Here is a 72,089-nt window from a genome sequence, read left to right on the forward strand (position 1 = left end):
TAATGTAATTTTGCAGGGAGACTTATACAAGAAGTATATATGGAAATGCATCAAGGTTTTAGAAAACAGGGGGAGACCAAGGTATGCAAGCTAGTGAAGTCCTTATATGGACTAAAGCAAGCTTCAAGACAAATGGAATATCAATCTTACAGAGGCACTTCTTGAAGCAGGGTATAAGCAAGGTATATATGACTATTCACTGTTTACCAAGAAGAAAAGAACAGATTTTGTGGTTGTTCTTGTGTATGTGGATGATTTGCTCATCACAGGAAACAATGAGCAGTTCATTCATGAAACTAAAGATGTTTTAAATCACAAATTCAAAGTAAAGGATTTGGGAGAATTGAAGTTATGAGATCCAACAAAGGGTCTTACTAAATCAAAGGAAGTATGTCTTGAAATTGATTTTTGATCTGCGGTTCAGAGCTACTAAACATGTGGCCACTCCAATAGATATGAATCAAAAGTTCACTTTAGCAGAATTTAATGCACATGTTGGAGTATCTAAGAAGAATTGATGAAGGATGTTGCAAGTTATCAGAGATTGATTGGAAGATTAATATATCTGACGATCACAAAGCCAGATATAATATTTGCTGTCCAAACACTCAGTCAGTTTATACAGTCACCCAAGCAATCTCACTGGGAAGCAACAATAAGAGTTGTAAGATTTATCAAATTGAATCTAGGAATGGGCATTCTACTGAGCAGTAAAAGTGCAAACAGTCTGACTTGCTTTTATGATGCAGACTGGGCTGCATGTCCTAATACTAGAAGATTAGCAACTGGTTTCTTTGTGAAGTTTAGGGAATCATTGGTGTCATGAAAATCTAAGAAGCATCAGACAGTGTCTAGAAGCTCAGCAAAAGCAAAATATAGAAGTCTTGCAACAGCTACTGCAGAAGTAGTTTGGCTACTTGGGTTGTTTACAGAGCTTGGCATTTCAATTGTACAACATGTGAGTGTGTTTTGTGACAATAAGGCAGCCCTATAGATTGCAGCCAATTCTATATTTCACGAAAGGACTAAGCACATAGAGATTGATAATCACTTTGTGAGAGATAAGATCAAAGATGGTAAGATTAAGACTCATCACATAGGGACAAAATAGCACCAGGCAGATCTATTGACTAAAGGACTTGGGAGAGTATAACATGAATATTTGTTGTGCAAGCTTGGAGTGCTTAATATTCTATACCCTCCCGCTTGAGGGGATTGTGAGAATATGAGGGAGTATGACAGCTGGACAAGTTAATGGACAGTTAGCCACCTGTCACCAGTTAGATAGAGTAGTTAAAGTAGTTAGCATTAGTTAATTGGGAATTAAGTTAGTAGGGTGATCATGTATATATATATATATGATGTATATCAGATTTTGTACTAACTTTTCAATATACTAGAAAGTTATTTACTTACCATTCTCTCTATGATGTTCATCTTCTCCTCTCAAACTCAATTTACTCGTTTGGGCCTCCATTAATGGAAGACAAGTTGTGACTGAGATCAGCTCAACTCACAGGGATTACCAATTACCATCAGAGAATAAAATATCAGAAAACAATGGAGAAATATTTTTAGAGCTTATTAAACAAGTACCCGTAAAGAGGGGGAACAAACAGTCAAACACCCTCAAAGAAAGGATAGTAATCTTTTAGCTTTTGGTAAATGCACATACAACAAGTGGATGATACAACATTTACAGAACAAAGTGTTTACAACATTCTCTCAAGAATGATCAATCTGTTAGCAAAGAAATCAATGGTTAGCATTCTGTAGTTTACTCTCCTCTAACGTACAGCCCAGTAGAAATTCTCGCTGTACAAGTAATCTGTAAACTCTTAACCTATGAATTTGGTACTTCCAGTGAGCTCTACCTAACTAATCTAAGCGCCAATTACTTCCAGTCCCTACTACTACTTACACTATTTGCATGTGGAGAGTGGAGAAAAGGAATGTCAAAACTCCATTATGTCGGTTCTTGTTTATGTACAGCTATCTTCATCTACTAAGAGCTTTCAATTTATGCAAAAATTCTAGTGTCTCTTTATAAGAAGGATCACTTCGGCTCAAAGGCTTGCAGGAATTAATATGATCAGTTGACTCCAAAACCTGCACCAAAATGTGGGCAAAGATGAAAAACTCCACAGGTATAGAAGATAAAGGTCAATGATGGTTAATCAAAACATTGTCTAACACAACTCCATAAGTCAAGATGAATAAAATTGTGCAATAGCCTGCAGGATACATGCTTTCAAACGACTGGCTCATTAGAACAATCTTGCCATCCATTTTCACTATTAAGGACAAGCATCCGACTGTGCCACAGAGATCAGAATCAACTTCCCAATCTCCAAAATTCAGGTTTTATTTTTTTGCTCAAGCACGATTCAAGTTTTATTTTCGCTACTTACAGTAAAACCTTTTCAAAGAGCTTTACTCCCTTTCACCTACTAAAATTTTAGTTACTTCCAAAATAACATAAGTGACAACCACTTCAATGAGTGTGTCAAATTATCTCTATGAAAGATGAGATAGGAAGTTCCATGTTTTCTTTATCATATTTATTTCTATACTAAACTGCCAAAAAATCGTTAGGCCCCAATAATTGAGAAAAGAATGCTCTAACTAATATGATCGCGTTACCAAAAAAAAATCTAGAAAAGAATAAGAAAAATAACAGCCCCACTGATGTGATCTGTATGCTCAACCACAAAGTGCAAGCAATCGAAATGATAACTGCAAACTATTGCAACAAATATATGTGCCTGGTAATCATCAATTTGAGCAACTTACAACTAATTTTCCAAATCCGGGATATGCCGACTCCAATGGTACAATTTCCATTCGAAAAGCCCAGCCTCCATAGCCTTCAACAATTGGAGTTACCTTGGTCTACGAAAGGATCATCAGTCAATTTTTAGAACGGCAACCACAGAAGTGAATTTTTTCAAAGGCAACTCAAGGGTGGAAAAATATTACCTCACAGAAACTGAGGACCTCAAGCATCCCTTTTTTGTGAAGCTGCCGCATAAAATCATTTAGCTCAACCAATCTTGGAGATCCACTTCTCAGCTCCCCAATCTAGCAATGGCAGGAAGTAGTATTTATCAAATTTCACACCCAAGTGCACCCGCAACAAAAATCTCAAGTCTCATGTGCATATTTCTAAATAAGAATAAGAAACTTAAGTACTCTTGGGAAAAACATAAGTAGAAAAGCGAAATAAGATAACAAGGTAAATAAAGGAAGCAGGAAAATTCTACTAACAGTGGGGGCAGGGCGGAAAACAAGACCCATTCTCCAAGGCATGTCTGCAAGTTTGCTGCCAAAATGAGGACAGCTGTAGAATACCTGACCCAATCATTTTAAGAAAACTAATGAATAAGTGAATTTAAAAAGTATAAAAATAGGTCAAATGTCTTGTAATTCATCATCTGATGGGAAGCAGCACACATACGACTCCAATTGTATTCTTGACAAGGTCATCCTTCTTTGCTGCTTTCGCTTGATACAACATCTGCTTGACAACCAGGCCGCCCATGCTGCCAAATTGCAACCAAAAGTGTGGTTTCGTGTCAGTAAACATGTATAGCTATGGGGTATCATCTTGAATAGATGCTTAAACTAAATTTAAGAACTGATGCAAAAGGGTTCTGGTGCCATTACTAATAGGAAGATAAAATAGTTATGACACCATTACTAAGATAATAGTTAACACCTAAGTTGCTCCGACATGGTAGTTTAGGTGCCGTACCCGTGTCGCCATGACACTAGTATGGGTGTGGGTATGGGATTCATATCGGATTTGGTCAAACAATTTTGGATACTTTGACCACATCAGACAGAAAAGTTCAAGGCAAGATACAATTTGATTCCCGAAATCAAAACTAAAACTAGGGTAAATCTAAAGAAAATAGCATACCTTATCTAGAAAATTTATCCTTTACTTATCTACAACTTGACAATAAAGAAATTCATACTTTACAAGCTAAGTATTCCACAAAATTTCTCATAATTTAGAGATTTTTTTATTTTTTTGAATTACTTTTAGCCGGATCCTCCCACCCGTATCCATACGAGGATCCATATCCCCGAATCTTAGAATTTACATCTCGAAGGATCCGACCTCTAGATCCACACCCGTGTCCGTGTCCGAGCAACTTAGGTTAACAATGTATCATATGAGCTAGAGCAAAAATGTGCAGCGCCAAACAAAATAATTTTTGCAATCCTAGGTGCAGGATACAAAAAGAGTTTCTTGAAAAGAGCAACAGAGGATGCTACATAACATGAACTAAAACTTCCTCCCAATGGGAAGTGGTTAATTTTAGAACCACCCAAGAATGGAAAGTATAATGAAGGGAGTTCCAATTAATGGACCAGATAATCACAAGCTCCAAGTAATCTAACAGCAGAGAATATGCGGTTTGATTCGGACCAACCTATGGGAAATGAATACAACTGGTCGATCGCCAATGCCTGCAGCAACAAGCTTCTCCAACAGCATGGCACTTACTTCCTGCGGGTTTAAAACAATGAAATGAATAATACATCTAATGCCACTGAATTGCATGCACACCAAGTTATTTTTATAAGGAAATGCAGAACAGATTAAAGGACCAAGAGCAACAAAACACGCCCAGGTTCTGCACAATAGAACTCTTCAAGATGAAGAAACCTGTTCTAACTATAAACAGCTGTAATCATCCCATTAGTTAGGATCTTAGTTTTGGAGAAGTTTGGTTTTGAGAGGCTTAGCCTAATTTTAAAGCTTCTATGTGGGGATTGATCTCATCTTCATCTTCTTGAACTTCAACTTCAACTTGAATTTTTAGGGTAAGATCTTTTGTATGAGTTCATCTCTTCTCCATCATGTTTCTTTTCTTTCTCTTGATTGATATTACATCTCTTCCTTTGTGTTGAGCCTAATTGGATTATTAATTAGTGGGCTCTTGCATATTTATTTGAAATTGACAAATAATATTCTTTATCTAATTCCATTTCAAATAGTATATATATTCTTTATCTAATTCTTTCTTTGATTCTACTACTATTGTCTTTGAGTTGAATCATTGTTAGTGATAACAAGGATTTAAGTTACATTAAATACTTGAGTTTGAGTTATTATATTTCATATAATTCTACCCTATCCTGTATTCTTTCTAATTATTCATTGGCAAATTTGTTTGCTTCCAATATTGCAACGCTATCACCATTCCTTTGCTCCTTTTTTTGGATAATGGTGGGATCCGCGCCATCGTGCATACACCTCGACTAATCCACCGTGTACCTACTGCCTTCCACCAGCACAATATAGGGTAACTTCTCACCGTTAAAAGCTTAGACAAATGAGAAGAAACTACCTAGCCTTTTCCTCTCTATTGTGATTTGAATTTCAGTTTATAATGGTCCATTCAGCTTGTAGCGAGTGCTAGGTCATACCCTTGAGTGCAACATCCTTTCTATTTTCTTTTCAGGTGTAGAATGGTATAGAGAAGTTGAATAATCTCACATTCCCTTCATTAGTGGATGAACTATATGTGGCAATGTGTAGACATTTCTTGAAAGCTTTAAGAATAGATAAACTAGTCTCCAACGATTGAAAAGGGCAGTCCAGTGCTTTGCATGATACTATGACCAACCTCAAACACACACGATAATTTGACAGAAGTTAAGAAAAATGCAAACCTGAAGAGGTAGGCTCGCTCCAGACCACTGGGTTAGATTTGTCTGCATAAAATTCCATGTTTAAAGTCAGACGACAAGGTAAACCTTTTTCATGCAAGACCTCATCATTTGCAAGACCTTTTTTAAAATAAAAAAAAGGCTACACATGAGGAGAAAGATGATTGAATATTCGATAAGATTTTAAAAGGATAGACAGACTATGTACCAACCTTGTACTTCAGACTAAACAGACGGGCATGAGGGAAATCAGATGCCAGCCATTCACCAGGCCAAAATGTTCCTTCCCGTCCAGCCTCTTCATCAATTTTCTCAACCAGGCCAGATTTGGTTGATGACTTGTCATCTGACAACCGCCAAGTTTTGAAGGGTCCCCCACGCAAACCATGTATAAAGACAACATCAACTGAAGGTATTTCGGACTCTGATATATTCTCAGATTCACTTGCAGATGTCGATGATATATCATTACTGGTATCTTCATCTGTTGTATGCTCACTCTCAGCAGAATCATTGGCACCTGAAGATGACGACCCATCCAATGATTTTGGCGTTATCTTTTCCATACATTTCCAGTGGGGTAATTCAGGATTTATCAGGAGGATCATATCAGCATAACGAGGGCAAGTATGTTCTTTGTTAGAAGGATTTCCATGAAGTACATCACCATTTACAGAATCTTCACCAGTTTGGTCATCACAGAATATGTTCAACAGTGTTGCCCTCGCATAACTTCGAATTTTAGGGTCATTGCAACCAGGAATCCTTCCACTAGCACATTCTTCAAGCCATTCACACCACTCTTTATCTCCAACTAGTCCTTTCTTGACTTTTGGAAGAACTGAAAGTACAGTTAGCAACCGTGCTGCATGCTTCCGAATATGACCTGTAGGCGGAACACGTAGACTGGATGCATCATTGGAATTCGCAGTAGTAGAAGCTTCGCCATGAACAGTTGGCACCCGTTCCTGTCCCTCCAATGCTCGTGATGCATCATATGCTTCTATTGCAGCAAGCTGTTCATAATCATCATCCAGTAACAAGCGCCTAAGCAAATTGAGGACTCCAAAATCAGCTATTTTGTTCAGACAAAGAGTATCTTCGACACATATTTCTGTCAGCGCTTTGATCCCTTTAAGCGTGGCCACTGCAGAATCTGCAGCATTGATCTTAGGCAGTTTGTCTTTCTTAAGACTTTTTAGCGCCACAGCAAAAGGTTCCAGGGAGAGAAGATCTGCCAAGGGATGTGTATCATCAGCATTGGCAACTCCTCCCAGTTGCATTCCTACTAAATTGACAACTGCTCCTGCCAATTGACTAGCAATTTGTGTGGCAGAAACTACATTTGCTTGATCAACTTGGGTCTGCAAAATTAAGATTCTTCATGAACCACAGAGAAACCAAGGAGACACGAGATGTTTCTACTTACAAATAAAAAAGACTACTTCCACACCATCCCAAAACAAAACAAAAAAAGATTATAGTGTGACAAACCTTCACTTTATCACTGTTTGGTTGGTTATTTCCTTTGCTTAATGCTGTTTTCTTGGATTCCAGAACATCACTTAGCATAATAGTTAACCATCCTTGAGAAATTGGTATGGAGGATGGTCCATAATCTTCAAGAATGCGTGAAAGGATACTTATTGCTGATGATCGTATTGCATCAGAGGATAGCTGTCCAAAGACCCAAGGGAGAAGAACGCCAGACCAATGCTGGCTTTCTTCCAGTGACATATGCCATTCCCTAGCACAGAGCAACTCCAAAGCCTTAGCCAATGCTTCTTGCACCGAAGAATGCTTAGTGGTCTGTTTAGCAGCCTCTCTCATCAAATGAAGACCCTTTTCCACTGCTACCTCCTGTGCCGAAGGGCTTCGCTCAAGAGAAACCAAAAATGCAGACAATGCCATCTGAGCTAGGGGGATGTCCTGAGTTTTACTTGCATGCGAAACAGTAGACAGAAGACTAGAAGTCCAATCAGAAACAGAAGTACTTAGCGGCAGATTGTGGTCTTCTAGAAGCAATTTAGCTATCAGACTTCCATGCCATTTCACAGATCTCTCCGGTGCCACTAAAGCGGCCATGACTGCATGCCCCTCTTGATCCAATTCTTGAATATGATACCTATTAACTTCCGAAGCCGTTGCCCAATTTGCTAATGCCCAAGCAGCAAAAGGAACAGCAACTTGTTCAGAATGCAAATCATCCCAAAGGCCAGGAACCACAGCAGAAGACAAATTTGATCGGGCTGACGAACTATCATTTATTTTGTTAAACAAGAGATTACTAGGGGTATATCTGACTGTCTGGCTAGTGTTAGGAGGCCCCATCTCAACAAGCGCATTAGTTCTTGAAAGTCCTATAGCAGTCGTACCTTCAAGAATCTTCATCCCAATACCCTTCATCCCTTCTCCGCCATCATCATCCTCCTCATGTGGCTCATCCCAATGCATACCACCTTCCTCGATTATTTCAATCGCTGCGGCAATATCTCTCATCTCAGCATCTTTGGGTAGTGTAGGCTTGAACAAAACCTTGTCTGCACTTTCACAATGGGACGTGACAATATCCATAATTGCTGCAACCAGCATGCTCCTACCTTTCAAAGAATCAGAATAATCGAATGAACTACGTCTTGTATTCTGCTTCCAACAAAAATTCAACATTTCCATGTCAAACAAAAAATAATAATTCTTCCAAAAATGTAAAAAATGATGTAACAATTTAATAAATTTCAATAGCCTGGCCACAAAGAACTTAATCTATGTCATTTCATGTCATTCATAATTTTCGAGTATCTTCAAGGGCTTGCTTGAGGCACTATTAAGTCCTGAAGTTAAACATTTCACTAAATTTTAACTATTTTATACAATTTCTTCCATACAGTAATTTATTTAAAAATTTAATGGAAAAAGGCCTCACCTTTTTTGATTGTCGAGGCTGAGCAGAGAAAATAAACCTAAGAAGATAGGGAACAGCATGAGGCCTCGCGAGAACATCCTCACACACATTAGAATCAGAGATCAAGTAAGCCAAAGCCCTAGCAGACTCAGCCTGGGTCCCGCAATTCTCCCCTGATGTCCCCACCGTCTCCAGAAGCCAATCAATTACCGCGCCACCGCCTGCGGCAACGAGCGCCGCCCTCCGACTCTCGCTGGCGGCGGCAATGTCAGCTAACAACGCCGCAACCCTAATCTCAAACCCGACCCGAACCTCGTGATTCGCCGAAGACATAACCGACCTCAACGACTTCCATAGCACAGAAGCTGCTGCCCCCGTCTTCTTCATCCTATTTACAATCCTCATCAACGACTCGTTCGATTTTTCCAGCACATTCTCAATTTCATCATCGCGAGTTAAAATTACAGCGCAGGAAGCAACAATGGCGGATAATAGGGTTGCCGATAGAGCAAATACAGAGTAACGAGAGGGGTGGGTGGGTTCGGGAATTGGAGGATAGGTAGGGGAAGGGACAAGAAGGGGATTTTTTATATTGTTAAGGATATCGACAGAATCCTCGGGATTACGATTTGAAGATGAAGAGAGGGAGCGACGGCGAGGTAAACGGGTACAACACCGGCGGCTTGTTCTACAAAGAAGGCGAAGCATAATTCAGTTAACTTGTTCCAAAAGAAATTGATGTGTTTAACTAATACTAAAAAGAAGATAGTAATAAATTTTTGGATTAGTGGCGAAGGCGAAAATGGAGGAAGAAAGGGGTGGATTATGAATTTGGACTTTGGAGGAACAAGAAGAATGGTGAAGAAAGAGAGGGAATTTTAGAGGTAATATGCGGAATCTTGAACTAGTTGGTTGACAGGTACGTAATGTCAATTGTCAAACTATAGTCTAATACTCTAATCCATGACTTCAAATGGATATTGATGGTGAATGTGCAGATTAATAATTAATCTTACTATTATTTAGGTCAAATTAAACAAATGCTCCTAAATACACGTAACGGAATAGTCACGTGCATATAGAGGGAATCTAGGATTTGAAGCTTTAAGAGGTTGTTTGGTATGGTATATAAGAAGAAATAATCATGGTATTGGAAAGTTATGATAGTTATTCAATGTTTGGTATATATATTTCTAGTGATGTATAATTAATCCTTATATAAAGTTATACATCAATTTTGATAAAACTTTCTACCACTATCAATATGGAATAACTAATTCATATTGTATAACTTATATATGGATAAATGTGATGACCTGCCATGTCATCATGCCACATAGGCGTCATTTGGCATATATTAATGCCATGTGGAAGCTTACATAAGAAGAAGGCTAGCATTTGTGAGAAGATTCTAGAGAGGTATGAACATTTCCTTAGGAAGAACCTAGATCCTTATGGATTTGCTAAGAAAGTCCTTGGAATCTTCTAGGCTTGTAGAGAATTCTAGAGAAAGCCCTTATCTTGTAAATATCAAGGACTTGTATAATAATTAATATTTACACACTAGCCCCTAGGAGACTAGTATATAAAGGGAGTCATTCATTTGTAATTCATCAAGCAAACAATTCAAGTTCTCTCTAATATAAAGCTTCCTTTAATAATTCTCTTGTGTTCTTTCTTCCATTCTCTTAGCGACCTTGAGTATAGTAAGGGTGACTTGACATAGCTAGAACGTGAGCAAGTTGTGCAAGATCGTGAGCGAATTGTCAAGTGTCGCACGTGTACTTAGTTAACAACTAAGGACGTGACATAAAACACCAAAAGGATAAAACTATCCTTCTGTCTTTCCTCTAGAAATCTGTGAAAGACAAGTATTCAAAAATATAATTGTAAACTCATAGCACTTTAGTTTAAAAAATAAATAAATATTTTAAATGACATATTGTATATTTAATTTTAGTGCAATGAATGAAACGTATAACAAGAAATGATCTCTGCATTACTAATCCATATATTACTAATTCATGTATTATCAATCCTTGCATTACTAATTTATGTATAATTTTTTTGAACCAAACGACGTCGAAGAGTTTAGAATTCTCATCATTTTAAGTTGTTGGCACTAAATTAATTACTCATACATATTAAATAATTTTTTTACTAAATATAAAGTTTGCGTCAAAGTTATTAGGTTCCGCCAAACCTGTACTTTGTTAGTGAGTCCCTAGTAATGTTTGACCAAAAAGTGTAACTTTCGGCTAAAACAGTTGTATTTATATAATGATAGGTTAAACTTAGTTAATAATAATATCTCTAGGTGTGAGTTCTGAAAACGTGACTAACATTAGGCAGGTCTGATGTGGAATGACAACAACATGCATTAACTATTCCAAAAAGTATGAGCAATAATGGAGAAACAACTAGCAATAAATAACAATAAATGACATTTGAGGAAATAGGAGGAGTGGTTCACCCAATAAAAGATGAATTAGATGATTGTCCATCCTGACAATGATGAGTGACAGACAAATCCTAGAATGTTCGAATTATTTTCGGATCTGATGGAAAAGTGTGGAACAATATGAATCAGAATCTTGATGGAAAGGTAGCGTTTGTATCTTCTTAAGAGAGAGAAAGAATCTTTTAACAAAAGTCTATTTTTATTGAACAAGTGTCACATGCCCTCATTCATTGTCTTTTTTCCTATTTATATGGGACATATTCCTAACAAACCCTAATAATACAAGTGCAGAGAATATTTAAATTAATATCCTATCTAAAAACTAGCCATTACAGCCCTTTCCGCGGTGCTCGACCTCAACCATTATTGACATCTCGACCATGAGTCTTACTATTTCCTGGTCGCCCTCGACTGATTCTTCCCTCAATGCTTTCTTGTCCTAAATATTCTGGGGCAGCTTTCAAACCATACAGTTAGTCCTCCACTAATTGAGGCGGGCCTCGGACGACCTTGATGAGCGGATTCTGTTTGTTGTGGTCGAGAAGAATGGACGAGTGGGCCGGGTAGTGATGTTTGGGACGAGCTGACAACGTGGCCTTTCGTGAGCCACAATTTTTTGGGGGTTACGTCGTTTCTACACCAAAGTGACATCATGATGCCATGCGTCATTATGGCGCATTTTCCCGATGCTTTGCGTCGTTTCCCATGTATCTGTCAGTTGGATCTGCCGTTTCGATTCCAATGCTGAGTAATAATGGCATAATTTCTTGGATTTGATGCCTAAGTTCTTATAAGTAGGGATGTGAGGGCCTTCATTCGTTCTTTAAGTATTTTTCACATCGAATCCTTATGCCTCCTTCTCCTTACTACATTGTTGTGTGTCTTCTTTCCTGGTTCCAGTGACTCCAGTTGCTTTTAACCCTTCTTTACTTAAATATCCTTTCTTTTGTCAGAACTATGGCTAACGTGTCCTCTGATTCCGGCGAGGGAAATAACCATGTCCCCTTGGCGGTGATTATGCCTCCTCGTGTTGATGGCGTCTCTATTACCATTGAGGATGAGTACTTTCCTATGGTGGAGTAAATAATTCCTCGTGGGGAGAAAGTCAGGTCTGTTACCGAGCAAGCAGAGCTTAGGGATAAATTCAACATTCCCACTCGCATCGATTTGGTCCCTGCAGGGCGGGATGTGGTACAAATCCACTGCCCCGAGTATTGCGCATTCTACTCATACCCCTTCCAGGTTAGCTACGCCCTTCCCCTTCTCCCATTGGCGAAGGAATTTTGTCGTTACTATGATGTCTACCTAGATCAACTCGCCCCATATATCTACAAACGCATCAGGATGCTTACTAAATTTGCGGAATTGGCTAGGGTCGAGATCACACACCAGCATCTGATGCATCTCTTCGCCCCTAGTTTCTATAAGGGGACAATGTTGAACTTTCGCTATCGAGGGGGTAAATGCATGGTTGTTGAAGATGGACGACAAGGCAAACCGTCAGTTCTGGCATAATTGTTTCTTTGTCAGAACCGAAGATGTGATGGCCAACGTGGACGACTTTCCTGAGACTTCGAATTATACACGTAAGCGTCTAATTTTCTTTGTTAAAACATTTGATTTGCCTGTTTTAGTCATAGGTTCTTAACTCTTGTTCCCTTCTTATGCAGCCAAGACTATGCCCCCTTCTTTGGTCGGGGACATTTCTGATTGGGTTGGCCGGGTTTTGCCTCATATCGTGGGAATTTGCGAGTGGCCGGGCTTTTTTAAGAAGTTCAGGCTTGCTCCTTCCTTGACTGGTGAGTTATGTTTTTTTAATTTTGTTTTGGCCTCTTAGTCGCCTATTTCTTATAGTTTGCTTTTGCTAATAGTGATAACCTTTTTCGATTCTTTCTTTTCCATCTCGAGGATCTTTGAGGAGGCCGATGGCTCCCCCCTGCATTCCGTAAGAGGAAAGTTGCCTCCTCTTCAACATCTATCCCCGCTACGATCATGGCTGGGCCTACTCGTTCATTCATTTTTATTCCTTCCTCGACCACGACTAGGTCCACTCAGTCTTCGGCCCCATCTACTGCTGCCTCAACATCGGTTTCTTCTCTGCCTGTAAATATTTTGACGGTGGAGCTTCCGGCTTCCCCTTTACTCCGTCTTGTGGACGAGGAGGAGGAATTGTCACAAAGCGATGGGAATTTGGTTCCCCACAAGAAAAAGTCAGTGGATGTGTTTGACGGGATTGTCGGGTTGTAGATACTGTAAGGGATGATTTTGTCATCCATGAGACGACGAACCATAATACTTGATGATGACATTGAGCTGGGGTTGGAGGTTCTGATATCGGCCGAGGCCGTAGAGGGTGTATCCTTTCCTTCTATGATGACGGAAATCTAAGGGCCATCTACAAGGGTGTCTAATACTTCGCGGCAAGAGGGGCCATCGACCTCGCGACCGACTGACGATACTTCTTCGCCGGCTGATGGAAGAGATAAAGGTGTGGCCGAAGATGGCTATCATACATGCTCCGATCTTGACGTCATAGAGCTGAGGATGATGGAAGAAGGATTTACTCAGCTTGAAGTGAGGCTGGAGGGGTCTATGCGGACCATCGCGATCCCCATGGACCGTGATCTATTAAAAGACACAGTGAACATGGTCCCCACCTTTGGTCCTCTTTTTTCCAACGTGGAGGGTGAGACCCTTGCGTAGCTGGACAATGTCACCTTATCGATGAGTATAGCCGGCCTCACTCTAAGGGTAAATTTTTCTAGGATTCTTTTTCTTGTCTACTTTATTTAGAGTTTTGATCTTCGTCTTAGCGCTTCCCCTTGTCAATGGAGGTGTTCTTGTATTTGACTCCTTCTATTTGCGATTGCAGATCGTGATCTTGGAAATCGAAAGAACCCGAAGGGAAGAGAGGCATAATGCTATCTTCACGAATCTTCAGCGTAAATATTTTGAGTATCGTGTCAAGTATTGGGAAATCCACAAGCATTTTGGCAAAGGCGGCAACTTTTAGGTTCTTCGGGACGAGCTAAAGCGAAAAAATGATGAGCTAGTGAAGGTCATCGAGAAATGTAGTATCCTTGAGGGGACGTTAAGAAATAAAGAAGAAGAGCTTGAGGTCAGTAGAGACGTGGAGGTTCAGTGCGGAGACCTTCAGATACAGGTGGTCGAGTTGCATATGCAATTGGAAGATGTTGTCTGCAGATGGAGGTTCTTCATGGTGAGATCACCGAGAAGCAGAACGAGCTGGAGAGGGCAGAGTTAGCTTAGTCAGAGGCTTCGAGGAAGACGGAGGCCCTTGAAGTGATGATTTGGACCCTTCGTTCTAAGTGGGAGAATGACTTGGAAACAGCAAGTTAAAAAGATGAGTGGCTTGATGAGAGGATCAGAGAGTTGGAGAAAGAGAATTGTGACCTCTACAACTGAGTTGCTACCCTTGAGGCCGAGAAGGCCCAATTACTGGCACGACCGTCCTCTTCTCATACTTCAGACTTTCCTAATGTTCCTTAAGAGTTATACGAGGAATGGATTCATGTCAAGGCCCAGTTGGATGTATTTCAAGATTTACATGCGATGTGATATGTTTCTAGGGCCGCCCTTGTAGATGCTCGTGTGAAGGCACGTGAGGCTCGAGTTACTTGCGGGTATGATCCTGCTATGCCAGAAGTCGGGGAGGATGAAGGGGACGAAGGTGTAGACCGGCTTAAGCAAGATGCCTGGTATGACGCTGCATATCTTGAGGGCGAAGGCTGCAAGGGCAAGGGTGATGGAGGTCACGTGGGCAATGTGGTTGAGGGCCAGGTTGTCGAGGATGCTGCAGGCGATGAAGGTGGTGGCTAGTAGTTTTCTTTTGTGTCTTTTTTGTGTATCTTTGTGTGTAATTGGTGGCGTCTTCATGAGACTTTGTAAAAATGTTCTAAGTATGAAATGCCAACTTTGTTATTTGCATCTGATTTGTTGATTTCATCGCTTGGTTGCTTTGATTTTCTAGCCGTAACCACTCAGTTCGAATAAGGTCAAACATATCTTATGTTTAACTATGGCCGAGGGCCGATAGGTGTTAGTTCGAACAAGGTCGAACCCAAACCTAAGTTTGATTATGGTCGAGGGCCGGTAGATGTTAATTCGAATGAGGTCGAACATAGCGCATGTTTAACTATAGCCGAGAGTCGATAGGTGTTAGTTCGAACGAGGACGAACATAACGTATGTTATAGGTGTTAGTCCGAGCAAGGACGAACATAATGTATGTTTAACTATGGCCGAGGGCGATAGGTGTTAGTTCAAACGAGGTCAGACATAACATATGTTTAACTATGGCTGAGGTCCGGTAGGTGTTAGTTCGAACGAGGTCAAACATAACGTATGTTTAACTATGGCCGAGGGCCAATAGGTGTTAGTTCGAACAAGGTCGAACCTAAACCTAAGTTTAATTATGGTCGAGGGCCGATAGGTGCTAGTTCGAACAAGGTCGAACATACCCTATGTTTAGAAATATATGCTTCTAGGTGCGGAGTTTGTCGACATCGTAAAACTTTAGGCAATGTTTCCTTGGTTGTACATTTGGATAAATAGAAATAAACTTCATGCATTGTTGCTTTTTTCTTACACTTGGAGAAATTTACAAATTTTCGGGCGTTGGCTGGTGTTCCAGTCCCAGTCTCAGTCCCAGTCTATCTAGTCCCTTCATTGGTCGACCTAGAGAAGGTTTGAGAGATCAAGCAATAAACTAGACGTCCTATGCCTATGACTTTGCATACTTCGACTTGAAGTGTCCCCTTCGTCGCCTCGTTAAAAACCTTCATGAGAAAACCCAATTCGGACAAAACTCAAGTGAGGGAAAAAAGTACGACTTGAAGGATGCTTTATCTCTAAAAAGTTGAAGTGCTTGAGGTGGGTAATATTCCAGTTGTTTGGTAGTAGCTTTTCTTCCATTGTTTCTAGTTGGAATGACCCTTTGTTTGTTGTTGTCGTGATTTTGTATGAGTCATCCCAATTTGTTCCCAGTTTGCCTTCCCATGGGTCTTTGCTTGCTTGTGTTTTAGCTTTAACCACATAGTCCCCAACTTTGAGCGGCCTAATCTTTGCCTTTTTGTTATAATAGAGCTCTGCTTGTTGTTTTTGGGAGATCATACTTATGTAGGCCCTGTCTCTTCGTTCTTCGGCTTCGTCTAGCTCTTGCCTTTTGTTTTCATCATTCCTCAGCCCGCTCTTGTGGGAGTATCTTAGGATGGGGTCTCCGACTTCGACGGTATTACTGTGTCAGTCCCATAAACTAAAGAATAAGGTGTCTCTCATGTGCTTGTCTTCGGCATTGTTCGGTAAGCCCAGAGTACTTCTAGTAATATTTCCGGCCACAACCCCTTGCGCCTTCAAGTTTTTTCTTCATGATGTTCAATATCGACTTGTTGGAGGACTCTGCTTGTCCGTTGCTCGCGGGGTGATATGGCGTTGAGTATATTCTTTTCATATTCCATTTCTCAAAAAATTTGGTGACCTTATTTCCTATAAATTGGGTCCATTATCGCAGCCGATCTCTTTAGGGAGACCGAAACGACACATGATGTTTTTTCATATGAAGGCGATCACTTTATGTTCACGTATTTGGCGAATGCTTCTGTTTCTACCCACATAGAAAAATAGTCAGCTAAAACTAAAAAGAATCCTACGTTACCTCGCCCCGCCGGGAGGGGTCCCAGAGGTGACCGAGTGGAGGCGTTTTCCTGCTTGGTGAATCATTGGGGCATACTTTTGGCATTGCTCATATTTTTTCACAAAGTCTGCAGCCTCTTTTTTCATGGTGGGCCAATAATACCCGCCCGTATGAGGCATCTGACTAAAGCTCGATTGCCGGAATGAGCTCCACAATAGCCTTCGTGGACCTCTTCAAGGACGCGTCGCGTCTAATTTGGGCCCAAGCATTTTTTCAGAGGGCTACCATACGTTCTCTTGTACAGGTCGTTATGGATGATGTTGTACTTGGATGCTTGCATTCTAAGTTTCTTAGCCTCTTTTCTATCACCTAGGAGTACGTCGTCCTGCAAATATATAACAATATGGTTACGCCAGTCCCAAGTTAGATTTATGGTTCTTACCTCGATCTAGTATTTTTGTAACCTTTGTTCCTTGATTTGGAAAGTTCTTGTGGCTTGGTTGACAAGAGTTGCGAATCACAGCGTAGTCTTAACAGTTTCGCCCCGTATTTGAGTACTAGCCTTAACCCTACAATTACTACCTCATACCCGGCGTCGTTGTTAGCCATGTATGGGCACCTTATGGAATGGCGAATTACTTCGCCGGTACGAGTCCCAATCGTTAGACGCGCCATCAGTGTACAGAACCCAGAGGTCCTGTGTTTGGGGAGAAGTGTGGACGACTTCTCTTTCAACTTTGCGCATTATTGTTGCGCTGAAGTCGGCGACGAAGTCAGCAAGAACTTGTGACTTTATCATTGTTCGTGGCTGATATGTGATATAGTGCTCGCTTAGTTCGATGGCCTATTTGGCCAATCTACCCGATAGCTCAGGTTTATGCAAGATGGTTCTTAGGGGGAAGTCGTGACAACCAAGATGGGGTGGCATTGAAAATACGGTCTAAGCTTTCGTAGAGCTACGACTCAGGCCAGAGCAGTTTTTTGAGGTGAGGGTATCTCATCTCAGCATCGACGAGTATTTTACTAATGTAATAGATGGGAGACTGTGTACCTTTATTTTTTCGGACCAGGATTACGCTCACAGATACCTTGGATACAGCAAGGTAGACAAGGAGACGTTCCCATAGCTCTGATTTTGAAAGCAATGGTGGCGACGACAAATATGCTTTTAATTCCTTCAGGGCTTGGACGTACTCAGAAGTCCATTGGAGGCCGTTATCCTTCTTGAGTACGCCGAAGAATCTATGACACCTATAAGATGATCGCGAAATGAACCTTGAAAGAGCGGTGATACGACCAGTCATCCTATGAACCTATTTTTTGGTGGTTAGATGTTTTGGTATCCCTCCTATGGCTTTAATTTGATCAGGGTTGAACTCGATCCCTCGTTGTGATACTAGGAAACCTAAAAAATTTCCTAAGGCCACGCCGAATGTACACTTTTCAGGATTCAGTTTCATTCTGTACCATCTGATTATGATGAAGGTTTCTCTTAGATGGTTGATGTGATCTTTTTTCCTTTTGGACTTGACCAGCATGTCGTCTATATAGACTTCCATCATTTTGCTGAGTTGATCTTTGAACATCTTCGTTACTAACCTTTGGTAAGTTGCCCATGCGCTTTTCAGCCCGAAGGGCATAACCCTGTAGTAGTATGTCTCTTGATGGGTGATGAAAGTGGTTTTCTCCTGATCCTCTTCTTCTATGAGGATTTGATTATATCCCGAGTAAGCATCCAAGAAGCTCAGGAGTTCATGCCCGGCGTTGCATCGATGAGTTGGTTGATGTGGGGTAATGGAAATGAATTCTTGGGGCATACTCTGTTCAAATCTGTGAAATCTTCGCACATCCGCCATTTCCCATTCTTCTTTTTCAGCATGACCATGTTGGCCACCTATTTAGGGTATTTAGACTCCCTGACAGAGCCATTTTCCAATAGCTTTTCCACCTCTTCGTGTACTGCGTCATTGATCGCGGAGTTGAACCTACGCCGAACCTGCCTTACTAGGGGGTGGAATGGGTAGACATTCAGCTTGTGCGTGGTAATTTCCTTCGGGATACCTGACATATCTACATGGCTGAAAGCAAACACGTCCGCATTAATAGTTAAGAATTGACGGAATTTACCTAGTTCCTGAAGTTTGCAGCCGAGGTCTTCTATGGTCGATCCCGCAGCTTCGACCATATCGGGGGTCTCTGATGATATCTTCGCTATTGCTATATATCGACCTCGACCCTATTGATTGTTACGCCTCTTTTTCTTTGTCCTTCGATTGTTAAGTGACTGTGCAATCTAGGAGAATGCGGTAGCATTCTTGGGATGTGCGTTGTTCCCCTCGTATGCTGAATATTCCCCATGGAGTTGGAAATTTGATGACTTGATATAAGCTGGAAGGGATGGCTCTCGTGGTGTATACCCATGGTCGCCCTATTATGGCATTGTATGTTATGTCTTGGTCCATGATGTGGAACATGGTTTCCAGAGTAACGCCACTGGGCAGGACATAGAGTGTAATTTTGCCAGACGTTCGTGCAACTGCATTGTTAAAACCAGTTAGCGTGATGCAACACAACACTATCTTATCTTCGAGTTTCATTTGTGTAAGTACTCGAGGGTGGATAACACATGCGCCGCTCCCATCATCTACCATAATGCATCTCACATCTGTATCTAAAATTCGTAAAGTGATAACAGGGGCATCATAGTGAGGAAAAAACAAACAGTTGATATTTGACTCATCGAAGATGATACTTTCTTCGAGTTCGTCATATTGTTCGTAGGATGATTGATCGTTTGAGCTTGTGGGTTATGGTGAACTTTACACTATTGATGGAAGCATCGTCGCCGCTACCGATGATCATGTGGACGGTGCGGGTTGGCCAGGGCAGTTTCGGCGGTCCTTGATGTTGTTCATGTCCTCTGGCAAAATTGGTCCTTCCCCGGTCGCTCAGCAACTCTTTAAGGTGTCCCTGTCATAGCATGTTTACGACCTCCTATCTTAGGGCGATGCAATCCTCGATTTTGTGCCCTCTCTCTTGGTGGAACTTGTAAAGGGCATCCGATTTTCTGGTACTCGGGTCTGACCTTATCTTTTGTGGTCACTTTACCTTTGATCTGAGCTTCTCTAAGGTGTATAGACTATTTCTATAGGTGACAAACAAAAGTTGTGAGCGGATAATAAAGGAGGCATACCTCTTTCGTTCTGGTGAGTCACTGTCCTTGATATGGGTGGGCCCTCTTCGTGGTGGGAGGAGGACGTAATTTCCACTCTAACACATGGTAGATGTTGTTCCCTGTTAGGTTGCGGAGCTACGAGGTCCCTTATAGTATCATTTCTTCGAGATCCCTTATGTACCAAGGTCAGTTGATGAGTTGGTCCATTGAGGCCGTCCTCACTGCTCGGACCTCGGCGCAATACATGTTATGTATTTCATCCAGGTAGTTAGGGGTACTTCATGAATTGACTTAATAGTTTCCTAGTCGCCCTTGACTCGTCCCTGCTCAGCCCATTCTGGAAGGCTGTGACTGCCATCCCTTCCGACACGTTCGACATGGTCATCCTTACTTGATTGAAATGGGTGAAGAAGTCCCTCAATCTCTCTCCCGGAGACTATTTAATGGCAAATATTTCGTTCACTCTTGCTTTATCTTTCTTGGACCCAGCATGGGCCGTTACGAACTTGTCGGCCATTTCTTTGAAAGTTTCAATGAAACGTGCAGGTAGTTGTGAATACTATGTCTGCGCTCCTCTTGTGAGGGTTTCACCAAATTTCTTCAACAAAATAAAGGATACTTATTCCTTGGCGAGATCATTGCCTTTCACGGAGGTGACGTAGTGAGTCACATGATCTTCAAGGTTGGTCATGCTATCATATATTCGTAGGTATGACGGCATTTTAAAAGTTATTGGTATGGCATGTGGGGCGGCGTCATCACTGTACGACTGCTCGATGAATCGACCGACATCTCTCTTCAGCAAGAGCTTAGGAGTGCCTGGTATCTTATCGACCCTTTCTTGGTGTTCTCTCATTTGATCCCGGAGTACTTTGTTCTCATTCTCCATTTCCTCCATCCTTTTCAGAATGGTTGCGAGAGCGTTGTCACCTGCACTATTAATAACATTATGAGTAATACTTGTCGTTGGAGGAGGAGGGGGAGGTAATTGGTTGTGTTGCTCGTCTGCTGGTTATATAATGCAAGACCTCGCATTTTCTGTAGCTGTGTCCCGAGCGGGCTTATGGAGGATGCTGGTTCACGTATCAGTCAGCCAAGCCTCAAAGAGATTTTTTATAGCTGGCGGTGTCTCCTCCACCGCAGATATAGAGGCTCTCTTGCCAAGAGATTTTGTGATGCTGCAGTGAGAAGGAGGTGACCCATCTCGTCTAGGGGGCATTGTGTGTTGTGTCTCCGTCCGCTATTTCACAGCTCTCATTGATGACATTCATGAGGTTGGTTGGGAGGTCACTTATTATCTCGTCCTTTCTTATCTATTACCTGCCATATGGGATTCGTGCACACAAAGAAAGGAGATATTCTTTTTTTTTTACGTTAGCGAACGGTGTTAGTTATAGATCTAGAAGAAACTAAAAATTTAACTAGAAAATTTCCACAAACGGCGCTAAATTGTTTGACCAAAAAGTGTAACTTTCGGGTAAAACAGTTGTATTTATATAATGATGGGACAAAATTAATTAATAATAATATCTTTAGGTATGAGTTCTGAAAACATGACTAATGTTAGGCAGATCTAATGTGAAATGACAACAACATGCGTTAACTATTCCAAAAAGTATGAGCAATAATGGAGAAATAACTAGCAATAAATAACAATAAATGACATTTAAGTAAATAGGAGGAGTGGTTCACCCAATAAAGGATGAATTATATGATTGTCCATCCTAACAATGATGAGTGGCAGTCAAATCCCAGAATCTTCTAATTATTCTCGGATCTGATGGAAAAGTGTGGAACAATATGAATCAGAATCTTGATGGAAAGGTAGCGTTTGTATCTTCTTAAGAGAGAGAATCTTTTAACAAAAGTCTGTTTTTATTGAACGAATGTCACATGCCCTCATTCATTGTCTTTTTTCCTATTTATATGGGACATATTCCTAACAAACCCTAATAGTATAAGTGCAAAGAATATTCACTAGAATATTCTCTTTAATATCATATTCTAAAAACTAGTCGTTATAGTCTTTTTCGCGGGTGCTCGACCTCGACCATTGTTGACATCTCGACCACGAGTCTCTCTATTTCCTGATCGCCCTTGACTGACTCTTTCCTCAATGCTTTCTTGTCTTAAATATTCTGGGGTAGATTTCGACCTATACAAGTAACCCATCGTCTAGATCAGCCATTGTTCGTGATAATCTGTACATATTTAATAAGTTGATTTAATGTATGCTGAATTATGCAATAAATTCGAAATACAAATCTACATAATCGACATTTTCACTTTTATAATTTTCAATATCCAATTCTAGTAGCTAGTTTCTTAAGCTTGTTTTTAAGTTTTATACAGAATAATTTGCATGTATTATATGTTTTATTTACATCTTGAGATGTGTGTGTGTGTTAAGAACTTCACCAACAAAAAACTCTGTTATTTCATTTAGACTCTAGTTTCGTCGTGCCTGAAATATATGAAACCAAAGAAGGTGGTTCCTTTCCATAAATAGATCCAAATGGAGTCCTTTTTGGTTGTGAAATGAAAACTCAATTTGTAGCAGAAATTCTGCCCAAGAGACAATCATTTTACATTTCAAGAAGTAATGCTACTACTAATCTACTATTATGTTAGCCTGTCCATACATGATATAAATATGTAAGCTATGACTTATGAGAAAGATTGAGTTTATTAGGCTAGACTCTAAATGGAGGATTCAGCACCTTTTGGGTAACATCTCAAGATGAGATTAAAGATTCAGCACCGAGAAAAATTTTCGGTGTCTCATACTGCATTGGGATCAGACTAAATTTAGATTCACGTGGGAAATATGATATTTGACGTAAAATACTCCTTAGTAAAGACAACTTCATATTACAAGTAATAATATCTTTCAAAGTACTAGCTAAATGAGCTAAAAAAAGAAAATAGAGATAGTAAAATTAGTATTTCACTAAATATGCCACGGGAAATCAATTGAATTTCGATGAAGAATTACATGTTGCACTATGAAGAATACCCAAAAATATACGATCGTACGGGCACTTCAGGATGAGGCTTAATGATCGTTGAATTGGGATGAAATCATGTGAGATTAAGCGACCTACTGCTTATAAATAACAACTTACTAAAGTGCCCACTAACTATCAAAAAATTCTGAAATCATCCCAAACACTTAACCATATACAAATCAGCCCATATTCTGAAAAATTCTATTCAACTGTTTAAAATGGTAAAGAAAAGGGCGGGGGGAAGTAGGTCGATGCTCTACTAACGACCTAATGTTTGAAAAATATTTTACTTACTAAAATTGCCCACCCACTTACTTAAAATTCTAAATTAGGTGACTCTAATACAAGGTATTTTACAACTATGATAAAGGAAAGGGTCCACAAGATCACCAGGAACTACATTCACTTGCAGGTTGTAGACTAACTCATCCGAAAGTTATAAAAGTGGAGATTGTTGATTTCTATAAATTACTGATAGGGACTGCTGCTCACTCACTACCTGCAATAGACAAGTTGGTAATGCAAAAGGGACCAAGGCTTTCACAACAACAGAGAATGAAACTTTGTAAAGATGTAACTGAGGAAGAGATCTATAAAGGACTATGCTCCATTGGAGAAGATCACAGGGAATAGATGGCTACAATGCATGTTTTTTCAAGAAGGCATGACCTGTTATCAAATAGGAATTAATAGAAGCTGTGTTAGATTTCTTTTCTACGAGCAGGATGTACAGAGCTATCAATTGCACTACCATCACATTAGTGCCCAAGACTTCCAGTCCCAAAACTATAAAGGAGTTTCGACCAATTGCCTACTGCACTGTGCTATACAAGATCATTTCTAAATTTCCGGCAGCTCGACTACAAGCTGTCATTCCTATTGTTATCAATGAAGCTCAGGATGGATTCATTCCAGGGAGAAGAATTGCAGACAATATAATCCTAGCTCATGAACTAGTGAAGGCCTACTCTAGAAAACATATTTCACCTCGATGCACAATCAAGCTAGACCTTCAGAAAGCTTATGAATTTGTGGAATGACTATATATAAGACAAGTCATGGAAGAGATGGGGTTCCCTCAGTTATTTTTCTCATGGATAATGGAATGTATTCAAACTGTCAACTACTCCATCATTGTTAGTAGGGAGCCAACAACTCCCTTTAATGCTGCTAAAGGATTAAGACAAGGTGATCCAATATCACCTTTTTTATTTGCGATTGTAATGGAGTTCCTGAGCAAAAATCTTAATTATCTTAAGGAAGTTAGAGATTTCAAATATCACCCTAGATGTGTTAAGTTAGAGATAACTCACCTTAACTTCGCTGATGACAACAGAGATTTCTACAATTCACTCAGGTATCTAGATTGCAGGCAAACATGAACAAGAATGAAGTCTATTTTGGTGGAGTTCCTACAGTGCATAAGCAACAGATTTTGCAGCATTTAGGATTCACAGCTGGAGAATTATCCTTCAAGTATCTTGGAGTTCCATTATCTACAAAGAAACTCAATGTACTGCAGTGGTAACCCTTTATAGACAAAATGACTGCAAGGATCACTTCTTGGACTGCAAAGATATTGTCCTATGCAGGGAGGGTATAGTTAGTATAAAGTGTATTATTTAGAACTCAGGTTTTCTAGGCTCAACTGTTTGTGATGCCTACCAAGGTAGTTAAGTTGATTGAAGGAATATGCAAATCATATATCTGGTCAGGTGGTAATTTAATCACAAAAAAGTTTTGGTTGTATGGGATAGAATAGGTCTGCTCAAGGCTGGAGGTGGACTCAATATCACCAACCTAAGGATTTGGAATCGTGCAGCAAAGCCAAAACTTGTTGGGACTTGGCACATAAGCAGGATAAACTGTGGATTCGATGGATTCCCACATACTATATCCAGGGGCAGAAGTTCACCAATTGGACAATACCACAACAAGCTTGTTGGATGGTCAGAAAAGTAGTTGAGGCTAACGAAGTTCTAGAAAATCAACAGTATATGCAGTCACACAAGAAAAGTTTAATCAGACAAATATACTTGACCCTGATTGGTGATTACAGTCGAGTGGAATGAAAAGGCTTATTGTTTAGCAATGCAGAGCGACCAAAAGCTAAATTCTCAATGTGGCTCATGATGCATGAAAAGCTATTAATTTCTGATAGGTTGTATAAATGGGGACTCAATTTGGATACACAATGTGTACTTTGTCAAAGACAGGAGGAAAATAGAGAACACTTATTTACGAAGTGTGAGTACACTAAAAAAGTGTTTGAAACAAACTACTTCAATGGATGCAAATTCAATGCCCTAGAACCAGAGATTAGGCAACAACATAACCAGTGGATCATCACATGTTCAAAACGCAAATCTCAGCAGGCACAAGTATTCAAGATGGTATTTGCAGAAGCTGTGTATCAGATTTGGATTGAAAGGAACCTCAGAGTCTTTGAACAAAGACGCAAACAATGGGGAATTATTGCGAAGGAGGTGGCTTATATATGCAGCGCACGAGTGCTACCTGGATCCAGAACCTATCTACATAGTCTCCAGTTTGAATAGGTTATTTTGTCTTTCTAGCAATTTTTTAGTAGATAGTTGTTAGAACCTAGTTGATAATAGATGTGTAGTATCATGTAGTGACTTAATGAGACAACTAGCTGTGTGAGCTTAGCTATGAGAATGTAAATATTTTTTTGGTGATTAATAATATTAAGTTAGTTACCAAATTTTATTTTTAAAATTTGGCCCAAACTTTCCACCATATGTAAGTCGGCCTATAATTCTAAAATTTCTTTCCGGAAAAGGGGACATCAAAGTAGGTCGTCGATTCTATAGCCGACATAATGTTAACCACTAACTAACTAAAAAATTTAAATTCGGCCCAAAATTTCAAAAAATCTATTCAAATGTTTAAAACAAAAATTAAAAAAAGAGAGAGCGGAACAGAAGAGCGCCTTTCCAATTGGCGGCCTACTGTTCACGAAAAAACAACTTAGTAAAAGTGTCCACTGACTTACTAAAAATTGTAAATTCTACCCAAACTTTTCCACCACCACATGATATAACTCAAAAAGCCCTTTTACTATATCCGTTCGCTGTCTGATTTAGACAAAAAAGAGATGACACACATAAAAGAGTGTGTGTGAGGGAGAGACAGAGGAATGCGGTGGAACAGAGAGCAAATCGATTCGGTAAAGTTAAATTCAATTATGAGTTATTGGTATTTTTGTCTTTAAATACTAGTTTAATCATGCATTACTACTACACATATCTTTTGAAGGCTTGGGTTTGTTACACCCCGTAAGTTTAACAACCTTGATACCGTTATATATATATATATATTTGATATGGTATTTTGAGTGGAACATTTTTGTAAAGAAAATAAAATTTGAAAAAAATAATTTTATATAGATATAATTTTATATAGTTATTAATATTACTACTTTCGAATATGCTCTAAATTATACATATAATATGAGAAAGTTTATGAAATTTTCTTTATTGCAAGGATATGAATTATTTTTTTTTTCACAAGAAAAAAAGGTTATCTTTTTACCATTTTAAGAATTAAGTGTACCAAAATTTGTACTCTTTAGATGAGATTAGGAAAATTAGAAGTTAAGAAAATATATGTATTTTTTTACACAAATATTTTAACGAAATAATAGTGTATATATTAATTTTATATGGTACCACATAATCATAATAGTAAGGTGTATAAAGTGTATTACAAATGAGTAGTATTTTAAGTAATTTGAGACAATTCTTAATTAGACGGGTAATTGATTAATTATCGGTAACGAAATATTATCTAATTAACTAATAAATTGGATAAGATTAAAATTTCTCTTCCCCTCCCCTATCCCCACGTGGCAGCACCCCTCTAATCCTATGAATGACTCTTAAGTCATTAGTCTAGGTGGCATGATCAAATGGATCTCGGTACTTGATGAGTTTTACGCAATTGTGATCTGTATAAATTCAATGTAGGAAAATACTCCAGAATTTTCCAAACAACATACTAATCTTCAAGATGGGCCTATCACTGCTGCTGTGGAAGAACGTGAGATGAAAGTAACTGTTGAAAGGAAACTTGCGTCTCAAGCAGAGAAAGAAGACATGGAGGCTCTTTTAGGCACGTATGTGACCTCTTTTCTTTCTTGTATTGACATTGGATTATCTAAGCTTTGGCTCAAAGTGCTTATGTCTGCATTAACAAGCCATCATCGGCAGCACAATTATGAGAACATTTGGATTATGCAGTAGTAATTAGGGGCTTTAGGAGTGTTAACAACTGAAAAAGATCGATTTCCCGCGGACTCGAGTAGGAGCAATGTTTTTAAGAGAGAATATCATAAGGATTTTTTTCTTATTTTGATCCGGTGTTATGTGTTCTTCGTAAAAGACGTGTGCTAGAAAGATTGTCAAGAGAACTGGTCCTGGTATATTAAGGTTATCCCTTCTTTCTTTTGGCATGATCCAAGTAACATAATGCTATTTCATAAGTATTTCTAATCTTAGAAGTTAAGGATGCCTATGTTATTCATTCCCGTAAAGTGATATTCAAGCATGTCTAAGTATGTATCAAATTCCCTATTGAGGTATTTGATAAAGACGTTAATGTTTATAATATAGTAATAATGCATCTTCATGCATATTCATTTACCACCGAGCTACAACCGATCGGGAAGTCATGCATTTACCACCGAGCTATGGCCAGTTGGAAGGTTACATATTTACCACCGTGCTACGGCCGGTTGGGCAGACATGCATTTACCATCGGGCTATGGTCGGTCGGGTAGTTACCACCGATTAGCAGTTATGTAACATTATTTACCACTAGTTGGGCAGTCATACATTTACCACCGTGCGACGGCCGGTCAGGCAGTTACTCATAACTAAGGATTATGATGCATTTTACACTCCTTCTTACTTGAGTTTTGATTAGAAATGTGTAAAAAAATAGTCCCAAAGGCTTACATGTTGTACTTGATAGCAGGATTTGGTCAACAAGGTGACAATTCATAAAAACCAGCTCAAAAAGGAGTGAAAAATGCACAAGTACCAAGGACAAGTCCAAGCACAGTGTAACAGGACCAATGCGTCCGCACTCCATTCTGTGCGGTCCGCAAAGAGGAAGTTCAGAGAGGTGCTATTTTGGAGACTCAAGCATTGCGGCCGCAAAGCAATTTGTGCGGATCGCAATGGACTTAATGCGACCGCACTTGATATTGTGCTATCCGCAAAAGCTGGAGTTCAGAGAGCTGCAAATTTGGGGAATATTGCCAATGCGGTCCGCGGTCCTTTTTGTGCGGACCGCAATAGAAGCCATCGCGGCCGCCGTGCATTTTGTGCGGCCCACGGTGGCCAAGTTCAGAGAGCAGAAGTTTTAAGCCAAGAGCCTCAGTGCGGCTGCACTTGATTTTGTGCGGACCGCACAACCCCGCAGGGGTATTTTTGTCTAGAAAATTTGGCATAGTATAAATAGTTTCTTTTCCCATTTTTAGGTCATCAATTGTAGTTTTAAGCAAAGATGCGCTCGTGAATAGTGTCCCTTTACTATTTTGAGTCATTTTACAATAGTTTTATCATTGAATTTTCAAGTTTTAGCTTGTAATTAAATATTATGGGTTTTTTCATCTATTTCTTTATTTTCTTCTATTATCATGAGTAGCTAAACCCATTAGCTAGGGTTGTGGCTCAACCCTAGTGTGGGTATTTGATTGGTCTTGTGTTTTAAGGCTTGAATGTCTATGGGTGTTTGATATTTGGACTAATTTATGGTTTAATGTTGAATTAGTGGTTGCAAACACTAATTTGTACCTATTTGACTTGGGCTCTTCTTGAGAAAGAGAGCCTAAGTCTAGGAAAATTAGTCTATCAAGGAATTGGGACATATTCAAGAGATTGATAGCCCCAATTAAAGGGTTAAACCTAGAGATAGTAATACCTGACTTGAACCTCAATTGCTTGCAAAAATTATCATACCCAATTGGTCTTTAGAAAATCAATTAGGACAATCACTCAAACTACCGAGAGGTATAAAGTGAGTAGTATCATGCAATGGTTATATCGTAATCACCAACATGACAACCTAGCCTTAGACTCGAGAACCCGTCAAGTGTCCACCTAGGAGAAAGTCACTTCCCTAGTGCCTTTTAACTATTTAGATAACCTTCAATAGTTTACTCTTAGCTTAATTTAGCATTTTATTAGTATAAATTTATAATTAATATCAAAACCAATTATGATTAGAAGTGCAATTAGGAGCAATTACGCATCTCTAATTTAGATAGAAACTCAATTCCTATTTCTAGCTCCCAGTGGAAATCGATCCCGATCTTCTCGGGTAAAAGCTGCTTCGACCACTCTCGCTACTTTGTAGTAGTGCAGAGTTGGCCTTGATCATTTTTTGGCACCGTTGTTGGGGAGCTAACGGTCTTGGCTATCTATCTAAATAGTTTTGTGTATTGTTCTTCTTTCCTTCTGTATTACTAATTTGTGTGTGTCACAACTTCAGGTACTAAATGGCAGCAAAAAACGCACCTCTTGGAGATATTCCGCCGGGGGAGGAGGTAGATGACAATATTGATGATGAGGTTCTTGTAGTACCTCAATCTCAAAGGAGAGGCCGACAGGCCAATGATAATATACCAGACCCTCCCTCGCCACCTCCAAGAGTGGCTCCTCGAGTGCTTCCAAACCAAGGCTAGGCAAGTGCAATTGTCTCACCCCAGATCCGGGCGGAAAATTTTCAAATTACCAATGTGATGCTAAGATTGGTGGAGCACCGTGGGTATTTTACGAGCGCGGCCAATCAAAATGCTTACAAACATCTCAACGGTTTCGTGGATACCTATTAGGGGAGCAAGCAAATAAATGTGTCCGAGGATGCACTTCGGTTGAGACTCTTCCCTTTCTCACTTAGAGGGAAAACATTGGATTGGCTCGAGCGACTTCCCAACCATTCCATCACTATTTGGGATGAGTTGTAAGACAAGTTCATTGCAAAGTTTTTCTCACCGGGGCACATGGCAACATTGAGAAATGAAATCTTAGCTTTCAAACAGGAGCCCACCGAACCATTACATGAGATTTGGGAGCGATATAGAATAATGGTCAAGGAATGCCCCAACAATGATATGACTGAGGCAATGATCCAACAGACTTTCTACCAGGGCACTAATACAACAAACCAATTCATAGTGAACCAACTTGCTGGGGCAATTTTATGAAGCTGTCATATGATGAGGCTTGTGCCATTCTTGACGAGATAGTTGACACTTCCTCCGCTTGGCAAAGTAGAGCCAATGTACCCCAGGGTGACCTCATGGTCACTCACTTGCACAAAGAGCTACATGACCATGGGCAGGCTATAGCAGAACTGACAACAATAATGAACCAGCTAGCAAAGACACAATTACAACAAGTTCAAAATTCGCGCCAAGTGAATGCTATGGAGGGTGTCAACATGCTAGTGAACAAAAGAAGACAAAGAGGTCAATAGAACCAAGGGAGTTCAGATCAATTTTACAATGATTGTGGTGGATTCCAAGATGATGGTTATGATGTGCAGAATAAAGAAGTGCAACACGTGAACAATTATCAATGCCAAGGGGCAATTCTTCCAACCAACAACAATGGAGACCCCAAGGAAATTGGGGTAATCAACAACAACAAGGCAATGGTAATTGGGGGAACAACAACTAAAATTCCAATTAGGGTAATCAGAACAATCAGGGTAATTGGAATGGTAACAACAACAACTGGGGTGATAATAACAATCAGGGAGGTTGGAATAATGGCAATCAAGGAAATCGGGGGCAAGGCTTTCAAAGGCCCCCAATGTATCAACAACCGAACAATCCACCCCCATTTCCATCCCAAGGTCCTAGCTCTTCTAATAACGAAATGGGGAGAATTGAAATGATGTTTGAACAGATGATGAAAAAGAATGCGGACTCTGATGCTCAATTGGCTTCCCACAATACCTCAATCAGAAACTTGGAGGTTCAATTAAGCCAAATCTCACAATCCTTGAATACCCATCCTAAGGGGGCTCTGCCAAGTGATACGGTAGTTAACCCGGAGGGTGAGAACAATCATATTATGGCGGTAACTACAAGAAATGCTAGAGGCGGTGATGTGAATGCCTCTAAGCAAAAGGCAATTTTGAGTGACGAAGTTGAGTTGCAACAAGATGAGATTCCTTTGGTGGTTGAAAATGTGATTGATGAGAATGTGAATGAAGAAGTGAGGATTGCTATTCAAGATGCCGAGGTGGAGACTCAAAATGACGTGAACCTGTCTAGGGAATACGTAATAGACATGCTAGAGCCGGTTGTGCCTAAAGCCAAGGCTCCTTTGCCAAGGCCACCTCCACCTTATCTTTAAAGGCTCGAGAAGCAGAAAAATGAGAATCAGTTTAAAAAGTTTATTGATATGATGAAGACCTTATCCATTAATGTGCCTTTCGTGGAGGCTCTTAAGCAAATGTCGGGCTATGCTAAATTCATGAAGGACTTGGTGACAAAGAAAAATCCATGGATTGTGAAACTATAAAGATGACCCACCAAGTTAGTGCAATAGTGCATTCAATGGCCCCGAAGCTTGAAGACCCCGGTGCTTTCACCATTCCTTGCACCATTGGGAGTGCGGATTTTGCTAAAGCTCTATCTGATTTAGGGGCAAGTATCAACTTGATGCCCTACTCAGTTTTCAAGACTTTGGGTATTAGGCAACCGAGGCCAACTCCCATGAGATTGCAAATGGCAGATAGAACGATGAAGAGACCATTGGGTATTATTGATGATGTTCTTGTCCGGGTGGACAAATTTATCTTGCCAGCTGATTTTGTGATCTTGGACTGTGAGGTAGATTATGATGTCCCAATCATATTGGGTAAACCTTTCCTTGCTACATGAAAGACCTTAGTTGATGTGGAAGCAGGGTAACTCACCTTCCGGGTGGGTGATGAGAAAGTGGTCTTTCATGTGTGCAAGTCAATGAAGCAGCCCAATAGTTCTGAGGTGTGCTCTTTTTTAGATCTTGTCACGGCAGTGATAGTTGATGATACAAGTGCAATGATCAATGTGAAGGACCCTCTAGAGTCCGTATTGTTGAATCTTGATGTAAATGATGATGAAGGCCGAGTGGAGTGTGTGAATGCTTTACATGGGATGGGCTCTACTCTTATTAGCCTAGGAAACTATCTTTGGACCTTGATAATAGGAAGATTCCACCAACAAAATCTTCAATTGAGGAACCACTGGTGCTGGAGTTGAAGCCGCTGCCTCCACACCTCAGGTGTGAGTTCTTAGGCCATAGTTCTACTTTGCCAATTATTCTTTTTTCTTGTCTTACTAACATGCAGGTTAATGCCACATTGGAGGTGCTTCAAAAGCAAAAGAAGGCAATTGGATGGACCTTAGCTGATATTCAGGGAATAAGCCTCGCATTCTGTATGCACAAGATTATTCTATAAGATGATGCAAAGCCCTTCTTGGAACATCAAAGGAGGTTGAATGAAGCAATGCAATAAGTTGTGAAAAAGGAGGTGATCAAGTGGTTGGATGCCGGGGTTGTGTACCCCATCTCTGATAGCTCTTGAACTTCGGCAGTGCAATATGTACCGAAGAAGGGTGGCATGACCGTGGTTGCAAATTTGCAAAATGAGTTGATTCCTACTGGGACCGTCACTGGTTGGAGGGTATGCATGGACTACCGCAAGTTGAATAAAGTGACCCGCAATGATCACTTTCCATTGCATTTTCTTGATCAGATGTTAGATCGACTTGCTGGATGTGCCTTCTACTGTTTCTTGGATGGGTATTCTAGGTACAACCAAATCTTGATTGCTCTGAAAGATTAGGAGAAGACCACATTAACTTGTTCATATGACAACTTTGCCTTTTCTAGGATGTCTTTTTGGTTGTGTAATGCACCGCTACATTTCAGCGGTGTATGATGGCCATTTTTACCGATATGGTGGAAGATATTTTGGAGGTGTTGATGGACGACTTTAGTGTTGTGGGTGATTCATTTGAGGAATGTTTGAAAAATTTTGATAGAGTGTTGGCCCATTGTGAAGAAACCGATCTTGTTCTTAATTGGGAGAAATGCCACTTCATGGTGGAAGAAGACATAGTTCTTGGGCATAAAATTTTAAAGCATGGTATAGAGGTGGACAAAGCAAAAATTGATATGATTTCAAGGCTCCCTCCCTCACCTCTGTCAAGGGAGTTATAAGTTTTCTTGAGCATGCGGGGTTCTACCGGAGATTTATCAAAGACTTTTCGAAGGTAGTGAATACCTTATGCAAGTTATTGAAAAAAGATGACAAGTTTGTATTCGATGAGAGATGTATGCAAGCCTTTGAAATTCTCAAGCACAAGTTGACCACCACTCCTATTATTACCGCACCTAATTGGAGTTTGCCTTTCGAGCTCATGTGTGATGCGAGTGATGTTGCGGTTGGGGCGGTTTTGGGTCAAAGAGTAAATTAAATGTTTCATCCGGTGTACTATGCGAGCAAGACAATAAATGATGCTCAAGTGAACTACACAGTGACTAAGAAAGAGCTTTTGGCTATTGTGTTCGCGATGGAAAAATTTCAGCCATATCTTATGGGTGCCAAGGTCATAGTCCATACCGATCATTCCGCACTCCGGTACTTGATGACGAAGAAGGATTCCAAATCTAGACTGATGCGATGGGTCTTGTTACTTCAAGAGTTTGATTTGGGGATTGTGGACCGGAATGGTAGTGAAAACCAAGTGGCGGACCACTTGTCCCGCTTGGAGGAGGAGGGGAGGCCTCGTGATGGCCTAGAGATCAATGATTCATTTCCCTACGAACAACTCCTTTCATTGTCAATGAATGGTATGCCATGGTTTGCGGATGTTGCTAATTTCCTTGTGACTGGTATAATCCCTTGTGAGCTCTCTTCTAACCAAAGGAAGAAGCTCAAACGGGATAGTTTGGATTTCTATTGGGATGAGCCGTACTTGTTCAAGATTTGCAAGGATGGTGTGATCTGAAGGTGTGTCCCGGAGGAGGATCAATTGAGTATCTTGGAGGCTTGTCATTCTTTTCCCTATGGTGGCCATCATGGCGGGGCGAGGACGACTTCCAAAGTTCTTAGTTGTGGGTTTTATTGGCCAACTTTGTACAAAGATGCAAGTGAACTTGTGAAGAGGTGTGACGAATGTCAAAGAGCGGGTGGAATTTCGAAGAAAGATGAAATGCCTCTCAATACCATTCTTGAAGTTGATATTTTTGATATATGAGGCGTTGATTTTATGGGCCTATTTGTTAGCTCGTGTGGAAACACATACATTCTTGTGGCGGTTGACTATGTTTCAAAGTGGGTTGAAGCTGTGGCTTTACCCAATAATGAGGCCCAAAGTATTATTGTGTTTCTCAAGAAGAGTATTTTTACAAGGTTTGGCACTCCTCGTGCAATCATAAGCGATGGGGGTCTCATTTTTGCAATAGAACTTTTGACACTTTGCTTGCAAAGTATGGTGTCAACCACAAAGTTTCTACTCCTTATCATTCTCAAGTGAGTGTCCAAGTTGAAGTCTCAAATAGGGAAATCAAGAGTATATTGTCAAAGACGGTCAATGCAAATAGGACCGATTTGTCAAAAAAGTTGGATGATGCTCTATGGGCTTATAGGACTACTTACAAGACTCCGATTAGTATGTCTCTGTACCAGTTGGTGTTTGGGAAAGCTTACCATCTACCAGTTGAGTTAGAGCACGAAGTCATGTGAGCTTTGAGGAAGCTGAATCTTGAATGGGATGTGACAACAAATCTTCGTGTGGAGCAGCTTAATGAACTTGATGAATTCTGATTCCATGCCTACTTCAGTTCATCCTTGTACAAGGACAAGATAAAGTACCTTCATGATAAATATGCTCGTGGCAAGGAGTTCAAAGTGGGTGATTTGGTTCTCTTGTTCAACTCTCGGTTACGTCTATTTTTGGGAAATCTTAAGTCAAAATGGAGTGGATCTTTTGAAGTGGTGTTTGTGACTCCGTTTGGTGCACTTGACTTGAAGAACAAAAATGGAGAGGTTTTCAGAGTGAATGGTCATAGGGTCAAGCACTACCTGGGCAAGATTGATGACAGCCAGGTGGTGACACTTCTTCATCTAAAGTGATTTGATGGTAACCTGTGTCGTGCCGCGACGTTAAATCAGGCGCTTCTTGGGAGGCAACCCATGTGTCTTTCTTTTTGTTTTTTCTTTGATTTTCTTTGTAGTGTAGGATTTATTTTTGGACTGACTTGTTGTGAGATGCTGTAGGATTGTGTTGATGCAATGCAGGACCGAGTTTTTGGGAAATGATCACTCTATGAAGTTTGCAATGCGGACCACACTTCATTTTGTGCGACCGCAAAGGCCTTTGTGCGGGGGGCAAGTAATCAATGCGAACCGTAGAGTGATTTGTCAAAAGTGAGGAGTCTCTGAAGTTTTCCACCACGACCGCATTGCATTTTGTGCGGTCCGCGGTGCCATTTTGTGCAGTCCACGGTGGGTAGGTGAGATGGGGCCTATGACCTTTTTCTATAAATAGGACCTGAGGGCCTCAGTTTGAGCTTTTCGACCTTTTTACTCTTAGAGCTTAAAAAAATTACTGTTCATCACTCTAATTGCACGAATTCAATTGCTTAGTCTCGATTAATCATCAGTGCATCTCATTTCTGGTAACTTTAATCCCTTCTTAGTTTTTAATTTTGCTATTTTCATTTGACTTTCATTTTCTCTTAGTTTTTCTTCTTTTCTTCCCCGTTTTTCTTTTAATTCTGAAGCATAGGTTCATTTAATCCTGTTTTAATTAGGAATAATTAGTTACAACACTGATGCAACACCTAGGGAATCATTAATAAATGAAAATTTGGACTAAAAATGTGATAAACTTGAACCCTAGGTTGGTATTACTATTGGGCACTCACCACGGACCGCAGAGGATTTTGTGCGGTCCGTGGAGCTCCTGTGCGGTCCGCAAAGCTATTTTGTGTAGACCGCGATGGTAAATGTTCTGAAAGCTATCAAGTAAGGACCGCGGCCGCAATGGATTTTGTGCGGTCCACGGTGCCTCAATGCAGACTACAATGAATTTTGTGCGGTCCGCGATGCATAGATTTAGAGAGTGGGCAGTCTGAACCCCACCTCACCGCAATGCATTTGTGCGGTCTGCGGTATCCTCTTTGCGGCCGCACTTTATTTTATGCGGTCCGCATTCTACAATTTTTAACTGTCTGCAATGATTTTCCTGCAACTCTGAATTTCACTGATTTTGCTAATACTAACAAGGCAAAACTGAATGTTGCTTGCAGACAATGGTTCAATCACGAGGCGGTGGTAGAAAACAACAAGGCAAAGGAGAATCCTCCCGGGGTAGAGGAAAGGGCATGATAAAATTGACCCCGCAAGCCCGGCAAAACATTAAAAACACTAGGAGGCTCATAAAGGTTGCTGACAGAGTCATTAACCAATTGGGAAGTGAGTATGCACCTTCCCGGGAGGCATCATCAGACTCCGTGCCAGAGTATGTTCCTAACTGGCCGGAGAGGAACAGGTTGAGGGATACACCTTCAGTCTCTACCACTGCCCAAACATCAGTGCGTATATCTTCTGAGTCGTCTGAGGGCTCAGCTGCAGGCAGTAGCAATGAATATTCCACCTCTCCTAGAGCTTCACTATTCGGGGAGGGGCCTGTAGAAGAAGAAGGGGAAGAAGTAGAAGGGGGTAAGCCCCAAGTAGGAGGGGTAGAGAGAACCAGAAATCCGGAGGCATGGCAGGACTGGTTTGTGAGTGAGGTTGCCTATCACAAGTTCAGAGAGTGGTGGCCCGAGAGGAAGCTAATACCCGAGCGTAAATTCATCACCCGGGACCTTTTGCCTCACAACCCCAATGTGTTGAGGCAGTTCAGAGAGGGAGCTGGATGTGATTATTTCGTAGGCCACGTGGAGTATGCCAATGAGCACTTGGTGAAGGAGTTTTACACGAATGTTGCCCATATTAAAAAGGGCACCACAGTGACCAAAGTATGAAACTTGAAGGTGAAATTTGATAGCAGGACAATAAATGATTACTTGGGCTTCCCGGAGGTGGATGAGTCATTGTATTTGGAGAAGGTGGCATTGGGTGAGGCTGCTCGTCCTTGGTTGGCAGAGTACTTGGCAATCCCAGGTACCACCCCAGATTGGTTAACGGTGAGAGTGAAGATTCTGAGGAGAACATTGAACGTTAAAGCTAAAGGGTGGGAAACATTTGTGTGCAGCAGGCTAGACCCCACCACTCACGACAACTCACTCCCTATCCCCTGAGCTATATTGGTGGCATCGATCATGGCAGGGTACCTGATTAATATCGAGAATGTGATGTCCCGGATAATTACCCCGGTGGTGAACGAAGGTAACAAATCTTATCCCTTCCCCAACTTCTTGATCATGTACCTTGAGGACTTAGATGTGGAGAAGCGGAAATTTGATATGAAAGTGAAGGCGAAGGCACCGTTCTCCTGGTACAGCCTATAGGGTGATGACAACCCTAAAAGGAAGAACTTCTAGGGCAAAGCCACTACTTCAGTTGGCCAGTCTGAAGAGTTAGTAGTGGTAGTGGCTCCTACTCAGCCTCTTTCCATCACAACAGACATGGTCCCAGGACCCTCTACTTCTTCAGCTCCAGAGATTCCATCATCCACTGCATACCCCTTGACTGCCCACCACCTGAGCCAGACCCTCGCCCGCATCAACAACTGCATGCAGATAACTATTTCTAAGCTATCTATATTATCTACTACGGTGGCAGCCGAGACAGCACCTCCTCCGCCACAGGTCCCATATCCGTTGAGGACACTCTGAAGGAGATTCTGGATAACCAGAAGAAGCTCATAAATGTTGTTGACTCTCATGGAAAGGCATTGAAGGAGCTTGCTAGGGAGGCGGAGAAAATAAAAAAGACTCGGGCTTCAAAAAAGTCGGTGAAGGAGCTACGGATGGAAGTAGAGAGGTTGAAGGCGGATCACCTGCCTCTGGATTTATTATTGCATGACCCGTCGCCAGCAGCCCAGCCCCAGCCAGAGCAGGAGTCAGAGAGGCCACCCAAGAGGAAGAGGGTGATTCCCCGTTCTGACAATGCGGTCATACAGTTGGAGGACCCGTAGGGAGGTCCCTCCAGCCAGCCCCAGGACTCAGCCCAGGTCCAAGCCCAGGTCCCAGTGGAGCCATAGATCACAGGGAGTCAGTCATAGGTTCCCGAGCAGATAGAGGACCCAAGGACCCAGACTTAGGATCCTATGCAGACGAAGGGCTCATAGGGAGTTTCTTTTTCCTCTCTTCTTTATTTTGTGCTTATTTTGGTTAGTTGGCATTGAGGACAATGCCAGCTTTAATTTGAGGGGGTAGCACTATTTGGATGACTGTATATATGATAGTATTTTTTTCTTCTTTATGCTTTTTTTACCTTTTGTATGCATATAACTTTATCATTTCATTGCACTTTTCATACTTTTTACTTTTGGGTCTGTATATAAAGTTACATTCTTTCCCTATTGTATAATCGATTAAATCCTCTCTTGTACATATTCATTTTACTTTATGCATTTTTTTTTCTTAGCTTCTTATTTTATGTTCGTAGATTCTTGTTTTGAGTTTTCGCAATAAGCCTTTGGTTTTCTTAATGTCACAATTCTTTTCAAAGGTGGAATTTGTGTGAACCGGGTGGCTTTTATCGATGATAGATGACATGACAACCTTCTTAAGGGTTTGAGTCTATTTTCTTTTTGATTTTTAGTAGTTAGTTGGTAAGGGTGCCTCAAGCAAAGCTTCACTTGGGCCTAACACGTTTGCCTTTGATCCTATGGTTAAAAATAAATCATTGTGTATAAGATGGTGATAGTTGTGACCTTGAGACTATTGTATTGGTCGATAATTATCAAGTGGTTTTTTCGGGGACCACTGTTTTGCTCAAATCTTAGCTAAAGTTATTGTGGGCCCCCAACTCTGTGTCTTTAGCAATCCCATAGCTTGTGTGGTGAGAATTTGAATTGCAAGTCCAAGTCCCGAGCCATTGGTCTAGAACTTGCCCTGAATGTTTGTCTAGGCGAAATCCTAAGTGTAATTTGACTTGAGATGTGATTATAGGCTCTCCTTGATCCGAATAATATCTTGAACACTTCCATAGCCTACCAATGTTAAAATCCCTAGTCAACCCTTTTGAGCAATAGACCTTTTTCTTTCAAAAACCATGATACAAGCCTTTACCTGTTCTAAAATACCCTCTCTTGGCACCCGATCTTTCCTTAGCACAAGGCAAAAGCATAAGTTTGAGGGAGAGACGAGGAATGCAAAAAAGTGGAAAAAGGTACAAAATGAAGAAAAGGAAAGGCAATGAAAAAGGAAGAAAATCAAAAAGACAAAAAGAATGTTCAATGTAGAAAAGAATGAAGGGATTCAATAAAAGTAAAAAGATGAAAGGTGTGGAAAGTTGAAAAAGGAGAAAAAGATTTGAAATGAACAAGAAAGAGTGACAATGTGTCTCTCTAACCCCTTAGAAAGAAGTTAAAGGACTTTAAAAGTCAAGAGAATATGTGCCAAAATGAAGCAAAAGAAGTGCTAAAGGGAAGATGGAACCTACTTAGACCAAATATTTCCTATCCTGAACCAAAAGCCTTCACTATGTCTCCACAAAAGCCCTATATAATCTTGAGTTGAATGAAGATTACATTAGTGGTGACTCACATAAGGGGCAAGTATATGGTACTTAGAGCCGGACTTGTGACTTTTTCTTGAGATAGATGAGTATATTTCCATTAACCTCGTTCTAAGTGCTACAATCCTAAAGGTGAGGTTTACTTAGGGAGAGTTGAGGATGTGTGAGTTTGGGTTCCACAATGACCAAAGTAATAGAAAGAGTTTCTTTGATGTATTGAGTCAACTCTTGATGCTCTTGTGTCGCACTAAATCCATGGTGCTTAAAAGAGTGAATGTTGTTAATGATTCATTTGAATTGATGGCAATTGTTATTCTCAATTGATGCTAGATGAGGTCACTTTAGGCCAGCTGAATTTTCTAGGATTTACTCTTAAGGGGCGGGTCTTATTTTATTTGCTTGAGGACAAGAAAAAGCTTAAGTTTGGGGAAGTTGATAGGATTATGATGCATTTTACACTCATTCTTACTTGAGTTTTGATTAGAAATGTGTACAAAATAGTCCCAAAGGCTTACATGTTGTACTTGATTGCAGGGTTTGGTCAACAAGGTGAAAATTCGTCAAAACCAGCTCAAAAAGGAGGGAAATATGCACAAGTACCAAGAACAAGTCCAAGCACAGTGTAACAAGACAAATGCGGCCGCACTCCATTCTGTGCGGTCCGCAAAGAGAAAGTTCATAGAGGTGCTATTTTGGAGACTCAAGCATTGCAGTCGCAAAGCATTTTGTGCAAACCGCAATAGACTTAATGCGACCGCACTCAATATTGTGTGGTCCGCAAAAGCTGAAGTTTAGAGAGTTGCAAATTTGAGGAATATTGCCAATGAGGTTCGCGGTCCTTTTTGTGCGGACTGCAATAGAAGCCACCGCGGCCCGCGGTGGCCAAGTTCAGATAGCAGAAGTTTTAAGCCAAGAGCCTCAGTGCGGCCACACTCGATTTTGTGCGGACCGCACTACCCCTGTAGGGGTATTTTGTCCAGAAAATTCGGCCTGGTATAAATAGTTTCTTTTTCCATTTTTAGGTCATCAGTTGTAGTTTTAAGTAGAGTTGCGCTCGTGAACAGTGTCCCTTTACTATTTTGAGTCATTTTACAATAGTTTTATAATTGAATCTTCAAGTTTTAGCTTGTAATTAAATATGGGTTTTCTTCATCTATTTCTTTGTTTTTTTCTATTATCATTAGTAGATAAACCCATTAGCTAGGATTGTGGCTCAACTCTAGTGTGGGTATTTGATGGGTCTTGTGTTTTAAGGCTTGAATGTCTATGGGTGTTTGATATTTGGACTAATTTATGGTTTCAATGTTGAATTAGTGGTTGCAAACACTAATTTGTGCCTATTTGTCTTGGGTTCTTCTTGAAAAAGAGAGCCTAAGTCTACGAAAATTAGTCCAACAAGGAATTGGGGCGTATTCAAGAGATTGATAGCCCCAATTAAAGGGTTAAACCTAGAGATAGTGCTACCTGACTTGAACCTCAATTGTTTGCACAAATTATTATGCCCAATTGGTCTTGAGAAAGTTAGTTAGGGCAAAATCACTCAAACTACCGAGAGGTATAAAGTGAGTAGTATTGTGCAATGTTTATATCGTAATCCCCAACATGACAACCTAGTCTTAGACTCGAGAACCTGCCAAGTATTCACCTAGGAGAAAGTCACTTCCCTAGTGCCTTTTAACTATTTAGATAACCTTCAATAGTTTACTCTTAGCTTAACTTAACTTAATTTAGCATCTTATTAGTATAAATTTAGAAGTAATATCAAAACCAATTATGATTAGAAGTGCAATTAGGAGCAATTACGCATCTCTAATTTAGATAGAAACTCAATTCTCATTCCTAGCTCCCTGTGGAAATCGATCCCGACCTTCTCGGGTAAAAGCTGCTTTGACCACTTTCGCTACTTTATAGTAGTGCAGGGTTGGCCTTGATCAGTTACCAATAATCAAATGGGCAGTCATGCATCATAAGATATGGATAATAGTTTCAAAGAGAAGCACGTATATATATGAGTATGATAAGTATGCAGATAAGGTGGCGCTTTTGAGATTCTGGTTGATTCTTATATGTCATTAATTAATGTTGACTTACTATTATGTTCCAGTTCTTCCTTACATACTCAATAGTTATTCGTACGGACGTCCTTTTGTTGGGGACACTGCATTTATGCCTGCAGATATAGATAATCAGTTTGACGAGCCCTCATAGTAGACGAGATTGGCATTCTGCAAAGGATCAGTAAGACTCTACCACATTTGGAGTGCAGTTGAGTCTATGAGTCATCGTGTCAGAGTTTTGCTAAAGACTTATGGGTAAGCTGGTACCCTATCCCATTTAATGTCAAACAATCTTAGAGGCTTTGTAAACAGAGATTCATTTTGTACAGTATGTCAGAGGCCTTGACGCCCCATATGTATTCATGTTTTAAGAACGATGGTTCAGTGATACAGTGTTTTCCACTTACAGTTGTACATTACGAGTTGTGGCCATGTTGGCTCATGATAGTTGGAAGAAAAAAAATGTTGAGTTACAGAGTGGTTCGCTCGAGCCAGCTCAACACCGATGCCAGCCACACCTCCCCAGGTTTGAGACGTGACAAAGTGGTATCAGAGCGGGTCGTGTCCTAGGAAGTCTACAAAGTCGTGCCTAGTAGAGTCTCACTTATGGGTGTATTGCGCGCCACATTTATAATTGAGAGACTATAGGGAATTTAGGAGATGTTACCCTTATTTTGTTTCCTGATCGTGCCGTAGAGCTGAGCCATAAGAAGTCAGTATGAAGTTTACGGCAGGTTTTGTATGCACTAGAGGTGCAAGTATTACAGTAGAGCTTTAAGGCGTAATTTCTACCTATGTTGAAGGGAGGTTATGAAAGAAACAGAAGATACGATGGAAGATTGAAAGGTAAGTAAGGTAAAGGTGAAGAAGATACGAGATACTCAAGTACAAAAAGTTATTAATAGTCGAGACTTCGGATATAGTTTTGATTTTAGTTTAGTTATAGAGGAGACCCTAGTGAAAATTTTCGTAAATCTCTAAGAGTTAATATTCGAGGACGAATGTTCTAAAGGGGGGAAGGATGTTACACCCCGTAAGTTTAACAACCTTGATACCGTTATATATATATATATGATATATATGTATATTTGACATGGTATTTTGAGTGGAATATTTTTGTAAAAAAATAGTTTGAAAAATATGATTTTATATAGTTATTAATATTACTACTTTCGAATATGCTCTAAATTATACACATAATATAAGAAAGTTTATGAGATATTCTTTATTGTAAGGATATGAAATATATTTTTTTCACAAGAAAAGAAGGTTATCTTTTTACCATTTTAAGAATTAAGCATACGAAAATTTGTACTCTTTATATGAGATTAGGAAAATTAGAAGTTGAGAAAATATGTGCATTTTTTTATACGGATGTTTTAATGAAGTATTAGTGTATGCATTGATTTTATATGGTACCTCATGACTATAATAGTAAGGTGTATAAAGTATATTACAAGTGAGTAGTATTTTAAGTAATTTGAGACAATTTTTAATTATGCGGGTAATTGATTAATTACCGGATAACGAAACATTACCTAATTAACTAATAAGTTGAATAAAGATTAAAATTTCTCCCCCGTGGAAGCACCCCTCTAATCCTATGAATGACTTTTAAGTCATTAGTCTAGGTGGCATGATCAAATGGATCTCGGTACTTGATGAGTTTTACGCAATTGTGATCTGTATAAATTCAATGTAGGAAAATACTCCAGACATTTACTAAACAACATAGTAATCTTCAAGATGGGCCTATCACTGCTGCTGTGGAAGAACGTGAGATAAAAGTAACTGTGGAAAGGGAACTTGTGTCTCAAGCAGAGAAAGAAGACACGGAGGCTCTTTTAGGCACGTATGTGACCTCTTTTCTTTCTTGTATTGACATTGGATTATCTAAGCTTTGGCTCAAATTGCTTATGTCTGCATTAACAAGCCATCGTCGGCACAATTATGAGAACATTTGGATTATGCAGTAGCAATTAGGGGCTTTAGGAGTGTTAACAAATGAAAAAGTTCGATTTCCCGCGGACTCGAGTAGGAGCAGTGTTTTTAAGAGAGAATATCATAAGGATTTTTCACTATTTTGATTCGGCGTTACGTGTTCTTCGTAAAAGACGTGTGCTAGAAAGATTGTCAAGAGAACTGGTCTAAGATTATCCATTCTTTTTTTGGCATGATCAAAGTAACGTTACGTAAACGTAGTACTATTTCATAAGTATTTCTATTCTTAGAAGTTAAGGATACCTATGTTATTTATTCCCATAAAGTGGTATTCAAGCATGTCTAAGTATGTATCTAGTACGGCCGGTTGGGTAGTCATGCATTTACTACCGAGCTACGGTCAGTTGGGCAGTTACACATTTACCACCGAGCTACGGCCGGTCGGGCAGTCATGCATTTACCACCGAGCTACGGTCGGTTGGGCAGTTACACATTTACCACCGTGGCCGGTCAGGCACTCATACATTTACCACCGAGCTATGGCCGGTCAGGCAGTTACCACCTGTTGGACAGTTATGCATCATTATTTACCACTGGTTGGGCAGTCATACATTTACCACCGTGCAACGACCGGTCGGACAGTTACCACTGATCAGTTGGGCAGTCATGCATCATAGGATATGGATAATAGTCTCAAAGAGAAGCACTGTATATATATGAGTATGATAAGTATGCAAATAAGGTGGGCACTTCAGAGATTCAGGTTGATTCTTATATGTCGTTAATTAATGTTGACTTACTGTTCTGTTTCAGTTCTTCCTTACATACTCAGTATATTATTCGTATTGACGTCCTTTTGTTGGGGACGCTGCATTTATGCCTGCAGGTATAGATAATCAGTTTGACAAGCCCTCATAGTAGACGAGATTGGCATTCAGCAAAGGATCGGTAAGACTCCACCTCATTCGGAGTGCAGTCGAATCTATGAGTCATCGTGTTAGAGTTTTGCTAAAGACTTATAGGTAAGCTGGTACCCTATCCCATTTGATGTCAAACAATCTTAGAGGTTTTGTAGACGGGGGTTCATTTTGTATAGTATGTCAGATGCCTTGATGGGCCCATATGTATTCAGGTTCTAAGAAAAATGATTCAGTGATACTTGTTTTCCACTTACAGTTGTACATTACGAGTTGTGGTCATGTTATCCCATGATAGTTGGAAGAAAAAAGGATGAGTTACAGAGTGGTTCGCTGAGGCCAGCTCGGCACCGGGTGTCAGCCACGTCTCCCCAGGTTTGGGGCATGACATCTATCTTGCATATAATATATAAATTCTCATATAATTTATTGCGAGTGTTTCCTAATATCATCAACCAAATAATGTATTATCTTATGGTAATTATATTTATTATGTGATTAAGTCTTTTTATGTTTAATTTCCAACCAAACAGTGTACTATTACATACAAAGTGTTATTATGAGATTATATCGGATCATTATCTCAGAAAGCCAAATCAAATGAAGCCAAAGGGTGAAAAAACACGTCTGCGGTGAAATCTTTTTATTCATGCTCGGTAGTAGTATGAAATATATATAAATCAGTGTAGAAATAAAATATTATCTTTCCTTGCATAATATTTTTTCTGGAAAGTGACAAAAGAAAGTGATGTAAGTTCTAATGAACCTTGGACTATGGACATGGCTTGTCACTTTTGTACACACAAATAGTTTCCTCATCTTTCTCCATACACTCTGAAGTATCTGCAAAGCGACGCTGACATTCACCGGTACAAAATGGATTCCATGGAATACAAGGACCATGACAATCACCCACACAAAATGGATATTCTGCTTCACATGAGCATTTGCTGGAAAAACTTGGGTCAGTGCGATCATGATTGCAAATGAAGTAGTATAAGAGTTTATAATAGTAAAGTTGTATTATTATAATTCATGTAAAAATTCAACTCAATGACATCAGATTTTGTGGAATAATATGTGTATGTGTTAAAAAAGGTCTTATATTTTACTTGGAACTCTTAAGATCAAAAGTCAGATGGAGGTACTAGTTGTTAGTATATTGTATTCAAAACCAAAAAATCAGAAAATGCTAGTTTAAGAAAAACTAAAACAGAAAATTCCAAACCAACAAATTTCTTGTGTGTCCTTAAGGAATTTAATCTCCTCACAGTTGCCCAAGATTTCAGATTAATTCTTCTCAGGATAGAATGTAATAACTATTTTGTTATAGCGGCACTCCAAATTACAGAACTTCGACGAACTCAGATGGCGGAGCAAATCACACAAAATGCTTACTTTTTTATTTGAAAATCAATGCAGAATGCAGAAGAGAGAGGTGGGATATTTTCAGATTCGATGATGAAAAATGAGGCTGAGCTTTCTATTTATAGCGTTGAGTCCCAACAGGTGCAAAGATGCTTATTCGTTTGATGAGGTATCTATTCGGCAGAAATTATTTGAATTTCTGTTAAACAGAATGTCTGGTCGCGAATTTAACCGTTGGAAAATAATACCACGAATTTAATATTTTTTTCGCGCAGAAAATATTATGGAAAAGAGCCGAAGCCGAGCGAGCGACGACAATGACGGCACGAGACTTGCTTTCTTCTCAACTCTTTAAAAGCTAGAAGAAGTGCTTCCATATATAAGCACGAAAATTTTCCTCTTCCTATCTAATGAGGGACAAAGTTCCTTTGTAAAATGGACTAATTCAAATTTTATTCCCCCAATTTTTTCCCACCATTTTCTATTCACGCCTCTTTTGTTTTAATTAATTAAACCCAACACTAATTGAGCAGTTCAAATCCTGGGTTGCCTCTGGACTTATGATATCTGTGCAATAGAGAAAAAAGGAGCAACTGGAGGAGGCACACCCCCTTTATGCATTTCCAAGATGAATATCCATTCTATTTGTTTTTAGATTTTGTACTAGTTTAAATAGAAAAACAAAGCGTCGCTTAATGGAGTATATGTTTTCTTCTTTAGACCCACTAGAATGAAATAATAAATATAATTTATAGGTGCTTATTGAGAAAGTCAACTGCTTGTCCAATATATAATTAGAGGAGGATTTACTTGTCAACTCAATATGAAGAACATGGAAAACTATTAATTTCAATATAATAATACAAATATAATATAGTATAAAAATTCCATTTTTAGGTAAATATTACTTCCGGGGAGAAATTTTTTCTTTGAACAATATGTATTTTTTTGTAATTGTAGCATATTCAATTAGCAAACAAATGAATTACGGATTTTTGGAAGTTTTGATGATATAAATTTCAGTGAGTCATTTAATTAGTTACGACCAATATTTTACCAAGAGTTTGTTTGCAGAAAAGGAAGGCTGTAAATGTAGTTGTAATATATTTCAAAAATTGCAAATAAAAGTACAACTTAGTGAAGAATATTGAAATAGCAGTAGCAGTTAATAGGTTAATAACGAGATACTCCTGTGTAGGGGTGTACATGGACCGGGTAGGTTCGGTTTTTATCAAAACCGAACCAAACCAACTATATCGGTTAGGATTGGTTCGGTTTTGTCAGGTTTTTCGGGTTTTTGGGTTTTTTTGTTACATGAATATTATTTCAATCTTACTTTATTAAAATTATAGATACGGCTTTGATAAGTGAATATATGTTTAGTAAATATGGAAAATATTTGACAAACATATGATCTATTAATATATTCTAATGGGAGAATTTTTTTAGTAATACATGATAGTTATTTTCTTAGTCGTCTAACAATAATTTTTCGTTAATTTACGCTTTCAAGGTTAATACATGAGAGAATCCCAAATATTTTCACTATAAAGTTTTAAAAATATAAATAAAATTTATATATTTATATGACGGTTTTGTTCGGATTTTTTTACTCAATACCAAACCAAGTCAAACCAAACCTAGTCAGGGTTTTTAATCGATTTGGTTTGATTTTTTGATTTGATGCGATTTTCCGGTTCAGTTTGAACACCCCTGCTCCCATGCTTGATTAGGCTATGATCTTTCTAAAGCAAACGCTTGGATAAGTCTAAATAGAACAAACTCCAACTATACAAAGTTAATAATCTATCTACGATTTTAGAAGTAAGTTAAGCAGTGATTGGTAATATAGTGCAGATTAATAATGAAAATAATGTGATATTTGTTATGATAAAAATCAAAATATGGTGGATGTCTACTCTTCCTCCATGATCTTTCTCTCAAATGGTTAATGACATATTCAATGACATATTTTCTATGTTCAATGACATATTCCATGACATATTTTCTTCACTTTTCATGCCTATATAAAGGCCTTGTAATAGATAGGAAAATACACACAATTGAAGAAGAAAATCTCTTCCTTCTCTCTATCTCTATTTCTTGTTCATGTTTTACTAAATTGCTTTTATTTCTTGTTCATGTTTTACTAAATTGCTTTTATTCCATAACACGTTATCAGCACGAGTCTCTAACCCATGTTTTACTAAATTGCTTTTATTTCATAACACGTTATCAGCACGAGTCTCTAACCAATTGTATATATATCTACAAAAAATTTCCTACATCCAGAAAGATTACAATTAGAAGTCATACATATCATCACATGGTTAAATGTAAAGAGAAACTACATATGTAAGTAATGAAATGTAAGAAGGTATGATTATCTTATACTTGTCATTCCTTTAAAATCTCATATGCACACAACTTCGTACTACACCTGTATTGCATAAGCACATATTAATATTACATCTTTTATATCACATGAATGGAATAAAATTTTTGAAGTTCTATATGTTAAAATCATAGTAGCAGTTAATTGTTGATATGATGCATGTCATGGTAACCAAGGATATTTTACATAAATTGTCTTATGCATATTTATGTGTTAACTATCTTCAATCTGTCCTGCCGTTTTTAACATTTTCTTTTACTTGGATGAATATTTTTTTTTCTTTTGGATTTTTACACTTGCATATAGTACCAAAAAAAGGAATAAAAAATAAAATAAAATTGGTCATACTGATTAAAAGCATAAATCATCTTGAAGAAAACAAGAAATACTTCACATCTTTATCTAGGTTGATTAATTACTTCAAAAGCTATTGAGAAAGTATACTTCATAATTTATGGTCGTATCATTTGAAAGCAAACAATGATTAGTATGACTACTGGAAGAGGTATTTTTGAGTATCCATGATCTACTTGATGCTTGCTACTGACTTACCATTTTTAAGTATTTTATATGAATGATGCACAAGCTACAACTGGTAAGTTGTTACATATTATGTCACTTTTTAGGTAATATAAATGTTGAATTTATGTATTAGTACTATATATGTGTTGTTACCTATATGGTGTACTTTTGATAAATTTATTCACTAATTGCTTGGTTGAATTGAGTGAACGAAAGTCATGGCGTTAAATCAAATCCAATAGGTATGGTATACCCCGAAAACAACAATATTTTTGAGAGAGACTCAATAAATATTATGACAATGATTTTATTATCCTTTTAAACTCTAATAGAATTTAGAAAAAATATTCTGACTACAAACGATTGTATTTCATATAGATACTACAAATAATTAATAAAGCTTTACGCTGATTTGAGATTTGTACACTTATTTAAGAAAGCAAATTTGATTTGCTAAGTTGCAAATTAGTTGTGTATAACTTTCTTGGCATGTGATTGAAATTAAGGCTTGAGAATGAATCTCAATATTGTTTAGCCTATTATGCCATTGATTGGGGATAAGACATCTGGATCAAGTCCTGATGCTCCATAATGATAAGAGTTGGGTTTGAGTCCCAATTTATTATGGCCTAACATGCCTTTATATTGGTAAGACATTGGGTTTGAGTCCCAATGTACCATATTGATGATATAATGATGACTAAAGAAAAATAATATATTTTTCATGAAAATGCATGAAAAATGTCCCACTTGATTTGCTCCATTCTTGAAGTGAATGTGATAGCAGTGCATAATAAGTTTCAATGAAGACAAGTGGTTGAACAATGAACGTGGGCGTTCCAAATATCAAAATAATAATAATAATCACTATGATTATAAAAGGAGAACAATAAGCGTTCTCAAAATAGTCCTTCAAAATGTGAAGGCAATGCTTACCATTAAATTGATATGAAAATAATAAAGCACGTCGCTGATTATGATCCATTCCTTGAAGAGAATGTGACTTGTGATAAGCATTGAGAATGCAAACTCATTCCTAAAGTTGAATGTGGCAATATGTGATAAAAGCAATGAATAAAGACATGCAATTCATGTTTATATGAATACCACACAACTCACCTCTAAGGGAGATTTGAGTAAAATAAAGAGAATAAATATTATTGTGTGGTTACATGAATATGTCATCGGTCGCGTACATGTGATATGCCAAATATTATTTTGTCATGCCTTATAAAAGTTATTAAAGGCAAAATTAAAGCAAGAAATAATTTTGCATATGATGATTTTGACCATGACAATTTATTATGATATAATTTTCTCCGTGAAGGAGACATTTACCATATGAATGGTATGATAAAAGATCTTGTAGTACAAAAGTTGTTAAGAACTCTGGAAAAACTAATTTGTTACTACCCGGATGAATAAGCTTATTCATGACATTGATATTGTAAAGTCTCAAAAGAAACTTTTTGAGTTTCAAATATATAAGTCAAAGTGATTGGCATATTGAGACTATAAATGAAAGGAATATTGAATATCTTCATATTTCTATAATCATACCGGGTAAATATGAAAGGTTACCCGATCTTCTTTCTATTTGTACTACACAAATATAAGCATGATGCTGGAATCATATGCCACAAGTAAACTAGAGATTTACTAAAATAAATATTAATTGGCATGACCGGTTGACCATATCGGTTCAATTATGATGCGAAAAATTAATTAAGAATTACATTGACACATATTGAAGAATAGAAGATTCTTCAAGAATTCTCTTGTGCTGCTTATTCTCATGATATACCAGTTAAAGGTTGGGATTGAATCCTTTGATTTCTGGAAGGAATAAAAGGTGATATATATATATATATATATATATATATATATATATATATTTGGGCCCAGTCACCTGCCATGTGGACCGTTTACTATTATATAATTTTAATAGATGCATCTATTTTATGGTCACATGTGCATTTGTTATCAACTTGCAGTTTGGTTTTTGCAAGATTGTTTGCTCAAATTATTAGAGCACAATTCCAGAATATAAATTATGATGATCTATCATAATAATACTGGTTTAAATCCAAGTTGGTTTAGCAGAAATTGTATGCCTCCAATTATAGCTAAATCATTGGTTATGAGAACAAAACTCCCAAAAACGAAATTTGGTATGAGATTTATTATTTAATATACAGCAGCACGTGTACGCATCTAGCCAAGTTATAAAAATTTCTCCCTATCACAATCGGTTCAGGGTCAGGAACCAAATAATTTCTATATAGAAATATGGATGTGCTATATGATTTAATTATGCCACCAAAATGCACAAAGATGAGTTCCCAAAGATGGTTGGGAAATGTGTTGGTGATCCCAACATTAGGGGGAGAAAATGGGCAGCTGAGAAAGTGATACGTGAAATGAATTATTATGAATACATATAGATCCTCGTACAAGAAAATATAAACTTGAAGTTCAAGTGATAATTCATTTACAAATTATTGTCAGACGCATTTGCTGACCCAAAGCTAAATATTATATTTCAGCTACTAATGCTCCAAATAGAATAAAGTCCATGAGGGACAGAGTCTATGGCACGCATGAAGTGTAACAGACCAATCGGTTCCAAAGATAAAACTCCTTGAAGAATGAGAGGGGCAAATATTCAAAATGGTCATAATAAGGAGGCAAGTGCTCTAGAAGAGCACCACGACATAACACTTCGTAAGACCTCATGTGAGAGGCTCAGGTACCTGAAAATAATGAAATAAAGAGATCTCAATAAGTTATGTCTTGATTGGGTAATAATGGAACCGACATAAAATGATTGTCGACGATATTGTTAATATAATGTAGCGCTCAATATGATTAATATTGACGAGGATCTTGAGATCAAATCTGTCATGAAATTTGGACGGATAAAAGATTGGCCAAATAAAAAATACGCAATGAAATTGACTTCACTTGAAAAATGTGAAGTTGGACAGATAGTCCAACACCTGAAAGTATAAATTCAATTGAGGTATAAATGTGTTCTTGTGCGAAAGGTTCAAGTCGATAGACATAAAGACGACTTGTGGCACAAGAAAATTAGTAAATATCCTCACATTGATTATATGGAGACATGTTCTCTTATAGTGGATATAGTCACTTCAGGTTTTAATCTGGCAATATATGAAAAACTTGATATGCGTATTGTGGATATCATTGAAAGATTTAAATTGTCTTGGAGCATATTAAGGTTTCCAAGAAATTTATTAAATAAGCTTCAAAAATCCTTATACGGATTGAAACAATCAGGGCCCATGTGGTATAATCGCCCGAGAGAATACTTGTTGAAAGAAGGGTATAAGAATAATTCAATTTGTCCTTGTGTCCTTATAAAAGGATATGGATTTGAATTTGTTATAATCGCCATGTATGTTGATGATTCAAATATCATTAAAACTCTCGGAGAGCTTCCTAAAGCAGTAGACTGTTTAAAGAAAGAATTTGAAATGAAAGATCTTGGAAAGACAAAATTTTGTCTTGGTCTACAAATTGAATATATGAAAGATGGAATTTTTGTCCTTTAACCAGCATACACTGAAAAGATTTTAAAGAGCTTCTATGTGGATAAAGCACATCCACTAAGTACCCTGATGGTTGTGAGATTACTCGATATAAATAAAGATCCACTCCGACCTTATGAAAATAATGAAGAGCTTCTTGGTCCTAAAGTACCATATCTTAATGCAATTGGTGCGCTAATATATCTTGCTAACACTACAAGGCATGATATAACTTTTTCAGTTAATGTCTTAGCAAGATATAGCTCCGCTCAAGGAGAAATTGGAATGAAATCAAGCACATATTGCGTTATCTAAGGGGGATTACCGGTGTGGGCTTATTTTATGGCAATGATTGCAATACCGATCTTGTTGGTTATGTCGATGTGGGGTATTTATCTGATACACAGAAGGCTTGATCTCAAACATGTTATGTGTTTACATGTGTGGCACTGTCATATCTTGGCGATCGACTAAGCAATCAATCGTGGATACTTCTTCTAATCATACTGAGATAATTGCTATTCATGAAGCACGTCAAGAATGTGTATGGTTGAGGTCTACTATACATCTTATTCGAGATAAATGTGGTTTGAAGTGTGATAAACTACCCACAGTTTTGTATGAAGAAAATACAACATGCATAGCCCAATTAAAGGAAGGATTCTTAAAGGAGTTAGGACAAAGCACATTTCACCTAAATTATTGTTCACACATGATCTTCAAAAGAATGGTGATATTAATGTGCAACGGATCCGTTCAAGTGATAATATGGCTGATTTGTTCACCAAATATCTATCGGCGTCAACCTTCAAGAAACTAGTGTATAAGATTGGGATACGAAGGCTCAACGATGTGAACTAATGATCTCATCAGGGGGAGTTAATACGCGTTGTACTCTTTTTTCCTTACAAGGTTTTATCCCATTGGGTTTTCCCTGCAAGGTTTTTAACGAGGCAACCAAAAGGTGTATTTCTAAATATGTGTACTCTTTTTCCTTCATTAGGATTTTTTTCCCATAGGGTTTTTTCCTAATAAGATTTTAACGAGACACATTATTTATGGACATCCAAGGGGGAGTGTTATGATAAAAATCAAAATATGGTGGATGTCTACTCTTCCTCCATGATCTTTCTCTCAAATGGTTAATGACATATTTTCTATGTTCAATGACATATTCCATGACATATTTTCTTCACTTTTCATGCCTATATAAAGGCCTTGTAATAGATAGGAAAATACACACAATTGAAGAAGAAAATCTCTTCCTTCTCTCTATCTCTATTTATTGTTCATGTTTTACTAAATTGCTTTTATTTCTTATTCATGCTTTACTAAATTGTTTTTATTTCATAACAATAGGATATTTGTTTGTGGGAACAGAATATAGGAATATAAGCTAGGCAGATTACTCCAAAAAGAAGAGAAACGTTAAATGAAAAGGCAAAAATTATGAGGTCCAAATATAATGGGAGAGCCACTTTTCCGCCCCAATGGTCCAGTTGATTATGATCTTTTGTTTTTAAATAGTTTAATCCTTGCATTACTATTACACATATTCTCATTCCATGTTATATCATGTACAAATAACAGTCGTACATAAATTTTAATATAATTTAATGTGAGTATTATTTAATATCATGAACCACATAATATAATAGCATGTTATATGAAAATCTTTTATGTGATTAATCATTTTTATATCCAAACAAAACACTGCACTCTATTATTCTGTGCGACATGTTTCTATTCCCTGACCAAATGACCTCAACGGGTGTAAACCTCAAACTCCGCATGTGGTAAAATTTTATTCGTTCATGCTCGGTAGTATCATCAAATCATTCATGCTCGGTAGTATCATCAAATAAAAATACAATCTTTTCTTTGCATAACATTTCTTTTGGGAAGTGATAAAAGAAAGTGATGCAAAGTTCTAATGAATCTTTGGCTGTGGACATGGCTTGTCACTTTTGTAGAAGCACACACAAACAGTTTCATGATTTTTCTCTACACATTTTGAAGTAACAAAATTCGGTCCAAAACGATTCTGACAATCACCGGTACAAAATGGATTCCATGGAACACAAGGACCAGGATATTCTGCTTCACATAACGCGTTCTGAGCATTTATTGGAAGAACCTGAGTCATTACGAACATAACTACAAATAAAACATTACAAAATCGTTATAAAAGTATGATATTATAATTTATATGTAAAAGTTCAATTCAATGACATCACATATTCACTAGTGGGTCTTAAGAAGAAAATGATTATAATTTGCATATTTATTCTTTTCAGAAATTATAGAACACGATTGTGATATACCTTCTCCTTTTGTTTTGGACATAACTTACAACAGTAATGTTATCGGCTTGTTCGTACCCCGAATAATTTTGTCTAACAAAGCTTAGACATATATGAAGAAATTGCACAATGCATTTTTGTTTCTTGTAAGATTTGAACCAGATCTATGATTCCATCCTACTTTATTGGCTATTAGGTGACACTTTATTTTTCTTCGTTACAAAATCTAAAAACAAAAAGAATGAATATTCCTCTTGGGAATGCATATCGTGTGCCTCCCCTTTACCTTACACAAATGACATAACATAACAAACAAAACAAAAATGAAAGAGAAAAAAAATTGTATGTTTTGTCGAAAACGCAAATAGCAATTCTAGTTGCATACATACCACAAGTGTAAGCAATAAGGAAAATGAAATAGCGGAGGAATGCACCAAAGTTTTCCATCGACGAAGAATTTAGTGAAAAAAGTAGTCACTTCAATAATATTTTATACTACGATTAGAATTTAACAGATTGAAGTAATAGACATAATTTATAGGTACTTCTTGATGAAAGTCAGCCTCACATCATATTATTATCTTGATAAATATACAATTAGAGGAGGATTTACTTGCCAATATCATAATGAAGAACATGAAAAACTATTAATTATAACACCAATCTTATATATAGTGTAAAAGTTCCATTTACTTTTGGAGAGAAACTTTATCATCTTACAATAATGTACTTATTAATAATTGTTACATTCAATTAAGGGTGTCAAATGATTTAACTTTTTTTTTTTTTAAATTTCGACGAGTTAAATTTGGCCAAATTTTAATTAGTTCCGACTAATATTCTACCCAAAATTTATTTTGAGTTACCATCCAAACTTGTGATTTAATTATATCAGTGTAAAATTATTGACATAATAAATATGAGTTAGATTTACACTCTCCTCTTTGTTTGACCAAAAAATATGAACTTTGGTTAAACTAATTAATTTATTTATAAGGGGTTAATCCTAGTTAAAGATAATAACTTCGGATCTAAAATCGGCATACATGGGTGATGTAAAATAGTGTCGGAACAGATTTAATGTAACGTGTATTTATGTTTCAAGGTCAATAATGGGATGAGAATAACAAGCATTAAATAACAATAAATGGCACTAAATGTAAATAAGGAGAATGATTCACCCAATATTGAATGAGGTTGATAATTGTTCTTTTTGATACTGATGAGTGACAAACAACTATAAGAATAGTGGACACTTTCTCGGATTTGATGGGAAAAATATAGAATAATCAACAAATTGAATCTCTTTACAAAGATGGTGTTTGTATTTATCTAGAGAGTCTGCTTTTCAAGAGAGTTCTTATCACAGTATTACATGCCTTTCACCTTATCTCTCTTTCTATTTGTATGGTACATACCCCTCATCAATCCTAAAAGTACAAGTACAGAGAATATTCAATGGAATATTCTCCTACATAGCCTATTACAAAATTAGCCGTTACTGTTGCTCTTGACATTTGACTTTAGCCATGATCGACTGCTCGGCGGTGAGTTCCATTAGTCATTAGTCGACCTCGGCCAAATTACTTCTAATAATACCTCTTCGTGCCGAATATCCTTAGCCAGATTTTGACCCATACAGTTAGTCCCTCCGCTTATCAAGTCGTCTCTAGGACGACCTTGATGAGCGGACTTCGCTAGTCATAGTTGAGAGATTTAGGTGGGCAGGTCGAATAATAACGCTTATGACGAGGTGTTAACATGGCACTTTGTGAGCTATAAATTACCGTTACGTCGGTTCAGAATGAGTCATGACATCATGCATCATTATTACACGTTTTTTCAATGCGTTACGTCGTTTCTCGTGCCTCTACCGTTTCGATATTAGTGTAGCGACAATTTGTATTCTCGATTAAGGTGCCTTGATTTCTTATAAATAGGGATAGAAAACCCTTTATTTGGTCCTTTGTGTTTTCAAGCTTTCGAACCTCTATATCTTTCTCTCTTCTTCCCATAGTGTCCTTTACATCCATGTCTTTCCTAATTTCAGCAACTTCTGTTGTTCACACTTCCTCTATGTTTGCAATTTCCTCACATATAAACAACCAAAGATGGTTAATACATCTTCTAACTCTGGGGGGGGGGACATCTGACCCGGTTCCATTGGCAATTAGCATGCCCCCTCATGACCATGGGGCTACCATTGTTGCAGAGGATGAGAGCTTTCCTACTGTAGAAGAAATAATTCCTCGCAAAGAAAAAGCTAGGTTGGACTTCTCGAAGTGGCCCGAGGATGATCCTGAGGCCGTGGAGTCTGAAATGGACGTGGTTGCTGCCCTTGCTGAATTCCGGCCAAGTTTAAGATCCCACCTCACATCGACCTGGTCCCGCCCGATCGTAATGTGGTGTAGATTCACTGCCCTGGATATTGCACATTCTATGCGTATCCATTTTATGTGGGCTATTCTTTTCCCATTCCCTTATTGGCGGAGGAGTTCTGCCGCTACTACGACGTTTGCCCAGCCCAGATTTCCCCTTACATCTACAAGCTCATCCTCATACTGACAAAGTACGCAGAATTGGCCGGCTGAGGAATCTCTATTCGCTACCTGATGCATCTCTTTGCGCCCATTTCTCATAGGGGGACGATGTTACACCTTCGTCACCATGGAAGTAAGTGTCTGGTAGTGAAGATGGACGATAAAGCCAATCGTCAGTTCTGGTTGAACTTCTTCTACGTTAAGACCGAGGACGTAGTGACAAATGCTAATGGATTTCAGGGGGCATGGAATTATGGCCTTAAGTACTGCTGAGTTCTTATTTCACTTATTTCGGCAATAGCGTAATCATTCTATGTTTTTCTTTATTCAGCTGATGCCGACCCCTCTCCATTGGTTGCAGACATTCATGACTAGGTTAGCCAGGTCTTGCATCATACGGTGGGGATCCGTGAATGGCCGGCCTTTCACAAGAAGTTTGGGCCCAAGCCCTCTACGACTGGTGAGTTTTTAGTTGCTTCGGCCTTCAGGTTGTTATTTATCGTATCGTGAGGGGTTGACTTAACCTTGTTTTTATTGTTAGGCCGGAGAGCTTCGAGGAGGGTGAGGGCTCTTACTCATGCATTTCGCCAAATGAGTGTCGCTATGGGATCTGCCCTTGCTGCGACTACGGATAAACCCGCTCAGCCGACCATTTCTTCTAAACCCCCGGCATTGAGTAGATCTAGTCAACCATCGGCAGCTCCAGCAGCAGAGACTCCGACTTCTCCCCTTCTGCACTTGAAAGATGAGTCGTCGCCGAGTGAGGGAGATTTGGTTCCCCACAAAAGGAGGGTGGTGGATGTAGGTGACGACTACCAGAGCAGTGAATTTTTCGAGGGCCGACTATGGGCCAACCACTGATGTGTTGGAAAGTGGCGTCGTCCCTCCATTTGAAATCCCGCCGTCGACAGGGGCCGTGGAAGGTGCGCCCTTACCTGAGACTGGGGTTGGAGTTGGCGGGTAGGAAGTCACGGACACTGCGTCAAGAGATGAGCCGTCGTCTTCGAGGCCAGTCGACGTTACTTCCACGTCCACTCATGAGAGAGATGAAGGGGTCGTCGAGGGTGGCTATGAGACATGGTCTGATCTAGATCCTGACGAGGTTCGGATGCTGAGAGAGGGGTTCACTCGCATCGAGGTTAGGTTGGACGGGTCCTCGAGGACCATAGTAGTTCCTATGGATCGGGACTTGTTGGTAAATATGGAAGATGTAGTCCCCTCCTTAAGTCCTCTTTGCTCCGATGTGGAGGGCAGGACCCTCGGGCGTTGGACGACGTCGCCCTATCACGGGCATAACCGGTCTCGCCCTTAGGGTAAATTTTCTGACCTTTCTGATTTTCAAACCTTGTATTTTACTCTAATTTTAACTAATTTTCTTCTTTTTCCTCCTTTCCTTTCAAACTATTATTCTGGATAATGAGAGTTCTCGCCGAGAGGAGAGGCGCATGACTATTTTCAATAAGATAGAGATTGAGAGTTCTTCGACAAAGTGATATGTCTGTTACATAGTATGAGATGTGGTTCTCCGAGTTGGCTCGTCATGCGGTCTTGTTGGTTCCCACAGACAGAGAGAGGATCCGGAGGTTTATAGATGGCCTCAGTTTTTAGCTTCAGTTGCTTATGACCAGGGAAAGGGTGTATGGTGCCACTTTTGATGAGGTGGTCAACATTGATCGAAATATTGAGATGGTTCATAGTTAGGAGAGGGTTAAGAGGGAGGCCAAGAGGCCTTGTGGTCAGGGTGGATTCAGTGGTGCCCCTATGGGGGTCAGTTTTAGCACGGCAGAGGCCGTCCATTCAGACATTGTCACTCAGCTCGCCCAGTTCATCGTGGGGCATCATCGGGCCATGGTTCTCACAGTTCTCACCAGGGCCATTCATCACTTAGTGCCCTTCCAGTCCAGAGTTCGTCCCGTGATCCATTAGTTCAGGGCTCTTCCATGCCAGGTTCTTCTACTAGTCATCCCAGTGCTAGGGGTTCCCTTCAGTCCCCCTCTCCTGCACCAGGGGTTGTTATTGTTGATACCCAATTTTTTTCTATAATATTTTTCAAATGCATGAATGCCTTCAAAACTATGCATTAGCATCAATTGATATTTATCCATAATTTCTACATTTTTAGGGATTTGTAATTAATTTATCCCAATATTTTATTTATATAAATAAGTACAAATTGCATCATAGAGGACTTTATAACAATTTCACGGCTTAATATTGCTATTTATATTTATATTAGGCTCAAATTATTGCACAAATAACCACATTTTATATTTTGGGTTACAATTACAATAACTTTGCAATTATAGCCCATGCATGCATTATTACATTATTTTATCAAAAAATAGCTCATTGTATTTTTAAGATATTTAGTAATTATTTTGAAGCATTTTTATGCATGAAAATTATTTTTTATAAGCTGTTAATTATTTTAAAAATTATTTTTTTCAATTAAATGGGTATTTAACAGATGTCCCTTTTTTTTTATTTCGGACCTAGTCTAATTAAATGGCCCAATTTCAACTCCAAATCCCTAACCCACTAAGAGCAGGCCCGAATCGAATTAAAACCCGGACCCCAAACCATTCAATCCTGGTCGTTGATCACAGAGATGAACGGCCACCGTTCACTCTTACCATTTTTAACCTGAATGACCCCCTAACCTAATTCATTCTTATCAAACAGCCACCTTAGAATCCATAATCCTCTCCATCTCTCTGAGATCTAATCCTAACCTAGCTGCCGCCACCCAAAACCAGCCCTAATCCATTTGATTCCTATTCGATCCACGGATTTCTATGGCTGTTTGAGATTTCTACTTGCCTCCCTGTCTCATGGTTGCTCGTTCTTGCGATCTCATGGAAAGATATTGAAGAGATCTAGTCCAAATCTTGTCCAAGACTCCCCGAGAGTCCGCCTATGGTCTGTGAGTGCTTTTCTATCGATGTTTTACGGTGCAATCTCTAGTTCAAGGCCAGATTCACTTTACTCTTTCTTTTTTCTTCAAAACTCTAATGTATAGACTTGAATCTGTCCAGATCTTTGTTGATCTGGGATGATTCTGAGTTCATCACTGATTTTTCTTTAAGATTCTCTTATTTCTCTACTGCTAACTCATTTTTACCACTATGTTACGAAGGGTTTTGTTTTCCTTGTAATTGTTTGAATCTCTGCATATTTGAAGTGTTTCAAGTTTCCATGGTTGTTTTCTTTAAGGGTCCTCATATTTTCCCACTGTTAATCAACTTCAGGTATTTTTTAAATTAGGGTTTTGGCTTCGCAAAAGGTTTTAGTAGATCCTTATGTTTTGTTTAATCTTTCTCGTATGATTATGTTTCTGGTTCAATTGACTGACTATGCATTGTTTGATTTCAAACTCTTGTCCGTTATTGTTTGAATAATTGACTGACTAGCCTAATTATCTAAGGTTTCATTTGTTTACTGAAGTAATTTACTGATTTCTATTTGTTTCCCTTAATCCTGAGGTTCTTAATTTATGTCTCTTGCCTATTTATAGGTTAATTGACCCTTGATTGGTCTCTGATTACCCGTGTTGCCTTATGTGTGAAATTGATTGCTTGATTTAAGGGTTCTAACCCTAATTGACTGATAAACCCATTTCTTGCCTTATTTAAAATTCAATCAGAGTTATTTATGGGTATAACTCCCTAATTTTCTGTCCCCTATCAAGCTTGACTGATTATTTGATTATTTCCTTACCTTATTCTGCAATGTTAATTTGCGTTGCCTTATTTACTTATATTATTTGACTCTTATATATACACACTCTTATTCTGCCTTATAGATATGAACAGTAGTTCAAAACACACACACACACACACAAAAACTTTCTCTCATCTCTTTTTCTACTACTTGTGCTTATTGCTTGTCTAGCCAGCTGAAAGCCAAGGCTAGACTGTGGAATCTTGCTCACTTTACTTTCTGCTTTTGCTTCCTTAACTGGTATGTTTCCATGCCTAATATCATTCATTATGTTATGAAGCTTAAACCTATGTGCTTTCTTGCCTGTTGCTTTACTTCTATTGAATCCATGACTTTTCTGTATTTCAATTAGCATAAGTACTTATGGGCTTCAATTAGTATGGCTACTTCGTGTGATTGAATTTTTGTGATCCTTCTTGTATTCTTCAGCATGATTGCCTCTGTATCCAGACTTATGTCTCACTGTGTTTAGCCAACATGTTTATTACAGTGCTTCAGTCTTGTGTGTTGTTAAATAGCATGCTTATCACTAAGTATGATTGTAATCAGTATTCCTGCTTGCTCTGTGTCTCTATTTACTAACATGACTGCCTTCACCCTCCTTCTCATGTATCCTGCTTCAAGTGCCTTGTGTTTCCCAACCCCGCTCCCTTTTGTGTAACTGTTTGTACATCTAGAACTAATTGATAAAGTGAAGTTAAAACTGGGCAATATGATGCTTTTTGTGACTATGTTATTGTTTGCTGAACCTTCCTTTCCCTTAAAAGGTTTTCAACATATTTTTCACTCCTTATATGTTTCTCCAAACTATTACTACTCCAAAGTATTCTCACTCCTAAAGATTTTACCTTTATACTGTTTTCAAAAGAAAATCAACTATGTCAAGCACTCTCACTTCTACTCCTAGATTACTTAAGTTCTGCTCCTCCAGTGTGTGTACTGCCTAGGGATCCATGAGATTCCTCCAAACTCTGGCACACTGCATATAAATACTCTTCTATTTTAAAAGGATCTTGGTGTGAGCATTGCCCGGGGTCCCTGAGGCCCTTGGGAACTTTGACGCATCAGGATACCCTTATTGGACATCATGAGACTATGGCATCTAGGACTGGTTGAAGGCCTGGTATTTCCAAGTGCACTTTGGACCTATTTTAGGCTACCTATAATATAACTTTTATTCATTATGTAATTCATTTATGGTCTGTAATAATCCTTGTAAACAGATATTGGGGAAATTAGTAAAAGGGGAGGGAATTATTATATGATTTTTGTGAGGGAAATCGGGTAGAAATCATACCTTTAGGTTTATTATGTTTATTTGCATTAGAAATCATGCCTTATGTTTATTATGTTTACTTGCTTTAGAAACCATGCTCTAGGATTGTTTGGCATACTAGAAAATATGTTATAGGCTCATCACCTCATTTGTTACGAAATTCTGCTTCTGCATAATCATGATCACCTAGAAATTCTGTTATTAAATTACTGCTATAATCCTACTTAACAAAACTTCCATTCTTCATGTGCATTAGATATCTTGCTTTAGGACTGTTATTACATTCACTTTAAAACCATGTCTACATCGCATAAATCACTAACTATCCTGTTTAAAAGCCATTCCAACAGCTAGATATCATGTTCTAGGATTAAATGTATGTAAACCAGCTCTGTAATGTTTAGCACCTAGACCAGCATGCCTATGAGACTTAATAAATTCAATTTGTTTTAAACTGATTCCAGAATTCTGAGTGCATTTAGACAACATGTTTATAGGGTATTACAGATCCACGCCTAGGCAAGCCTATAGGTAATCAATGTCTAATAAAACTGTAAAACTATGCTTTGCTTGTGACTACCCAGATTCAACAGGTTCTAAAAAATTCATAAGGCAAACTGAATAGGACTTTATAATTTTTGCCTTAACTCAATATTGCATATTTCCTGCTCGTCATGCTCACCTAGATATCCTGTTCTAGGGCTCTTCTTAAATATCTGAAATCTGTTGTTTGAGACGTGCACTTACTTGCTCTATCTGTGGAGGTAAAATGTGAGCCTTTTAATTGTTCTATCTTTAGTCCAGTCCTATATGTTTTGTATGTCGCCTAGAGTTTTCTCCTTTTAATTACTATAGGAGAGTCTAGATCCACCTTAACTAGAAGTCCTAAACACCTCCGGGACTATATAAGTAAAGGGACGGGTAATGCACGCATATGATACATCTTAAGGTTGCTAGAATGCTTTAGGTTATGGCCAAGGGGAGGGTAATTGGGTAGTAAAGGATATGATGACCTGTGTGCCAATGCCACGCGTAATCCCTCTAGTTAAGGAAGGCTTACCGAGTATTGTACAGATGTGATCCTATAGGCTAACAAACCTAGGACTTCCCTCACCTTATTTGCATGTGTGTGCTTAGACTGCCTATCTATTAAATTTCCTTTATTTGTATATGTGTGCTTAGACTACCTATCTGTTAAATGACTAATTCACATAATTGAGTTCGATCAGGACCCACCGTTGTGGACTGCGAGGGGTGCCTAACACCTTCCCCTCAAGGTTATTTTGAGCCCTTACCCAATCTCTGGTAATGTAAACCGGTTTATGAGTTACTTGCTTTAGGTGCCCTAACGCACCTTAAATCTGTTAGGTGGCGACTCTTCAAAATTCAAATACCCAATTACCAAAAGGAAATGAGTTGTTCCTAATGATTGTCGAAACCCGGACTCCACGAGGAAAAAGGGGGCGGGACAGTTATGAGTGTGGAGAGTTGAGGCATATGTGGAGGTAGTATCCTCGTCGTCATGGGGGTCTGCCTTAGTAGAGGAGTCAGCCATCGACTTCAGCACCAGTTACTTCACCACCCACCCAGTCAGCTAGGGGTGGTGGACAGTCAGCTAGAGGTCGCCCCATAGGGGGAGGTCGATCAGGTGGTGGTCAGGCCCGTTTCTATGCACTCCTAGTTAGACCAGATAATATTGCTTTAGATGCCATGATCACATGTATTGTCTTAGTTTGCCACAGAGATGCCTCTGTATTATTTTATCCTGGTTCCACTTTTTCATATGTGTCATCATATTTTGCTCGTTATTTGGATACGCCCCGTAAGTCTCTTATTTAATCTGTTCGTGTATCTACTTCGGTAGGCGATATTATTGTTGTGGACCGTGTATATCGGTTGTGTGTGGTGACTATTGCGGGTTTGGAGACCCGAGTGGACCTTCTGTTGCTTTGTATGGTTGATTTTGATGTGATATTGGGCATTGACTGGTTGTCTCTGTGTCATGCTATTTTGGACTGTCATGCTAAGACAGTGATGTTGGCTATGCCGGGGGTGCCACAGATTGAGTGGCGAGGTTCGACGAATTATGTTCCCAGTAGAGTGGTTTTATTTTTGAAGGCCCACCGAATGGTTGGGAAGGGTTGTATTTCTTATTTGGCCTTCGTGAGGGATGTCAGTGCAGAGATTCCTACCATTGACTCAGTTCCGGTAGTGAGGGATTTTCCGGATGTGTTTTATGTAGACCTGTCGTGCATGCCACTGGACATGGATATTGACATTGGTATTGATTTGGTGCCGGGCACTCAGCCTATTTCTATTCCACCATATCGTATGGCCCTGGCGAAGTTAAATGTGTTGAAGGAGTAGCTTCAAGAACTCCTTGATAACGGGTTTATTAGGCCTAGTATGTCGCCTAGGGGTGCACCTGTCTTATTTATGAAGAAGAAGGATGACAAATGAGGATGTGCATTGATTACAGCCAGTTGAACAAAGTCACAATCAAGAACAAGTATCCTTTGCCTCGTATTGATGATTTATTCGACCAGCTTCAGGGAGCGAGAGTGCTCTCTAAGATTGATCTCAGGTCAGGGTATCACCAGTTGAAGATCAGGGACTCAGGCATTCTTAAGACAACTTTCACAACCCAATATGGTCATTATGAGTTCTTTGTGATGTCTTTTGGGATGACCAATGCCCCAACAGCGTTCATGCATTTAATGAACAACGTGTTTCAGACTTATCTTGACTCGTTTGCTATTGTATTCATTGATGATATTCTAGTGTACTCGCATAGTCAGGAGGAGCACGCCGAGCATTTGAGAGTTATATTGCAGCGGTTGAGGGAGGAGAAGCTTTATGCAAAGTTCTCCAAGTGTTAGTTTTGGATCAGTTTGGTGGCTTTCTTGGGGAACGTGATGTCCAATAATGGTATTCAGGTCGATCCAAAGAAGATAGAGGCGGTTTAGAGTTGGCCCAGACCATCCCCAACCACAGAGATTCGCAGCTTTCTTGGTTTGGCGGGTTATTGCCGTCGGTTCATTCAGGGATTTTCATCTATAGCATCACCCTTGACCAAATTGACCCAAAAGGGTGCTCCTTTCAGGTAGTCGGATGAGTGTGAGGTGAGCTTTCAGAAGTTCAAGACTGCCTTGGCCACAACTCCAGTGTTAGTTTTGCCATTAGCTTCAGGTTCTTATACGGTATATTGTGATGTTTCTTGAGTTGGTATTGGGTATGTGTGTTGATGCAGGAGGGTATAGTGATTGCTTATGCTTCTCGTCAGTTGAAGCCTCATGCGAAGAACTACCCTATTCATGATTTGGAGTTAGCTGCCATTGTTAACGCGTTGAAGATTTGGAGGCATTATCTCTATGGTGTGTCTTGTGAGGTGTTTACTGATCATTGTAGCCTCCAACACTTGTTCAAGCAGAAGGATCTCAATTTGAGGCAGCGAAGATGGTTGGAGCTGCTAAAGGACTATGATATTACTATTTCGTACCATCCGGGAAAGGCCAATATGTTGGCCGATGCTTTGAGTAGGAAAGCGGTGAGTATGGGCAGTCTTGCATTTAATCATGTTGGCGAGAGACCTTTTGCAGTTGATGTTCAAGCCTTGGCCAATCGGTTTGTGAGGTTGGCTATTTCGGAGCCCCGTTGGATCTTAGCTTGTGTGGTTTCTCGGTCTTCCTTGTTTGATCGCATCAGAGAGCGCCAGTATGATGATCTTTATTTGCTTGTCCTCAAGGACAGAGTTCAGCACAATGACGCCAGAAATGTGACTATTGGTGATGATGAGGTATTGAGGATGTAGGGCTGATATGTGTGCCCAATGTAGATGGGCTTCGAGAGTTGATTCTGGAAGAGGCCCATAGCTCATGGTATTCCATCCATCCGAGTGTCGCGAAGATGTATCAGGATTTGAGACAGCACTACTGGTGGAGAAGAATGAAGAAAGATATAGTGGGATTTGTAGCTCGGTGTCTCAATAGTCAGCAGGTGAAATATGAGCATTAGAGACCGGGTAACTTGCTTCAACAGATGGATATTCTAGAGTGGAAGTGGGAGTGGATCACCATAGATTTCGTAGTTGGACTTCCACGGACTTTGAGGAAGTTCGACGCTATTTGGGTGATTGTGGATCGGCTGACCAAGTCCGCGCACTTCATTCCTATGTGTACTACCTATTCCTCAGAGCGGTTAGCTGAGATTTATATCCGAGAGATTGTTCGCCTGCATGGTGTCCCAGTGTCCATCATTTCAGATAGAGGTACTCAGTTCACATCGTAGTTTTGGAGAGCCGTGCAACGAGAGTTGGGTACTCAGGTTGAGATGAGCACAACTCTTCACCCTCATATGGACAGTCCGAGCGCACTATTCAGATATTGGAGGACATGTTGCGCGCTTGTGTCATTGATTTTGGGGGTTCATGGGACCAGTTTCTACCGCTTGCATAGTTTGCATATAACAAAAATTATCAGTCGAGTATTCAGATGGCTCCATATGGGGCTTTATATGAGAGGCAGTGTAGATCTCCAATAGGTTGGTTTGAGCCGGGCAAGGCCAGGCTTTTGGGTACAGACTTGGTACAAGATGCTCTGGACAAGGTGAAGGTGATTCAGGAGCGACTTCGAACAGCTCAGTCGAGGCAAAAGAATTATGCTGACAGGAAGGTCCGTGATGTGTCTTACATGGTTTGGGAAAGGGTTCTACTGAAGGTTTACCCATGAAGGGTGTTATGAGATTTGGGAAGAAGGGCAAGTTGAGCCCTCGGTTCATTGGGCCTTTTGAGGTGCTTGAGAGGATTGAGGAGGTGGCTTGTGAGCTTGCTTTGCCACCTAGCTTGTCGAGTGTGCATCCGGTATTTCATGTTTCTATGCTCCGGAAGTATATTGGCAATCCGTATCATGTTTCGAATTTTAGTACGGTTCAGTTAGACGGTGATTTGACTTATAATGTGGAGCTAGTGGCTATTTTGGAGCGGCATGTCCGAAAGTTGAGATCAAAAGATATAACTTCAGTGAAAGTGCAGTGGAGAGGTCAGCCTGTGGTGGAGGCTACTTGGGAGACCGAGCGAGAGGTGCGGAGCAGATATCCACATCTATTTGAGGCTCCAGGTATGTTTTTAAACTCGTTCGAGGATGAATGTTTGTTTAAGAGGGGAAGGATGTAACGACCCGGCCGGTCGTTTCATGAATTATAGCCTGGCTTCCCCCATTTTTGCTTCTTATTGTGTTTTTCAACTGTATTGTGTGGTATCAGGTTCGGAGTAGTTGTGGAGAGTAATGAGACACTTAGTCTCTTATTTAGAAGTTTAAGTTGGAAAAGTCAACCGAATGTTGACTTATATGTAAAAGATCTCAGATGTGAATTATAATGGTTTGGTTAGCTTCGTTAGGTGATTTTGGACTTGGGAGCATGTTTGAAATGCAATTTGGAGGTCCGTGGTAGAATTAGGCTTGAATTGGCAAAATTGGAAATTCGGCGTTTTTCGGTCGGTAGTGGAAATCTTGATATCGGGGTCGGAATAGAATTCTGAAAATTGGAGTAGGTTCGTAGTGTCATTTGTGACGTGTGTGCAAAATTTCAGGTCATTCAGAGGTGATTTAATAAGTTTTGGCATCGTTTGTGACATTTGAAAGTTTATAAGTTCTTAAACTTGAATCCGAGGTTGAATTGGTGTTTTGGTGTTGTTTTAAGTGATTCGAAGGCTCGACTAAGTTTGAATGATGTTATGGGATGTGTTGGAATGTTTGGTTGAGGTTTCGAGGGCCTCGGGTGAGTTTCAGGTGGTTAACGGATCAATTCTTGGTTTTGGAAGTTGGCAGATTTTTTGTTATTTTGTTGCAGAGAATTCCTTCATCGCGTTCGTGAGAGGGCTCTCGCGTTCACGAAGGGATTTTGAAGGGGGCAACTGAGTTGTTCTTCACGTTCGCGTAGAGTGTCCCGCGTTCCCAAAGGTGAAAACTTAAAGCTACGCATTCGCGAGGTCTGTTCCGCGTTCGCGTAGGGTTAGCCAGCTAAGGCTTCGCGTTCGCGAGTGGGTCCTCGCATTCGCGAAGAAGGAACTTTTGGTCTGAGGCAGCTTGTGCTTCGTGAACGCGAGGGCAGTATCGCGTTCTGGGCAGAATATTTAAGTTCAAAAAACGAGGGTTTGAGTTCATAATTCCAAAATTCAATAGAGAGCTCGGGAGAAGGCGATTTTAGAGGGGATTTTTAGAGAAGTGATTGGGGTAAGTGTTCTTCACTTGATTTTGGTTAAATTTCATGATTGTGAATTGATTTTTATCATCTAAATTGGAAAATTGGGGTGAAAATTGGGAGGAAATGGAAGATAATTGAAGAGTTGATTTTGGGGATTTGAATGGTCATTTGATGTCGGATTTTGATGAATTTGATATGGGTAGACTCGTGAGTGAATGGGCTTTCTAGTTTTGTAAATTTTATCGGATTCTGAGATGTGGGCTTGGGGCCGGGTTTGAGCCAAATTCGGGATTTTTGGTCTAATTTGATAATTTTTATGTGGAATTCATTCCTTTAGAGTATATTGATGTCAATGTACTGATTTTGGTTAGATTCAGAGTATTTGGAGGCCGATTCGAGAGTCAAGGGCATCGCGAGTTAGAGTTTTGTCCGATTTGAGGTAAGTAATGATTGTAAATCTTGTCCTGAGGGTATGAAGCCCCGGATTTCACATTGTTTCACTATTTTGAGGTGACACACATGCTAGATGACGAGCGTGTGGTATTCACCATTGGGGATTGTGACTTGGTCCAACCCGTGACAACTATTAAGTTGTGTATTTAACTGGAAACTATATAATACTTTGGGAATTTCCATAATGTGGGTTGAATGCCATATTTGGGCCTCGTGCCAAGCTGTTTGGACCCTTAGGGGCCTTTTTCTTATTATTTCTTCACTATTTTGACTTAAGATATGTACTCATTCAATGCTATGTTTTACTGATTTCATAACTCGGTATTTATTACTCCGTTTGATGCATAAAATGATATTTCACCCTGTTTTACTGATAGCCCGAGTGGCTTGAGAGGTTTCTGACTGAGTGAGTCTGAGGGCCTGTGTTGTGAGGATATTATGGGATCGGGTTGCATGGCGCAACATGTTGTTACTTACATATGATATATGAGAGGCCGAGGGCCTGATTGATTATTCCACGAGGTAGCTTGTTATAGTGCTTGGGCTGTAAGAGTCTTTTCGAAGTCTGTACACCCCCAATGAGCGCAGGTACCCTGAGTGAGTGATATGATATTTCCCGAGGGGTTATTCTTGATTCATGTTGTGCATGAGGGGCTCATTACGAGTGATTGTGAGGTTGCCCGAGGGCCTGATTCTGAGTGATGTTTTGCCGAGGGGCTATTTATGACTTTCATCACTTTTACTTTAAACTTCATTGAATCTCTATCGAAACTATTGAAAAATATCTTGAAATGATTTTTACCGAAATTGGATTTTAAACAAGATGATTTGACTTATATAGTGATTTGAAAGCATGATGTATTTACTGAGATTTCATGACGTGGAATTTTGTGTTTCTTACTGCTCAGTTTTTATTTACTTTTATTACTTACTGAGTTGGCATACTCACATTACTCCCTGCACCTTGTGTGCAAATCCAGGGGTTGTTAGATGTTATAGCGAGCGCTGATTCTTCCATCCGTCGCAGATATTCGGAGTTGGCAAGGTAGCTGCATGGCGACTGCAGCCTTGCTCTTCTCCCTCCTATCTTACTTTAGACTATATTAGTGCTTTCCAAACTATATTAGTCTTAGTGTTTTCAGACAATTATTAGTAGACGCTCATGACTTGTGACACCCCGATGTCGGGCTTTTGTTTCTTTCCGCACTTTGTTATTTAGACTTATGCTGTGAAGTTTTTATTAATTAATAGCTCAAAAATATCTTTATTATGAAATGTCAAATTAGTTTGGGAAATGTGTCGGCTGGCCTAGTTTCATGATAAGCGCCATCACTATCGGGTTGGTTTTGGGGTCGTGACAAGAATACTGCGGCAAGTATCGCGAGATCCGTAGGCGGTTCGGCAAGAACGACAACTTCCAGGCCATCAAGGACGAGCTCAAGCAGAAAGACAACGAGCTGATGAGAGTCACCGGCAAGTGCAGCGTCCTTGAAGGGGCGTTGAAGGACGAAGAAGAGGAGCTCGAAGTGAGCAAGGGGGTTGAGGCCGAATGTGCAGACCTTCAGGTCTAGGTGGTATCTCTGCGGGCCGAACTTGAGCAAAGTTTGGTTAGGGCCGATGCCTTGAGTGATGAGATCGCCGAGAAGACGACAGATTTGGAGAAGGACGAGTTGGCTTGTTTGGCGGCTTCGACAAAAGTGGAAGCTTTGGAGGATGCAATCCGCGTTCTTCGATCCAAGCGGGCAAACGATCTAGAGACAGCTAAGCTCATGGAGGCTCGGCTTGACGAGCGGATAGGGGAGCTAGAGAAAGAGGTTTCTGACCTTGAAGATCAAGTTGTCGTTCTCAAGGACGAAAAGCCCCGGCTATTGGATCAGCCATCCTCCTCTCATGCTTCTTCCTTTCCTAATGTCCTGCGGAATTTATACGAGAAGTGGATCCATGTCGAGGCCCAGCTGGACATATTCAGAGATTTGATGATGGAGGGGGGTCCTTGAGGCTGATTTTTAGGATGCTCGTTCTAAGGCGCGTGCAGCTCGGATCGCCTGCGGCTATAACCCCGCTACACAAGGGACTGATGACAGTGAGGAGGATTTGGATGGGATCGAGTAAGACTCTTGGTACGAGGATGAATATCCTCATGGGAATGATGGAGATGGCACTGCTGGGTTGGGTGGCGAGTAGTTTTTCCATTGGTTTGTAATTTTTGTGCACATTTTGTGGGCTTCTGTTTAGCCCTTGTAAAGGATATTTTTTAAGTAAGAAATACTATTTTTGCTTGTTCGTCTTTAAATCTTCTTTGTTTGGTCTTGTGTGCTTCTATCGTTTGGTCGCATTAATCATAATAATTTTGGTTTTGGCCATGGTTGAGGCTGGTAAGTGTTAATCCGAATAAGGTCAAAAGTAAGTTAATTTGAACTAGGTCGCATGTAAGTTAATTCGAGCGAGGTCGAATGTCATTTCAGTTAATCTGAACGAGGTCGAATGTCACTTCAATTAATTCGAATGTGAGTTGATTCGAATGAGGTCGAATGTTTATTTAATTTGAATGAGGTCGTACGGTTAGTTAATTTGAATGAGGTCGAATGTGTGTTGATTCAAACGAGGTCAAATGTTTAGTTAATTCGAACAAGGTCGAATGTTTAGCTAATTCAAACGAGGTGGAATGTTTAGTTAATTCAAACGAGGTCAAATGTTTAGTTAATTTGAACGAGGTTGAACGTGTATTGATTCGAATAAGGTCGAATGTTTAGTTAATTCGAACGAGGTCGAATGTGTGTTGATTCAAACGAGGTCAAATGTTTAGTTAATTCAAATGATGCTGAATGTTTAGCTAATTCAAACGAGGTCGAATGTTTAGTTAATTCGAACGAGGTTGAATGTTTAGTTAATTCGAACGAGGTCGAATGTTTAGTTAATTCGAATGAGGTTGTATGTGTGTTTTGCTTGATTGATGCAATGTTGTTTTGGCAAAAACTTGGGCGAACTTCATGCACTTGTGCTTTGCTTATATATTGGAGAAATTTACATGTTTTCAAGGCTAGCATTCCAGTCCCAGTCTATCTAGTCCATTCGTTGGTCAAGCTGGAGAAGTATTTGAGAGGTTGTGCAATAAACTAATCGATCTGTGTCCTTGTCTATTCGTACTTTAGCCTGAAACGTTCTCCTTATATCCTCATTAAAAACCTTCCCGAGAAAAATCTAATTGGGACAAAACTCAGGTGAGGGAAAAAGAGTACG

The 72,089-nt window shown here is 39.3% G+C and overlaps 1 protein-coding gene across 2 annotated transcripts; it reads right to left on the bottom strand.

Annotated features, from left to right (window-relative positions):
• Positions 1–1,629: 1,629 nt before the first annotated feature.
• Positions 1,630–9,517, bottom strand: LOC107829455 (uncharacterized). 2 transcript variants are annotated; one of them, XM_075232588.1, is made up of 10 exons: positions 8,609–9,517; positions 7,180–8,328; positions 5,898–7,049; positions 5,689–5,730; positions 4,443–4,519; positions 3,458–3,542; positions 3,268–3,351; positions 2,980–3,081; positions 2,794–2,892; positions 1,630–2,109 (listed from the first exon to the last, which is right to left on the bottom strand). In XM_075232588.1, the coding sequence occupies exons 1-10, from the start codon at positions 9,293–9,295 to the stop codon at positions 1,999–2,001; spliced, it is 3,588 nt and encodes a 1,195-aa protein (XP_075088689.1). In that variant the 5' UTR covers positions 9,296–9,517; the 3' UTR covers positions 1,630–1,998. The 2 variants fall into 2 exon arrangements, with proteins under 2 accessions (XP_075088689.1, XP_075088690.1); XM_075232589.1 differs by having other exon boundaries at positions 7,180–8,285; positions 8,609–8,745.
• Between the last annotated feature and the right edge of the window lie 62,572 nt (positions 9,518–72,089).

Source organism: Nicotiana tabacum, chromosome 16 (genome assembly GCF_000715075.1).
Source record: "Nicotiana tabacum cultivar K326 chromosome 16, ASM71507v2, whole genome shotgun sequence".
Classification (NCBI taxonomy): domain Eukaryota; kingdom Viridiplantae; phylum Streptophyta; class Magnoliopsida; order Solanales; family Solanaceae; genus Nicotiana; species Nicotiana tabacum.

Excerpts from the sequence above, each read along its gene's own strand:
- LOC107829455 (XM_075232588.1), bottom strand. The coding sequence starts at position 9,295 with ATGCTTCGCCTTCTTTGTAGAACAAGCCGCCGGTGTTGTACCCGTTTA. Across the intron at positions 4,520-5,688 it reads GAGCGAGCCTACCTCTTCAG|GAAGTAAGTGCCATGCTGTT; the intron begins GTTTGCATTTTT and ends TTAAACCCGCAG. Across the intron at positions 2,893-2,979 it reads AGGTCCTCAGTTTCTGTGAG|ACCAAGGTAACTCCAATTGT; the intron begins GTAATATTTTTC and ends ATCCTTTCGTAG.